Consider the following 72089-nt stretch of genomic DNA (forward strand, 5'->3'; position numbering starts at 1 on the left):
GATTGTGTTTGAAAGAAAGAACAGGCGGGCTTTCCCGAGGTCCGTTTTCATCTTCGCTCCAGAAAAGGAAAGGAACAAGAAGGCAAACCGGCCAGTGAAGCAAAGCTCAGATACAAGACGCGTCATCCCACTACCACTTTCCCGATCTGAACTCGCCATCGCCTATTTGTACCGCGAGGAACCAAATCATTCAAACCCTAGAAATCGAATTCTCCATCCCAGATCCCTGGGAGCCGCCATGCCTCGCCAGAGCCAAAAGGCCTGCAACCAGGAGAACATCGTCATCGACCTTGACGGCGACGACAGCAGCGACCAAGGTGAGCGCGCGATCGACGACCAACCTGGTCCTTTTCCCTTTCCATCCGCTTGATCTGCTCATCACGGTGGTGTTGGGCCTTGGGCGTCCCCCGTGATCTTCTCTGTTGGTCTCTGAGACTCTGACGGTGTTGCATAGAGTGGTGTATTTTTGTTCGATGGTTGGTAGGAGAGGTGCAATATGGCGCTGGTCACTCCCGTCTTCTGTTCAGATTAGATTAGATTAGCTTTGCTCCTTGTTTAATTTCTTGCAAACGGAGAAGGTTGGAAATAGCTCCTCAAATTATATTTCTGGGCGGATTCTATTGGTTATTTTAAACGACTGCATGCTCCATGTTTGGATTACACTATTGCTTCTTGGAAACGGACAGGAATTCCTAGGATCATTAGCCGGTTAGATAGAATTCATGGTATTAATTTGGGTGATGTCTTTTATACGACATGGATATTTAGAGGGTCTGGTCAGATATTAAAAACAACGATTAATATCTCGCTCTGAATCAAGGTTAAAGTTATATAAACCTACATATGCATAAGATTATTGAAAGGTCAGTAGATCCAATGAGCCATTTTAGTGGTTTATTCAGTTCAGATTAGACTTTCATATCTAGAACAATGGTGATTAGATGTTCATGACTCGGTTTCGTGGTGAGATCTGGTGCTTTCATAGATTAACCATCTAGGGCACAGAGCCTTGGCGTTTTTTTTTGCGTACTGCCTTGGTGTTGTTGTTTAATGAATTTTTCACCTATAAGTAGTATGTATCTTTGTATACATAAATTTGCCAAGTTCTACTAGCATCACCACATCTAGGGGTTAGGGCAATGGAAAGGCTGCTTAGCTAGTATTCAAGCACTAATCAGTGGTGTGATCGATCAATTACCACCGTTTATAACATCTAATCACGGTTCATAATTTTGTCCTTCTGTTTCGGTAGCTTTACAAAATTTGATAGTTATGATTTTATGTATGTGACGTAGTATGACTACCAACTCACTCGTCACTTGTGTTTAATGGTTGTTTTCGTAATTTCAAGCTAAACTATTTTTGATGTAGTTTAACTTAAAGTTGGAGGTTTACTAATCATTGGAAATTCTTAGCTCTTATCTAATTTCAATGGCCTAACTCTTCATGTCAATTACAATACACCATTTGTTTAATATGGCTGCATATGTTTTTAGCACAATCTAGGAGTTTACCCGATTATTAATTAATTATAGGATATGATATTTTTTTAGCTTTTGTATCGTTTCGCTGGATACGTTTCCTAGTGCACAGGAGGATCACATTCTAGGCTGTTTAACAATCATACACAGGCATTTATTCCACAAGGGAAATTATTTTGTCATCTAGGAAGCAAATCACTTCCTCTTGATTCATTATATCACTATTTTAGTGATCTAAACGCTCTTATATTTCTTTACGGAGGGAGAACTTTATTATATCATTGTAAACAGTAGTAACTTAGCTAGTTCACTGGTCATGAACCAGGGTTGTACCATTTTCTTTTAGAAGAAAAATATCGATCTTGTAAGTGCTTGATTTACAATTTTTTATATACTTTCCCATATTCATATTGTAAACATGATGACTTGTTGTTAATTGTGCAACTTTTATGTGTTGTATCTTACTTTAGTCTTACGTTCACCCCTATATGTGGCTTTTCAAGATGATTTTACTACATAGTACAAAATAGTTACACAAGAGTGTTTTTTTTAATTCACGCGGTCTAACATGGCGTGAGTGTGTAAGCGTGCACGTGCGTGCACATGCATGCGTGTTATCTCCATGTCATTTCTATTTTTCCTTGTGTAGAATGCCAAAATAAGTGCTCCCAGACAAGTAAAGGCAGAGAAGTTAAGACTCGACGGAGCTTGAAAAATGAACTACCCTCCTTTCAAGATCAACCCGCTCTAAAAAAAAGGTCCCGCATTAGCAGGAGGGACAAAACAAATAAAGAGATGCTAGACACTCATATTTTTGAGTTGTGCATGGAGTATGTTATGTCTTTGTCTTAGGTTGTTAATTTTCATTTTCTTTTGATTGGAATGTTAATCTTATAATGTACTACTACAACTCTCTATGTAGGGATGTTTGGTCATGCATGGATATTAAAAAGAAGAACGATTATGCGTACCTTAATCCGTTGTGGTTTAACACGTACACCGACTGGGATTATAAATCAAGAATCCTTAAATGGATAAAAGCTAAGAAGATATTCACAAGACGATATGTATTTGTACCTATTGTTATTTGGTATGTTACTCACATTATGATCATGCAGAATCACTTATTTGATCCGCATGATACCAAATATTCACTTTGTTGACTATATATAGGGGACACTGGAGCCTTCTTGTGTTGTGCAATTTTGGCAAGACCAAGGACTTGGGTACTAAGAAGGGGCCACGCATGCTGCTACTGGATTCACTTAAAAAGGTGAAAGCGGAGAGGTTACAACCAATCATCAACAGGTTTGTTCACTTTATTTTCTCTCTCACTAAGCCATCAAAATAATTCATGTTAGCATGTTTACATATTTTGTTGTAGCATGGTTTTGCATGTAGGCAACTCAAGATACTACAATGAGATATGTTTGTTATCTATATATATTATTAGCCCAACAAGGTGTTTAGTATTTCAAAAAACATTGTGCATTAATTTTAGTTGGAGGTTGCATGGAGTGGGCGTCAAAAGCTCCCTGGTATAAGCCTTAGTTTACGTTCACATAAATGTTTTATTACTCATTTGCATTGTCTATAACACATAATTGTCATCCTTATTCTGAATGCCCTATATTTATTAGCCCTTTATTGATGGTGTATACCAGATTCATTGTTGATATTTTAAAATTCGAAGAGCGGGAAGAGTTAGAGCAGTTCATAAATGAAGTCGAACTTGAGTTTCCTAAGGTATGGTGTTTAACTTCTGACAGTCGAACTATTTTTCATCTTTTGGAAAAAATATATCTATTATTATGTTCTATATTGTTGCTTCTTAATTATTTGGATTTCTGTTATGATATACTTAAACAAACTTGTAGGTGCCACAACAAAGTGGAGTAGATTGTGGTATGTATGTTCTTTACTTCGTGTACTGTTTTCTCACGATAAAAAAACTGGGAGAAGATTTGAGCCATCTGGTATATGTCATCCGCTTCAAACTTTACACAACATTCCTATTTGTGCCTCACAAAGTCTTTTACTAATTTGTTTGTTTAACTGATGACTTTGTTCTAAGGATGCCTTGTTCGATTCGGATGAACTGAAGAGCCTAGAGGACATACGCATAGATATTCTTTCATACAAAGAGTATGCTTATCCCTACCGTCTTTATTTAATGGTTGTTAAATTGTGATCTTATTTCCCTTGTACTTATCTGCAGGAAAATGGATGCAAAAGCTGCAGAGTAGATTGCATGTCAAGATTGCTCCGATTAAACTGTACCACCTACTTGTTGTTGGGTAATGGCAGATTGGTGCTGTTGATAATTAACATCATGCTATCTTCTCTTATGCTTCCTGCTCTTGTGTTAACTATCAGTGGTTTTTCTCTCTTACTCATCAGGCAACATCATCTTGACCAACAAACCAGAGTTCATCTTCACCGGTGGCAAGTTTTGAGGAAATTTGAAGACTTCCAGTAATAAGTTAGTAATACATTCTATGCAAACAGTCAAGACAAACAAGGCTGATAGTCCAAACAGATAGCTTCAGTGACAGTCAGCACCCAGTTCATCATAAAGAATTTACAGTTGTTTCCATTCGTTCAAAAAATTAAGATACCAGTGTAAGTGCATTTGATGGATTTTTTTTGAAACTACATTTGATTTTTTTTTGAAAAGGAGGATTACCCCGGCCTCTGCGGCCATATTATTAAAAGTGGCAGCAAAAAACAAAGTCTGAAATCCAGTAATCCAGTACAGCTCGTAAACGGAGCAAAGAGAAAAATAAAAACATTCTGCATTTGATGTTTTTAGTTTGCACTTCTGCATAACCAACTTATAATTGCTGCATGGTATGTGATCGATTATAACCACCATTTCCTTTCTGGATGGATTATTTATGCATTGCTGTTCTTTCACGCTCATGATAGACAAAAAAAAGAAGAAACGAAAAAACTAATAAACTGGAAAAAACATGAAACCCAAGAGAAAAAACAAAAACAACCGTCCGATGCAGGAAGCACCCACCGGCGGGAAATGGCGGCGCTGGAGTGCTCCCTCGCATGGTAGACTACCCGCTGGAATCCCCATCTAGGGGGTATCCCTTAGTTAGTTGCTCCCTTTGCGTCTAACGAGCGAACCTTGATCATTCCATCAGGTGTTTGCTCCATGGTGGGGTCTGCGGGACGGTAGTTGGCCCAACAATACTGGGGAGCATGCGGAAAAAAATTAACTGGGCTCGGCCCAGTTAGCTGTTTTCTACCCAAAAGATTGCCAACAGTAAAATTAAATATATGTTTTTTTACATATTAAAGTAAGAAAACTACTCCCTCCGATCCATATTAATTGTCGTTAATTTAGTACAAAGGGAGTACATAAATTTGGTGTTTGCTCCATTGAGGCAGCGAGTGATTGATGAATCAAATTCCCCTTTCTCCTTCTCCAAGCTCTCCCCTCTCACCTACTATCCTCACCTACTCCGATCCGATCCCGATCCCCTCCTCTCTCCTTCCTCTGGGTCATGACAATTTGGTACTCAGAGCCTAGATTTTTTTCCCACCACCCCATGCCGCCGCGGTTCTCATATTCTCTCGGTCGCCGGTAACATCCACCGGGTCAGGTGCAAGCCGCTCCGGCGAGTTTGCACAAAATCCTGCTCGGGGTTCGGTCGATTTGGAGCGAGACCACGGCGCTGTCCAAACACTTGGCGCAGACTCGCCGTGTTCCCGACGCGATGTCGGAGACCACCGACAAGCTGCAGAACTTGCTGGAGTTGGTCATCCACCGCCTCGATGGAAGCCAGAAGACGGCCGACGAGCGACACCAGGCGCAGCTCTCCTACAACGAACAGGTCTTCATCGAGCTCAAGCACCTCTCCAAGCAGATCGATCTCACCCAGGCAGATGTGGATGAGGCGCGCAAGGCCGCGCCCATGGTCGACCCCCCCGCCGCGCACCACACCACCATGTCACCCTTGGGAATTTCAACGACGGCGGGCTCCTCTGCACCACCACCGCCCCCGTCATCTCGTCCCATGCCTCCCCTGCTCTACATGGATGGAGCAGCCCAGCTGCCCTTTGCGCGGCTGGTCAACCACGGGTCGCCTCTGTCGCTCCAGCCCTCACCGACGGCTTCAAATCAAGAGCGCGGGACATATCTCTGCACCAAACCACCGAAGCATGATTTTCCATGGTTCGACGGCAACGCCCCGCGCATCTGGCTCGAGCGGTGCGTCTCTTACTTCGAGCTATACTGCGTGCCATCGCACAGCTGGGTCACCACGGCCTCGCTGTACATGGATGGCCTGACAGCGATGTGGCTACAGGCTCATCGTCAGAAACCTTCAGGGTTGTCTTGGGCAGCTTTTCGTGCAACAGTGGCAGAGGAATTCGGGCCTGGGGAATTCGAAGCACAAATGCATGAGTTGGTTCAGTTGCGGCAGACTGGGAGTGTGCAAGAGTATCGTCATCAGTTCGAGACATTGATGTACCATCTTCTGTCTCTTGATCCGCATTTGAGCGCGCAGTTTTTCATCTTTCAGTGCATGCTCAGGCTCAAGGACGAGCTTCGACTGGGCGTCCGCCTGCAGGCCCCCATCAGTATCACTCGAGCGGCCGTTTTCGCAAGAATTCAGGTAGAGGAATTGGAGAGACAACGCGCACAGCGCCAATGGATCGTACCAGTGGGTCGTCCACCTCCACAAGCAGCAACAACAGCCACCATTCCAGCCCGGGCAGTAGCACAACCACGCCCAGCAAACTATGACTTTGCTCGGGAACGACAGTTACGAGAATTCCGACGAGCTAATGGACTGTGTTTCCGCTGTGGGGATAAATACTCCCGCGAGCATCAGTGCAAAAGCACGGGACATATTCTGATGATCGAAGTGGGCTAGTTCGGAGAAATTCTGTCCGACGAAACCATGCTCGCGCTGCAACTGCTGGATGCACCAGTGCAACAGGAACCAGAATACTGCTCTCTGAGTCAGCATGCCATGTCCGGCGAGGAAGGGCTGTCCAGGATTCGCCTGTGCGCCCAAGTGGGTGATCAGATCATGCTGCTGCTGGTCGATTCGGGGAGTTCTCACAGCTTCATGAGTGAGAATTTCACCGCCCGAATTGTTGCTAAGACTGAACAACTCCCCCCTGTGTTAGTTCGTGTGGCGAATGGACAATGGCTGCTCTGCAACAAGCTCTTGCGCAAATTGGCCTGGCAAGTTCCTGTTCATACCTTCAACACCGACCTCCGGGTGTTACCACTGAGTGCCTACGATGGCGTTCTGGGGATCGACTGGCTCTCTCCCCACAGTCCGATGTTGTGCCACTGGCAACTGAAGACGATTCAGTTCGACAGCGGGGGCAAGACAGTGAAACTACAGGGAGTGAAAACCACCAACCTGTCTTCCATCTCAGAGTTGGATGCTTATGAGCTGCATCGAATGGAAGTGGCCAACGATATCTAGACAGCGGCCCTTGTCACAGTGGAGAAAACTGACGAGCCACCGCCTTCACTAGTCCCAGCCAACATTCAGAAAGTTCTGCGCGAGTATCAGGACATGTTTGCTGAACCAACAACCCTGCCCCCGCCTCGTCAGTACGATCACAGCATCAACCTGGAGCCAGTCACTACACGCTCCGGTCCGGTCCCATGAGTCGAGTCGAAAGTAGTGATGCTATGTGTAGTTTTGAAACATTGATTGGCTCATGTTGTAATTAAACTTTAATGAATTGTATGTCTCTTTGGTTTGGATAGTCATTCAACTTAGATGTAATCGATGCTATTTATTAGTAGGACCATGAGTCGTGCTATTAATGTCTTGCTTTTCTCTTCCGATCCTTTTGTTGCATACTTATATATTGCTTATGTATTGTCTGTTGTTTGGCTTGTGCATAGAGATGTCGTCGTATGTCGTGTACAAGGGTAAGGTTCCCGGAGTCTACGAAGACTGGGAGGAGTGTCGGAGACAGGTTCACTGTTTCAGCGGTAACAGTTACAAAGGGTACACCACTAGGGCGGAGGCGGAATCTAGATACGCCCGCTATCTAGCGGGAGAGAGGAGGGAGCGTTGGAGGAACCGGATGAAGACCAGTTTCATCGCGATGATGCTCATTGTGATGACCGTAGCTCTCTTCTATGTGATGGTAGTTTAGATGATCGATATCGACTTGTAATGTAAAGACAAACTCGCTACTCACGGTCTCGAGACTTGTAATGTTTTATCTTTGTTCGGTCTTTTGAATTCGGAGACTAATATGATGAATTGTATTTGGAGACTAATCTTCTATTGTATTCGATGAATCTGTTGTTGCTGTGTGGTGCTGTCTATATTCTGTCCAATAATATATTTTGTAACCTGTGCAAAAACTAGAAAAGTAAAAAAACCTAATATTCATACTAATGGCGCATCACCGCAAAGTGCGCCATTAGTATGCCAAAGGATACTAATGGCGCATCACTACACAGTGCGCCATTAGTATGCCAAAGGATACTAATGGCGCATCACCCCACAGTGCGCCATTAGTATGCCAAAGCACGTGGGTAAATATGGCCCCCTAGGAGGCATACTAATGGCGCATGGTGGTCTATACTAATGGCGCACAGCGTGGTGCGCCATTAGTAAAAAATACTAGTGGCGTGGTACTAGTGGCGCACCAGTAGTGCGCCATTAGTAGGCAAAACTGGTGCGCCACTAGTAGGCCTTTTCCTAGTAGCGACGGCAACATCGGTCTCGGGGTCTACCAGAGAGAAGAGGGGGAAGAAACAGTAAATACAGAGCAAACAATGCATCACAAGGCATAACATGACGACGGGCAGAGCTAGGGTTGCCCTAACGTAGTACTACACGTTGCAGACGGAGGGGATAAACATCCGAGGATGAATTCCTGGCGTTAGGCGGATTCCGGACAGATGAAAAAGAGGGGACGGTTCCATGTTCATCATGCTAGGGACATGTGACAGGTGAATGGACCGTGCATTTGGATTCGCTGGATTTTTCTGAGCAACTTTCATATAGAAAACATTTTCATCGGAGTTACAGATTATTTTCTATGAATTTCTAAACATTTTCTTATTTTCTGGATTTATTTTATTTACAGAAAATGATATATGACGTCAGCATGATGTCATAGTGACATCAGCAGGTCATCAGACGGCTGACCAGGTTAAACCTGACATGTGGGTCCAGCGGGACCCACATGTCAGCCTCTTCTAGCTTAATAGTGGACTAAACTAACCTAACATGATTAATTAGTGGTGTGGGCCCCGGGTGTTAGTGAATGTTTAGGTTAATCTAATTACTTGTGTTTACAAAAACGTTTTCAGACTAATTAACAGAGGGCCCCCCACATGTTAGTGGCTGGGGCTGCCCAGTCAGCATGTTGACTGGGTCAACCCAGTCAACAAGAGCCCACGGGGCCCGTTGGCAGCGACATAGGGAGGGCCGCATGGCGGACAAGCCAGCAGGCGACGCCGGAGTCACTCTGGCGACCCTCTCGCGGTAGCTCCTTGCCGGAGTTGGCCGGAAAATCGCTACGGTGACCCGTTCTTCGCGCGCGAGGCGGCATTGGGAAGCTGGCGATGTCGCGCATTGGGGAGAGGTGCCAGTGGGCCCGGGGTTGGCCAGAGTTGGGCGTAGCGACAACGGCGGCGGCGCCGGCATCTGGGACTAGGCGGAAGCGGAGAAGCGCAGCTCGAGCGTGCAAGATGAGGAGCAGGGCATCAGCTATGGGGCTCCATGAGCGCGCTCGGGCGGACGGGTGAGGCCGTCGTGGCTCGGGAGCTTGGTGCTCACAGCCATGGCGGTGGCCAGAAACACGGCCACGCGACGGAGTCAGCTACGGGGCACGGGCGAGCTCGACTAGAGGAAGAGGAGGAGCGTGAGCTCACCAACGTTGCTGAGACGACCAGGGGGAGACGCGCGGCTGCGGGAGTCGTTGGCGAGGCGGCGGTGATCCGAGGAGGAAGAAGAAGGTCGGCCCAGTGATGGAAGGGCTTCCGGTTCCTGCTCGTGGGCGTGGACGATGATGCTGGCAGGCGTGAAGCTCCAGGACGCGTTGAAGAGGGATGGGGCAGCGGTCGCCTCGGCGGACGCCGGTGGGCGGCGACAGGAGGCGCTCGGTGGAAGGGGGTCTGGTGGAGGGGAAAGGATCTCGGCGAGAGGGGCGAGGTGAGTGGAGGCAGAGATCGAGGAGGCGGGGAGGCAATTGGGGAAGGGAGAGGGGAGCTTGAGGCGTCGGGGTCTTATCCCCTCGACGCCGGCGAGCTGGTGCGGAGGGGCGCGCTCGGCCATGCCCCCGGTCGGTTGAACAGGGGAGGAAGAGAGTGACCGGGCCAGGGAGGTGGGCCGCCTAGGATGGGGGAGTTGGGCCGGCCCAGGTGGGCTTGGCCCCAGGGGGGGGGGGTAGAGGGCCTCTCTCACTTTACCTTTCTTTTCTTCTCCCTTTTCTTTTCTCTTATTTTTTTATCAGTAGCTTTTTCATTTTCTTATAGCCACAATTGACTTTGCAAAAATATGCTGCTGACCAAAACAATTTCCTAGAATTATTGTGCACTGCCACAAAAGATTGTGTGGCTTCTAAAACAGTTTGCGATTTTTATAAATTAAAAAGGCGTTTAATTTATTGCTTAGGTCACTATTTTAAGTAGTTTAGGCCACTTAAACCCTTTGTAAAAATGTTGGTTCACAACCAATATTACCAGGAGAATATTTTACACATGATGAACATTTTAGTTTTCATGTTTGGGCATTTTGAATTTCACTCATAGTTTGAAAATGAATTCAACTGGAATTTGAAAGAACATGAGACAATAATGATCAGGCACATGTTTAGCAAAAAGATTAACTTAACCCCAGGGGTACTGTAGCATCATTACACCGGGGTGTTACAAAATCGCACACAAATACATATGAAATTTATCAGAATAAAATGGGAGTCTATCTCCCATAGAGTTGCCACTGATGCTCAACAAGATCATGACGGAGCTGGTAGTGCGAAGCACTATGCATTGTTCTCAATCTTTTGGTAGGTCTCAAGAAATGTATTGATCTCACATGCGTCCCTAACATGATTCACATGGATACCAACATTATCATAGTGAAATTCTAGTTTAAATCCCTCTTATCCTCGAGGATCATCTTGTGTAGAATTACACATATAGTCATGATGTTTCCGAGGGACTTCTTATCCCAGAAGCGAGCAGGACCTCGAAAAATGAAAACCGAGCTTGCAACACATCAAATGCCCTCTCAATATCCTCTCGGCATGCTTCTTGTGTTTGGGCAAGAAAATTATGCTTCTTGGTTTTCTGGTCACTTATGGTCTTCACAAATGTTGACCATGGAGGATAAATACTAGGGGCAAGATAGTACTATGTGGTATAGTCATGTTTATTGACATTATAGCTTTTTTGCGGGGTCCATTGACAGTATAGCCGCAAGCCGGAGCTTTTCCACTAGCTAGCTGAGAAAAAAGAGGAGATCGCTGCAACATATGGATATCATTCAGCGACCCCGACAATCCATAAAAGCAATGCCAAATCCACAAGCTGTGTGAAGCCATGACTTGGAGCACAATAGTTTGTTTATGTTTGTGGTCGGTGTATTGCCCCACCCAAGCCACCAGGCAGTTCTTCCACCTCCAATGCATGCAACCCACACTTCCAAGCATGCCCAACCATCCTCTTTCTTCATTAATCGCCATCAACTTATTTATGCCCCCCACATTCGGAGCTCAAAAATAATCCGGATCAATGTCTTCGCAAACATCTGAACACATTTGTGTGTGGAATTTTTTCCAATGCAAAGATACTCATCGGTGTAGTCAGCCGGAACGCCATATGCAATCACTCTCATTGCAGCCGATATTTTTTGGTATGAACTAATCCCAAGCTTCACCTATGCGAACAAAAAGAGACCTATGTATTCGATATCGCCTACGAAAAATATGAGCCAGATATGTCGGTACCTTGACGAAGTAGTCCTTAATGAGCATGTTGTGGCCAAGAGCTCAGTTGGGCAGAATGCAAAGCCGGCCAACCATCCATCTGCGGTGCTTTACCTTCGGGACGGCTTCAAATATGTCAATGAGATGCAATAAAATTAGGTGGTCGACATCGTCGTCCAAAATCTTCTCCTCCATGTCTCAATCATCTGACGAAGAGGACGACAAAGAACTCCAAGCGCCCATCTAAGAAATAAGTCCACACCTAAGATTTTTGTAAAATATCACCGTTCCTAATATTAAAAAAACAAATGGGCTTCAAATTACCTTCCACGAAAGTAATTTTGTCGGCTGGAATACAGTCAACCGCCCCTTTCTTCTCCGTTGCCGACCGAAGCAATTCACCTGACTTCTTCTTCACCATGGATCCAAATCCGCGGCGCTGGCAAGCACGGTTGCACCTCTGTTAATTCCGCGGCTCAGCAGCGTCTGGGTCAGACGAATCCGTCTGGTACGAGGCTGCGCGGTGAGCTCCGGGGCGGATCCACGCATCGGCGCCGGCCGCTACCACGTGGGGGGAAATGGGCACCCCCTGCCTCCAAAATCGGCGGAGAAGGTTTGGCGGGGGGCGGAGGCGGGGGTGCTACTCGATGTCGTGGGGCAATGGGGGTAGCAATTTACGGCACGGAGATGCGCCGGCGGCAACGGCTGTGGGCTCGATAGCTGGTTGCTTTTGGTCCAGGCGGGAGGGCTCTTTGCACATTCGTGTGGGCTTTTGTTCTAAAAATAATAATTCGTGTGGCCTTTATACCTGGCTACTACTTTGGTCTACAAGGAACCGGGAGGAGTGACACACTCAGCTTCTCTCTCCCGAAGAGAAAAAAATAGCGCGTTGTGGCACTGTAACCCTATCATCTTCCCCAGATCCATCTCATCGGCTCTCACCCTCTTGATTTTCTCGACCAAATCCCTTTCTATTAATCTCCACACTACACTATGCCGTCTCCGACTCATGGTCTCCTCCATCAACGCATCCTATCAAGATCCAGTCCCATTCTCGCTATCCTTCGATGCATACGATGACACCGTTGCTAAGCATGTTCAGTCGTATGCCGTCTAATTGCGAGCTCCCTCAAAAGTTATGGACAGAAAAGCGCATAAACTGCTCGCCCTTGCTCTTGAACATCTCCAAGTTAAAAGGCCAAAGACCATCATGGTGAGTGACACAATCCATCTGATTTGTACATATGATCTTTGGTTCCAAACAATTTTTTTAATTATCCCTCTCACTTCCGTGGCATGACAAGTTATAGGGGATCACACAGTTTGCAAGCTATTTGTTAGCTCAAACTACTAGTGGTATACTGATTTATACCTACAATGGAGGATTGACCGAAGCACTGCAGCTAGTGCAGTCTATAAAACGCGCACACACATTCACTCGAACGGAGTACTACTTGAGGCTGCTTGCCTTGTATTGAAATTGGAATGGCCTGATTACAAACCGATGGGCATCAGCCCTTTATATAGTTGTACATACCGACTTAGATAGGTCATGGCTGATGTATTAGATGTTCCTAGCTCACTGCTTACGTACTACTCCCTTGCAAGCTGAATTAGTTTGCAAAAACTTCTTACATTATGGGGTGGAGGGAGTAGATTTCTTAGCTACTAAGCTACAATTGCTCTTGCTAGTAAAACAAATTTTACTGCTGCCGACATGCGGCCATGCATGTGTCGTAGACAGGGGTGTTGGCTAGCACACGGAGTTTTTTATATCCTCGATTGTTTGCTCAAATGCATCATGATTGATTAGTTTAACCATGGGCTTGTTCTTGGAGGTGTGCGTAAATCATTACCGATGGTGTTGTCACGGAAATAGAATCTAGCCGGTGTGAAACCCACATATAACCTCAAGACATAGTTCATATTGTACTTTTTTATCTCATGTTTTATCTCCCCCCACTTGCTTATATTCTTCTTTCTCCATGCAGCAGCTGCATAGCACACATTGCTTCACACGAACTACGACCATTCACACGCGCTAGCAAATATCAACATGTTTATTAAGTTATTGAGCCCACAAGCAAGCCTGTTATTTTTTTTGTCGGTTCTAATGAGATTCTCTTTTTCACGGATACCATTTGCATTTTCTGATGTTTAATGATGTGATGTTCTTAGCAATAGATCTCAGGGGTAATGAAGTACTCGTTGTGATTTTTAATTCTGTTTTGCATTAGCCATTAGCTAAACGCGGCAATGAAGATCAAAAAATGTGTTGCACCCTTTCTCATCTAAAAATAAACTTTTTTATAACATAATCTATATATTTTCATTTCAGTTTTTACCTTAGTGCATCTATCCTGATTGATGATGTCTACTACCACTAGTAGAAAAAGGACCTAATGTGAGACACATTAGTGCCGGTTTGATTTTAGCCCGGTACTAATGGTACTATTAGTGCCGGTTCGAACGGCTATGCATTAATGCCGGTTCGTGTTGAACCTTTAGTACCGGTTCGTGCCACGAACCGGTACTAAAAGGATGATAGCAGGCTGGCGTCAGGCCGGGGCCCCACGATCACCTTTAGTACCGGTTCGTGTCACAAACCGGTACTAAAGGGCTAACCTTTAGTACCGGTTTGTGCCACGAACCGGTACTAAAGGGGTCTGACCTATAGTACCGGTTTGTGACACAAACCGGCACTATAGGGCACTATAATACTAGTTATACGTTTTTTTCCGACATCGTATGCAAAAATTATAGCCGTTTTACATTTTCCCTACACTTTTTGCAAAACATGTCCAAATTTAAGTTTTCAAATTTTCCTAAGTAGTAGATGTAGTAATATAACTACCTCTCGAAGGATTTTATTTTTGGAAGTTTTTATCATTTTCTTTTGATTTTTTCAGAACTGAAATGGCGACACACGGGGGGGGGGGGGGGGGGTACAGTTTGAAAATTGCGCTATAGTGCCGGTTTGTGTCACAAACCTGTACTATAGGTCAGACCCCGATCGTGGGGCCCCGGCCTAACGCCATCCTGCCATCACCCCTTTAGTACCGGTTCGTGGCACGAACCGGTACTAAAGGTTCAACATGAACCGGCATTAATGCATAGCCGTTCAAACCGGCACTAATGGTACCATTAGTACCGGGCTATAATCAAACCGGCACTAATGTGTCGCACATTAGGTCCTTTTTCTACTAGTGAATGTCACCTCAAGTATCCGTGGGTATGATTATACGATATGCATCACACAATCTCATATTCATTTATTCAAACCAACACAAAGTACTTCAAAGAGTGCCCCAAAGTTTCTACGGGAGAGTCAAGATGAAAACGTGTGCCAACCCCTATGCATAGGTTCATGGGCGGAACCCGCAAGTTGATCATCAAAACATACATCAAGTGGATCAGTAGAATACCCCATTGTCACCACGGGTATCCCACGCAAGACATACATCAAGTGTTCTCAAATCCTTAAAGACTCAATCCGATAAGATAACTTTAAAGGGAAAACTCAATCCATTACAAGAGAGTAGAGGGGGAGAAACATCATAAGATCCAACTATAATAGCAAAGCTCGTGATACATCAAGATCGTATCACCTCAAGAACACGAGAGAGAGAGAGAGAGAGAGAGATCAAACACATAGCTACTGGTACATACCCTCAGCCCCGAGGGAGAACTACTCCCTCCTTGTCATGGAGAGCGCCGGGATGATGAAGATGGCCACCGGAGAGGGATTCCCCCCTCCGGCAGGGTGCCGGAACGGCTCTAGATTGGTTTTCGATGGCTACGGAGGCTTTTGGTGGCGGAACTCCCGATCTATTCTGCTCCCGAAGTTTTTAGGGTATATGGGTATATATGGGAGGAAAAAGTACGTCGGTGAACCTCCGGGCTGTCCACGAGGCAGGGGGCGCGCCCCCACCCTCGTGGGCAGCCCGGGACTCTCCTGGTCCAACTACGATACTCCGTGGGCTTCTTCTGGTCCAAAAATAAGTTCCGTGAAGTTTCAGGTCAATTGGACTCCATTTGATTTTCATTTTCCGCGATACTCTAAAACAAGGAAAAAATACAGAAACTGACACTGGGCTCTAGGTTACTAGGTTAGTCCCAAAAATCATATAAAATAACATATAAATGCATATAAAACATCCAAGGTTGATAATATAATAGCATGGAACAATCAAAAATTATAAATACGTTGGAGACGTATCAGCACTCCCAAGCTTAATTCCTGCTCGTCCTCGAGTAGGTAAAGGATAAAAACATAATGTAGTTCTCTTTATTGTGGCAAGAATATTCAGATCCATAAGATTCAAGACAAAAGTTTAATATTGACATAAAAATAATAATACTTCAAGCATACTAACCAAGTAATCATGTCTTCTCAAAATAACATGGCCAAAGAAAGTTATCCCTACAAAATCATATAGTCTGGCTATGCTCTATCTTCACCACACAACATATTTAAATCATGCACAACCCCGATGACAAGCCAAGCAATTGTTTCATACTTTTGATGTTCTCAAACTTTTTCAATCTTCATGCAATATATGAGCGTGAGCCATGAACATAGCACTATAGATGGAATATAATGGTGGTTGTGGAGAAGACAAAAAGGAGAAGATAGTCTCACATCAACTAGGCGTATCAATGGGCTATGGAGATGCCCATCAATAGATATCAATGTGAGTGAGTAGGGATTGCCATGCAATGGATGCGCTCGATCTATAAATGTATGAAAGCTCAACAAAAGAAACTAGTGGGTGTGCATCCAACTCGCTTGCTCACGAAGACCTAGGGCATTTTGAGGAAGTCCATCATTAGAATATACAAGCCAAGTTCTATAATGAAAGATTCCCATTAGTATATGAAAGTGACAACATAGGATACTCTCTATCATGAAGATCATGGTGCTACTTTGAAGCACGAGTGTGGTAAAAGGATAGTAGCATTGCCCCTTCTCTCTTTTTCTCTCAATTTTATTTTTTTTTATTTGGGCCTTTTCTCTTTCTTATGGCCTCTTTTTTTTTCGTCCGGAGTCCCATCCCGACTTATGGGGGAATCATAGTCTCCATCATCCTTTCCTCACTGGGACAATGCTCTAATAATGATGATCATCACACTTTTATTTACTTACAACTCAAGAATTACAACTCAATACTTAGAACAAAATATGACTCTATATGAATGCCTCCTGCGGTGTACCGGGATGTGCAATGACTCAAGAGTGACATGTATGGAAGAATTATGAACGGTGACTTTGCCACAAATACGATGTTAACTACATGATCATGCAAAGCAATATGACAATGATGAAGCGTGTCATAATAACGGAACAGTGGAAAGTTGCATGGCAATATATCTCGGGATGGCTATGGAAATGCCATAATAGGTAGGTATGATGGTTGTTTTGAGGAAGATATATGGTGGGTTTATGGTACCGGCGAAAGTTGCGCGGTACTAGAGAGGCTAGCAATGGTGGAAGGGTGAGAGTGCGTATAATCCATGGACTCAACATTAGTCATAAAGAACTCACATACTTATTGCAAAAATCTATTAGTTATCGAAACAAAGTACTACGCACATGCTCCTAGGGGGATAGATTGGTAGGAAAAGACCATCGCTCGTCCCCGACCGCCACTCATAAGGAAGACAATCAATAAATAAATCATGCTCCGACTTCATCACATAACGGTCCACCATACATGCATGCTACGGGATTCACAAACTTTAACACAAGTATCTCTCAAATTCACAACTACTCACTAGCATGACTCTAATATTACCATCCTCATATCTCAAAACAATCATCAAGTATCAAACTTATCATAGTATTCAATGCACTTTATATGAAAGTTTTTATTATATCCCTCTTGGATGCCCATCATATTAGGACTAGCTTCATAACCAAAGAAAACTACCATGCTGTTCTAAAGACTCTCAAAATAATATAAGTGAAGCACGAGAGTTCATCTAATTCTTCAAAATAAAACCACTGCCATTCCCTAAAAAGATATAAGTGAAGCACTAGAGCAACAACAAACTACTCCGAAATATATAAGTGAAGATCAATGAGTAGTCGAATAATTATGAAACTATATGAAGACTCTCTAACATTAAAGAATTTAAGATCTTGGTATTTTATTCAAAAAGCAAGCAAATCCTAACAAAATAAATTGACACTCCAAGCAAAACACATATCATGTGGTAAATAAAAATATAGCTCCAAGTAAAGTTACTGATGAATGAAGACGACAGAGGGGATGCCATCCGGGGCATCCCCAAGCTTAGGCTCTTGGTTGTCCTTTAATATTACCTTGGGGTGCCATGGGAATCCCCAAGCTTAGGCTCTTGCCACTCCTTGTTCCATAATCCATCAGAACTTAACCCAAAACTTGAGAACTTCACAACACAAAACTCAAAATAGAAAATCTCGTGAGCTCCGTTAGCGAAAGAAAACAAAACACCACTTCAAGATACTGTAATGAACTCATTATTGATTTATATTGGTGTTAAACCTACTGTATTCCAACTTCTCTATAGTTTATAAACTATTTTACTAGCCATGGATTCATCAAAATAAGCAAACAACACATAGAAAACATAATCTGTCCAAAACATAACAGTCTGTAGTAATCTGTAACTAACGCCAACTTCTGGAACCCCAAAAATTCTAAAATAAATTGCTGGACGTGAGGAATTTATCTATTAATCATCTGCAAAAAGAATTTAACTAAATATCACTCTCCAATAAAAAATGGCAGCAATTCTCGTGAGCGCTAAAGTTTCTGTTTTTTACAGCATGATCGCAAAGACTTTCCCCAAGTCTTCCCAACGGTCTACTTGGCACAAACACTAATTAAAACATAAAAATTCAATCATAACATAGGCTAGATAAATTATTTATTACTAAACAGGAGCAAAAAGCAATGGACAAAAATAAAATTGGGTTGCCTCCCAACAAGCGCTATCGTTTAACGCCCCTGGCTAGGCATGATGATTTCAATGATGCTCACATAAAAGACAAGAACTGAAACATAAAGAGAGCATCATGAAGAATATGAATAGCACATTTAAGCCTAAAACACTTCCTATGCATAGGGATTTTGTGAGAAAACAACTTGTGGGAACAATAATCAACTAGCATAGGAAGGCAAAACAAGCATAACTTCAAGATTTTCAACACATAGAGAGGAAACTTGATATTATTGCAATTCCTACAAGCATATATTCCTCCCTCATAATAATTTTCAGTAGCATCATGAATGAATTCAACAATATAAGCAGCACCTAAAGCATTCTTTTCATGATCTACAAGCATACAAAATTTACTACTCTCCACATAAGCAAAATTCTTCCCATGAATAATAGTGGGAGCAAACTCAACAAAATAACTATCATGTGAGGCACAATCCAATTGAAGGTTAAAATCATGATGAAAAGTTTCATGGATATCATTATTCTTTATAGCATACAAGTCATCACAATAATCATCATAGATAGCAACTTTGTTCTCATAATCAATTGGAACCTCTTCCGGGATAGTGGATTCATCACAAAATAAAGTCATGACCTCTCCAAAGCCACTTTCATCAATATAATCATCATAAATATGAGGCATGCTTTCATCATAATAAATTTGCTCATCAAAACTTGGGGGACAAAAAATATCATCTTCATCAAACATAGCTTCCCCAAGCTTGTGGCTTTGCATATCATTAGCATCATGGATATTCAAGGAATTCATACTAACAACATTGCAATCATGCTCATCATTCAAAGATTTAGTGCCAAACATTTTAATGCATTCTTCTTCTAACACTTTGGCACAATTTTCCTTTGAGTTAATATCATTTTTTAGTACATTAAACTTGTCCTGGTGGGAACATATTCATACAGAACTAAAACCCCCCATAAAGTGGTCCTTAAACTGTCTAACAAAACATTTCATACAATTCCGTCAATTCTACTGTGCACCGTCTCCTGTTTGTTATAACAGCGCATCAGGTTGGAACCGGGCCTCTTGGTCAATGTAACAGAAGAATGAATAAACAAAACAATATAACAGATCGCTGTGGGGAATCAAACTAAAAGACCCCCGCACATGCAGCTCTGATGCGCCAAGCGAGCTAAGGGCCCGTTCCGCTTCCTAAGAATTTTGGAGAACCGTACATGTGTACGTTCCTTTGGGAAAAATTACTACAGCTGTTCAACTCAGAGAATAGCTTCACGAGTTTCTCCTAAAGGCTTTGGCATTCCTTACTTTTCATGGAACAGAAAAAATCGAGGCAAAACCTCTGTCGGGCGGATGCCCAGGCATGCTGCTGCGTTGGCAGTAGTTCTGTACAGGTGCAAGACGATTCCAGTAACATAAACAATGAAGTTTGTGTATTGTGTGGGGCCTTGAGCAAATAAAATATTCTACTGATATCTCCACTGGAAAAGTTTCCCATGCCATAACCGAACATTGCGACCTCATTTCTTTCCATTGTTTTTATTCCTTTTTTGCCACTAGCTGCTAATCACATTCCTCTACTTTTTTGCTCCTCTGTTTTACAAGACTCTATTCCGAACAGCCCTAAATTTGAGTTGCAATTCTTATATAGTTTCTTGACGCAAAGTTTATCAATTCTTATATTAATTATTTTGAGACCATAATTCTTATATTATTTGCATGATGATGCATTTGACTGACTAAGAGCAACTCCAACGGGCTGACCCAAAACGTCGCATCCATCCTTTGGATTCAGTGCGGACAAATGTAGAGCGCCAACGCGCAGACCCAAACCCAAAAAGCGTCCGCGCGGACGCATTTTGGCCGACCCAAATTGCGGCCTAAAATGCGTGCGGCGTGGACGCCTCATGCGTCTTCTCGGTGTCCGTCGCTGTCTCTACCTGCGGCTGTCAACAATCGCGGGCATCTTATTAATGATGGCCGCCCACCTCGGGCCCATGCATCAGCAACGACGGTCGGCCTTTTTTAATCCGAGTGGGGGGGTCCTCATCCGCTTCCAGAAGCCCCTCCGTCCCTATCTAGACACCCTCTCCGCTCCCTCGTCGGCGGCAACCCTAGCCACCTCTAGCCTAGCAAATGGGATTCTTCTCCGGCTTCGGCTCCGGCAAAGCCAAGGGCAAGGCCCCGACCACGCCTCTCCCCCGCCTCCCCCCGCCTTCGCCGACCGAGGTAGCGCCTCAACGTGCCAGTCCACCAGGCAGAGTGGCACTAGTAGCACCGCATGCCTCTCCCCTACCCAGACGGGGACCAGGACCAGGAGGCGAAGGCTGCCTACCAGGCGGCCATTGCGGCTGTCTTCCGAGAGAGAGAGGAGGACAAGCGACGCAGGGTGGTGGAGAAGGAGGAAGAGGGCGGCGTCGGCTCATGGTGGAGGCCATGGCCCTCTCCAGCGGTAACTGCATCGTCGCCGGTGGCCGCTCGTCCCCGGTCAAGGATGACCATTGTGACCGGTTTAATTTAACTAATGTTTGTTCTTTATTTTTGAAATGTTTGCATCTTTTTTCGCGCCGCCCATCCAATGTGGTCGGGCTACGTTGGGCGCTTGCGCGACCTAAACACGGAAGCGGACGTTGGTGTCCGCCAGGCCGACCACCCAAACGGACAAATTCATCGTCATTTGAGTGGGCCCGTTGGAGTTGCTCTAATGGCGAGAACGCTTCAAATACCACACATTGTTATAACCTACAAGAAACCTTGCTCAAACGTGAGCAATACACTCAAATGGACCACTGAACATAGTTTTGTCCAGCCAGATAATGCATCTTTTCTTTCCCCCTCTCGCAAGGCCGATTAGGGAAAGCCTTTCTCCCCCTTGATCTTCACGGGCAGCTGTGGATTCGCCTCGCCTCCACCCGTCGCTGCCGACGGTCGGTGGCGGGAGGGATTTTCTAGTACCTTCGGATCACGCTAGTAGATTTGGTAGGTTTTTAGTCCTCACGGGGGTAGCGTTTGGATTCAATGGTGGTGCTTCTTCTTCAAAGTCAGTCTTCTGAGCCCCGATCCTCCTCAAGTTCGGGCCGCTGGTACGGATTAGATGGAGCTCCGGCGTAAGATTCTGCCAGCTCTTTGGGATGGCGAGATTAGGGTTCTCGTCATATGCGTACGCAACGATGATATTTTTGGTGTGAGGTTCTTCAGCTCGATTCAAGGATTCAACGGTGACGACTATGGCTCCAGGGCATTGGTCCTTAGGGGCACGTCCACAAAGATTTCCGGCTGTCGCGACAAGGTCAGGCCGACTCCAGTATGGAGCGGTGACGCGGCTCGTTCTGGCGGCGACAATGGTCGTTCGATGGTCCATGGACCTTGATGTAAGTTTTTTTATTTTGAGGTGTTTCTGTATTCCGGTAAATCTTTATAATAAATCTGATAATTTCTAAAAAAAACAAATATGGACCATTACATATATTTAGCGAGGAATACAACTCTAGTAGAAAAAATTATAAGTGTAAACTGTGCGTCACGCAAGAGTAGAAAATAGTTCAACTCTCTCTAGGCAACAACTTAATTGGTTGGGTGGCCATCACGCTACGGTCTCACAGCTGCTCGAGTCCTCTGTTCAAATCCATCCCCACCCTTTCTGTTATGTTTTGTTTATTCTTTCTCTGTGACAACTGACAAGTGGGCCCAGTTCCACATTAGTGAACCTGACGCGTGTTTTACAACAGCAACAGACGGTGCACCGGTAGAATGACGGAATTGTATGAAAATGTTTTGTTAGGAAAGTTTGAGGACCATTTTATGGGGTTTTTTTAGTTCCTTGTATGGATCTGTTCTCATCAGGTTAAGTTTAATGTACTAAAAATGTATTAACTATTTTCCTTTCCATCATTCTCACGAAAGATATTAAAAAGATGAAGTGTATGAGGCAAACTCAATTCCATTTTTTTGTAGTTTTCTTTTATAAACTAAACTAGTGCTAAAACAAGAAACAAAAAGATTTGATTGCAAGATCTAAAGATATACCTTCAAGCGCTAACCTCCTCGGCGACGGCGCCAGAAAAGAGCTTGATGTCTACTACACAACTGTCACGCCCTCGATGCGGCTATATCTCCCACGTGTCGAAGCACGACTTAGAGGCATAACCGCATTGAAAGCAATGTCGCAAGTGAGGTAATCTTCACACAACCCATGTAATACATAAGGGACAGAGATACATAGTTGGCTTACAATCGCCACTTCACACAATACATGAATAAAACATTACATCATCCAGTTACACACAAGGTCCGATTACGGAACCAAAATAAAAGAAGACTACCCCAAATGCTACACAGATCCCCGATCGACCCCAACTGGGCTCCACTACTGACTGACTGAAACGAAACAACATAAAGGACAAGATCTTCATCGAGCTCCTCCTTGAGCTTGGTTGCGTCATCTGCACGGTTCAACGGCACCTGCAAGCTGGTTTTGGAAGTATCTGTGAGTCATGGGGACTCAACAATCTCGCACCCTCACGATCAAGACTATTTAAGCTTATGGGTAAGGAAAAATATAAGGTGGAGATGCAGCAAGCGACTAGCATATATGGTGGCTAAACATACGCAAATGAGAGCGAGAAGAGAAGGCAAAGCACGATCGAGAAAACTATGATCAAGAAGTGATCCAAGAAAAACCTACGTCAAGCATAACTCCAACATTGTGTTCACTTCCCGGACTCCGCCGGAAAGAGACCATCACGGTTACACACATGGTTGATGTATTTTAATTAAGGTTAACTTCAGGTTTTCTACAACCAGACGTTAACAAATTCCCATCTGCCCATAACCGCGGGCACGGTTTTCGAAAGTTCAAATCCCTGCAGGGTGTCCCAACTTAGCCCATCACAAGCTCTCACGGTCAACGAAGGATATTCCTTCTAGCGGGAAGACCCGATCAGACTCGGAATCCCGGTTACAAGACATTTCGACAATGGTAAAACAGGACCAGCAAAGCTGCCCGATGCGCCGACATCCTGATGGGAGCTGCACATATCTCGTTCTCAGGGCAACACCGGATGAGACATCCTACGAGTAAAACCAGCCCTCAAGTTTCCCCGAGGTGGCCCCGCAGTCTACTCAGTTCGGACCAACACTTAGACAAGCACTGGCCCGGGAGGGGGGGGGTTAAAATAAGATGACCCTTGGGCTGGCCTAACCCAAGGGAAAAAAGGCTAGGTGGCGAATGATAAAACCAAGGTTGGGCCTTGATGGAGGATTTTTATTTAAGGAGAATTGTCAAGGGGTTCCCATTATACCCAACCGCGTAAGGAACACAAAATCCGGGAACATAACACCGATATGACGGAAACTAGTGCGGCAAGAGTGGAACAAAACACCAGGCATAAGGCCGAGCCTTCCACCCTTTACCAAGTATATAGATGCATTAATTAAATAAGATATATTGTGATATCCCAACAAGTAAGCCATGTTCCAACAAGGAACAATATCTCCATGTTCCAACAAGGAACAAACTTCAATCTTCACCTGCAACTAACAACGCTATAAGAGGGGCTGAGCAAAGCGGTAACATAGCCAAACAACGGTTTGCTAGGACAAGGTGGGTTAGAGGCTTGGTTCAACAATATGGGAGGCATGATAAGCAAGTGGTAGGTATCGCGGCATAGGCATAGCAAAAGAGCGAGCAACTAAGCAAGCAAAGATAGAAGTGATTTCGAGGGTATGATCATCTTGCCTGAAATCCCGCAAGGAAGAAGAACGAGTCCATGAAGAAGACAAACGGACGTAGACGAACGGGTCCTCACAAACGCGACGTTACCGGAACCAACCCGAAGAAGAAAACACCGGAAAGAAGCGCACAACATAGTAAACAAACCACACATGAACATGATATGATATGCGGGATGCGGTATGTGATGCATATGCATGATTTGCAAGGGAATGCATGAACCTAGCCTCAACTTGGAAATCCAAGCGTGCCACTGGAAAGATGAGATGAAATCGCTTGAAAACAATATAAAGATCACCGGAATCGGAGTTACGGTTTGGAAATGGCAAGCAATTCAAATATGGCACCGGTCTGCGATTTACAGCAAGTAGCCATCTAAATGCATCAAGATAATTATGCTACAGCACTCAAACAAGACAACAAAATGCATGGTAGGGATCCACTCATGAAGCTTAACAAAAGATGAACACTGAGCTATGGCTAATTCATCCATTAACAGGTTCAAACAAGCATGGCAAAAATGCATTTGGTAAACACATCTCAGACTTAGTGAAATTAACACTTGTCTGGAATTTCAGATCAGGTAGCACCCTTTGGAGCATGAAAACTATATGCTACAGGACCTGAACATGGCAAAGTAAAGCATGGCATGGAGCTACTCAAAGAGATTAACAATAGTCCCTTAGTGACCTTGAGCCAAAAGGGATCAGAAAATACAATTGCAAGCATGTGAACATGGCAAAAACATAATCAGATCACAGACTTAGTAAAAACTGGAGCATGCTGAAACAGATATCAAGTAGCCATGTTTACGAGCTCGATGCACTCACTACAGAGCAAGTTATGACAATATAAGCATACACCCATAAAGAATACACATTATACAAGCTATACATGGCAAGAACAATAACATAGCATGCACAGATCAACTACAACAACCTCGGCAAAATCGCTAGCAAGTAGACAATCTGCCCAGATTCACGAAATAGCAAAAGTAGAACTCGATTGACTCAAGCTAGGGTGCTCCATAATTGCAAACAAGGACATGGATGGATAAAGCACTACAATATTAACAAATCATCCTTACTGATAATCCTCAAAAGAGGCACGGATCACTAGGAAACAACATGAACATATGGCATAATGAAATAAACAGATCAAAGACTTAGTGGAATTGCTAAGTCCCTGAAATCAACATTAACGAATGCAGCACTTTGCAAGCTTGTATTAGTCACCACACACATCACAAAAATACATGGGTTGCACCTCTGGAAAGATGGAAAAACATATAACAAAACACATGTAGAGCTCAGGGGCATATCATGCACATATTAATCATGGCAAAAATGACAAATATCTAATCGGAGCAGCAGATCTGACAAATATCTCAAATAGCATTCTTCCAACAGCATTTCGGGCATCAAGATGAACTCAAATGAAAATGATGCAATGAGATGAAATGATGTACTCTCTGAGACGAACATTTTGATATGCTATATGCATGAATCGGAGCTACGGATGCAGAGTTACGACATGATGAACATGGACATATGAATCTGGTAATCTCGGGGACTTTGTAGAAAAATTACCCTCCGGAAAAGTCAACGGGACGAAGCGGTGCGGGATGACAAGATACAGGCGCGGGGCCGGAGCGTTAGGTTCGGGGAGCTGGTGGATCTCATCCACCCAGCTTCCCGGACCGGATCTGGAGCGGACTCCGGTGATGGCCGGTTCCGGCGATGGCCGGCGACGGCTCCGGTGAGCAGCACGGGCTCCGGTGGAGAGGCACGGCGAGCGGCGCGCCGGTGGCGTCGGGCGGCGCTACGCCGGCGACGTGGCGGCGGGGCCGGCGACCGGCGAGGCGGCGGGGAGAGCGGGGCCGGCTCGGGCGGCGCGAACGGCGAGGGAGCTCGCCGGCGGCGGGGATGGGCGGCGAAGGCGGCGGGGCACTCGTGCGGCGCGCGGCAGGGTGAGGTGCGCCGGGCGGTGGCGGGATCTAGGCCCGTGCGGGCCTGACGCGGGCTCCGCGGGCCGGCGGCGGCGGGAGGCGACAACGCCACTTGGCGGCCCCTGGATGGGCAGCGGAGGCGACGGACGTTGCGGGCGGACATGTCCGTCGGCGGGGTTTCGTCCGACGGCGGCGGGGAAAAATGGATCTAGGGTTTTCCGCGAATTTCGGGAGGGGAGCACATATTTATAGGTAGAGGGAGCTAGGAGAGTCCAAATGAGGTGCGGTTTCGGCCACGCGATCGTGATCGAACGACCGAGAGGATGGAGGAGGTTTAGGTGGGTTTTGGGCCAAATTGGAAGGGTTTTGGGCTGCAACACACACGAGGCCTTTTCGGTCCCTCGGTTAACTGTTGGAGTATCATACGAAGTCCAAATGGCACGAAACTTGACAGGCGGTCTACCGGTAGTAAACCAAGGCCGCTTGGCAAGTCTCGGTCCAATCCGGAAACGTTTAATCCCCACACACGAAAGAAAGGTAGAAATGACCACCGAGGAGATAGGAGCGCCGGAATGCAAAACGGACAACGGGGAAAATGCTCGGATGCATGAAATGAACACGTATGCAAATGAAATGTACATGATGACATGATATGCAATGCATGACACGCAAGCAATGACAAGGAAACAACAGCGAATAACTGGAGGACACTTGGCACATCGGTCTCGGGGCGTTACAACACTCCACCACTACGAGAGGATCTCGTCCCGAGATCTAGAATGGCACCGGAGGAACAACGGAAGAGAAAAGAGGAGAGGTAAAACTAAGTTGCTTCTTGACAAAAGAGTGAAACCAAAGAACCTTGCGAGGTTGAACAAATTGAAAGAATACAACGAAGATGAACAAAGTTGAAAGCGCTCCTTACGAAAAAAGGAAAAGAAAGAACCGATTCGGGTAGCACTTCGGTTGATAAGATATGAAAGACCTGATAAAATGAAAGAGCTTGAGCAAAAGGGACACAACACTCTGGTTTAAAAGGATAAGCACGAACAGAACATGGTCCTGACACATTCGAGATGATGGGTTGAAAAGATGAGCATCACAATGCCTCCGGAACAAAAGAATAGAAGATAGATAATTGAAATAGGAGAAATGAGGAGAAAATGCCAACTTCTGCCAAAAAGAGCTTGAGAAGGTATCCTTAGGAGAAGGGTCGAACGGAGTTGTTGGATCCCCAACAATGAAAAGAATAAGCTTGATATGGTCTTATGGAATACATGTCAAATTATGAGGTGACAACCTACCACTCACGGGAAGAATTGGATTTATATGAACAAGGAGACAAGAAACTTATCTCACCGGGAGGATAATGAAGAACTTGGGTCATTTATAAGCACCATAATTAGCAACAATCCTTAGGGAAAACTTTAGGTGAAATATAACCCAAGATAATTCCAATGAAGAAAGTGATGGGTTTAAATACCTCATTCTTGACAACATGTGAATCATGAAACATGAACTCAAATTATCAAGAATGATATAATAGCACCTCTATTGATACGGAAGAAAGAATTGCACTCCTGATTGCAGATGAAGAAAACTTGATCTCCTCCGAAACGAAACTTGATGAACACATCGAGAAGGGAATAACTCCTTGATGAACCATCATGTATAGCCTCCATGAAGAAACTCCGGTAAGAAAAGAATAACAAGAAAGAGAAATTGAAAACACAAGGTGAATCCTTGCAATGATTTAGATGGATCTCCGTGATAATTAGAGCTTGGAACTCCGGGAAAGAAAGATAAACAAATGAGATCAAGAATTTTGATGAGCCTCCGGGATAAGGAATTAATCACTTGGATGAACAAGAATAAGAATTACGTTATGCGTATCCTTCATCAATTCAAATTGATGACAACCAATGGAATTGGCATACTACTTATTCTCATAGAAAGGATTACGATAGATAATGCGCAAACTTGAAGAGGCCTTCGATGATCCACCGGTAGGATTTGAAAGAACAGAAGTAAGATAACGAATGACGAGAACTATTGAACGAACCATCGGTAGGATAGAAATAACGACTGAATCAATACAATAACAAAGGAATAGAAATCTTGAGCGAGCCACCGGTAAGAATTAAAAATGAACAAAGAAAAGATAAGGAAGACACCGGGAAGAATTTAGTAATTGAACGAAGATGCTTGAGAGAATTTAGATACAAGAGAACGAAGAGATCACGAGCTGATAAGAGAATACTTGAATGATGCACCAGTGAGATTTGGAGAACGAGAGCTGAAAGCTGGAATGAATAATTATGAGATGATGGGCTCCGAAGAATCAAACTGAAAAGACTCCTGAATTGCTCCGGATGGGTGAAAAGAATTATCACGAACGAAAACAATTATGAGAGAACGGCATACGACTAGCACCATGAATCTTGAAGATAATGGAGCAAGATTAAAGAGAAACTCTTCTTCGGTCTTCAAAATCCGAGAATGACGATGAGAAGCACCACCATGAATTATTTAGACACTCTGGAATGAAGAAAAGAGGAGAGGTTGAGCCAAAGATGAAAATAATTTGAAAGATCTTGGAGAAAAACATATGACAGATGATGAATCATTCTTATGTCAAATTTGAAATGAATTTAGGATAGCTCCGGTAAAATTAGAAGAGTTAGGTAAGATCCTGGGAAAAGACCTGTGGGTTAGGGCCCACTCAAAAGATACACCGTAGAACGATTTGAAGGAGAGATTGCACCGGTTGAATTAAATGGCTTGAATGAGATAACATCCTCGAAAGAGCTTGAACAAATGCAGGGTGGAAACATGAATCTTTGAGATATCTTCAGCACTCCGGAACAAATGAATAGCGAAGAGTGGATGATTATGAGGTGCACCGGTATGATAAAACTAATGACACGAGGAAAAGGATATGATCAACAAAACTTGACTTGAAACCATCAGAGAAGACAAGAATGAAGAAAGATGAACTTGAGGTTCCGTTAGGATCTTCATGAGAATCACCGGATAAGAATATTGACGGAAAAGAATGGAGAGGCTTCACAAGAATAAAAGGATACTTGATTAATACATCGGATTCCTTGAAGAAAAAGGGTGGGTGGGCGGGAAAACAAAGGCAACTTGGGGACGGATGAAACAAACACCATTCAGAAGAAACTGATACTTGATCTTGCGGATGTTGAAATGATCGGATCCACTTGAAGAGAGACACGCCGGTTGAAAAAAAAGAATTAACAAGACAAACTCGATGATCCAAAAGGATTAGTATTCCCATAGGAATATGAGAACACCACTTAGACAAGGGGTGGAATCAAGATTTGACTTCGAAGCAACTCGAATACCACACTCAAAACAAAACAAGGATTGGTTGCAGAATAAGCCGGAACAAACATATGATAGAGATTTCGTCCGAAGTTTTCATTGTGGGGCCTACACGGGCTCGATCGTACAACACCATCATGTACAAGGCAGTGCACATGACATACGAAGCGTCCCCGAGTCGGCATAGCCAAGGACTCTTTAAGACACAACGAGACCACTGTAAAACCAACCGTGAATAGGCGGACCACTAGACGTCGAACCCCAATTTCATATCATACATCTGTCGGAAAGATATCCTAAGAGCTACTTGAATTCCCACTTATAAACTCCCGAAATTTTCCCAGTTATGCAATCAGGTGTTGGGGATACAGGGGAAGCATAATATCTCACCCAAAACTAGCAAATCCTACATCCAGCTGTATCCATCCTTCAACACATAACCAAGAAACCTTCGGAAATCGTCTACCTCAACCTTCAAAAAGCATCCATTATACAAGTTATGGCAATACTCCCGAACTCCCGCCCCAGTACTGGGTGGCGTCGAGGTTATCTCACCAACGAACTGCATAAAAGAGATTTTCGATGTCGGCGTACTAAACTCAGGTATTCCAGAACTGCAACGATAAAATTGTGACGACAACACCTCGGAGCTCAACTCCCCGGGACACTGCCACAACCCCTAAAGACAGGAGGCACCAAGAACAATGTTCTCGTCACAAAACCATCGGAACGATTCCAAGATACCCGCGTGATCCTAAATTTTTTTTAGTGAAATTTGAGAAGAGAAGAGTCAAAACTCTACGTCAGGATGCCTTACCAGAGCGATGAAGAGACTGAGGAGTAAAAAGAATTCCTAACTCTCCGAGATATATAATCCTAAATGACTCAAAACATTTTTCTAGACTCAACAACGGCAGCTAATTCGATCAAGCAGTGGGGCTCCTAAGGTCGGGGAAGGCTCTGATTACCAACTTGTCATGCCCTCGATGCGGCTATATCTCCCACGTGTCGAAGCACGACTTAGAGGCATAACCGCATTGAAAGCAATGTCGCAAGTGAGGTAATCTTCACACAACCCATGTAATACATAAGGGACAGAGATACATAGTTGGCTTACAATCGCCACTTCACACAATACATGAATAAAGCATTACATCATCCAGTTACACACAAGGTCCGACTACGGAACCAAAATAAAAGAAGACTACCCCAAATGCTACACAGATCCCCGATCGACCCCAACTGGGCTCCACTACTGACCGACTGAAACGAAACAATACAAAGGACAAGATCTTCATCGAGCTCCTCCTTGAGCTTGGTTGCGTCATCTGCACGGTTCAACGGCACCTGCAAGCTGGTTTTGGAAGTATCTGTGAGTCACGGGGACTCAGCAATCTCGCACCCTCGCGATCAAGACTATTTAAGCTTATGGGTAAGGAAAAATATGAGGTGGAGCTGCAGCAAGCGGCTAGCATATATGGTGGCTAAACATACGCAAATGAGAGCGAGAAGAGAAGGCAAAGCACGATCGAGAAAACTATGATCAAGAAGTGATCCTAGAACAACCTACGTCAAGCATAACTCCAACACCGTGTTCACTTCCCGGACTCCGCCGGAAAGAGACCATCACGGTTACACACACGGTTGATGTATTTTAATTAAGGTCAACTTCAGGTTTTCTACAACCGGACTTTAACAATTTCCCATCTGCCCATAACCGCGGGCACGGTTTTCGAAAGTTCAAATCCCTGCACGGGTGTCCCAACTTAGCCCATCACAAGCTCTCACAATCAACGAAGGATATTCCTTCTAGCGGGAAGACCCAATCATACTCGGAATCCTGGTTACAAGACATTTCGACAATGGTAAAACAAGACCAGCAAAGCCGCCTGATGCGCCGACATCCTGATGGGAGCTGCACATATCTCGTTCTCAGGGCAACACCGGATGAGACATCCTACGAGTAAAACCAGCCCTCAAGTTTCCCCGAGGTGGCCCCGCAGTCTACTCAGTTCAGACCAACACTTAGACAAGCACTGGCCCGGGGGGGGGGGGGTTAAAATAAGATGACCCTTGGGCTGGCCTAACCAAAGGGAAAAAGGCTAGGTGGCGAATGATAAAACCAAGGTTGGGCCTTGCTGGAGGAGTTTTATTCAAGGCAAACTGTCAAGGGGTTCCCATTATACCGAACCGCGTAAGGAACACAAAATCCGGGAACATAACACCGATATGACGGAAACTAGGGCGGCAAGACTGGAACAAAACACCAGGCATAAGGCCGAGCCTTCCACCCTTTACCAAGTATATAGATGCATTAATTAAATAAGATATATTGTGATATCCCAACAAGTAAGCATGTTCCAACAAGGAACAATATCTCCATGTTCCAACAAGGAACAAACTTCAATCTTCACCTGCAACTAACAACGCTATAAGAGGGGCTGAGCAAAGCGGTAACATAGCCAAACAACGGTTTGCTAGGACAAGGTGGGTTAGAGGCTTGGTTCAACAATATGGGAGCATGATAAGCAAGTGGTAGGTATCGCGGCATAGGCATTAGCAAAAGAGTCCATGAAGAAGACAAACGGATGTAGACGAACGGGTCCTCACAAATGCGACGTTACCGGAACCAACGCGAAGAAGAAAACACCGGAAAGAAGCGCACAACATAGTAAACAAACCACACATGAACATGATATGATATGCGGGATGCGGTATCTGATGCATATGCATGATTTGCATGGGAATGAATGAACCTGGCCTCAACATGTAAATCCAAGTGTGCCACTCGAAATATGAGATGAAATCGCTTGAAAACGATATAAAGATCACTGGAATCGGAGTTACGGTTTGGAAATGGCAAGCAATTCAAATATGGCACCGGTCTGCGATTTACAGCAAGTAGCCATCTAAATGCATCAAGATAATTATGCTACAGCACTCAAACAAGACAACAAAATGCATGGCAGGGATCCACTCATGAAGCTTAACAAAACATGAACACTGAGCTACGGCTAATTCATCCATTAACAGGTTCAAACAAGCATGGCAAAAATGCATTTGGTAAACAGATCTCAGACTTAGTGAAATTAACACTTGTCTGGAATTTCAGATCAGGTAGCACCCTTTGGAGCATGAAAACTATATGCTATAGGACCTGAACATGGCAAAGTAAAGCATGGCATGGAGCTACTCCAAGAGCTTAACAAAAGTCCCTTAGTGACCTTGAGCCAAAAGGGATCAGAAAATACAATTGCAAGCATGTGAACATGGCAAAAACATAATCAGATCACAGACTTAGTGAAAACTGGAGCATGCTGAAACAGATATCAAGTAGCCATGTTTACGAGCTCGATGCACTCACTACAGAGCAAGTCATGACAATATAAGCATACACCCATCAAGAATACACATTATACAAGCTAGACATGGCAAGAACAATAACATAGCATGCACGGATCAACTACAACAACCTCGGCAAAATCACTAACAAGTAGAGCTTGACTGACTCAAGTTAGGGTGCTCCATAATTGCAAACAAGGACATGGATGGATAGAGCACTACAAGATTAACAAACCATCCTTACTGATCATCCTCAAAAGAGGCACGGATCACTAGGAAACAACCTGAACATATGGCATAATGAAATAAACAGATCAAGGACTTGGTGGAATTGCAAAGTCCCTGAAATCAGCATTAACGAATGCACCACTTTGCAAGCTTGTACTAGTCACCACACACATCATAAAAATACATGGGTTGCACCTCTGGAAAGATGGAAAAACATATAACAAAACACATGTAGAGCTCAGGGGCATATCATGCACATATTAATCATGGCAAAAATGACAAATATCTAATCGGAGCAGCAGATCTGACAAATATCTCAAATAGCACTCTTCCAACAGCATTTCGGGCATCAAGATTAACTCAAATGAAAATGATGCAATGAGATGAAATGATGTACTCTCTGAGACGAACATTTTGATATGCTATATGCATGAATCGGAGCTACGGATGCAGAGTTACGACATGATGAACATGGACATATGAATCTGGTAATCTCGGGGACTTTGTAGAAAAATTACCCTCCAGAAAAGTCAACGGGACGAAGCGGTGCGGGATGACAAGATACAGGCGCGGGGCCGGAGCATTTTGTTCGGGGAGCTGGTTGATCTCATCCACCCAGCTTCCCGGACCGGATCTGGAGCGGACTCCAGCGATGGCCGGCGACGGCTCCGGTGAGCAGCACGGGCTCCGGTGGAGAGGCACGGCGAGCGGCGCGCCGGTGGCGTCGGGCGGCGCTACGCCGGCGTCGAGGCGGCGGGGCCGGCGACCGGCGAGGCGGCGGGGAGAGCGGGGCCGGCTCGGGCGGCGCGAACGGCGAGGGAGCTCGCCGGCGGCGGGGATGGGCGGCGAAGGCGGCGGGGCACTCGGGCGGCGCGTGGCAGGGTGAGGTGCGCCGGGCGGCGGCGGGATCTGGGCCTGACGGGGGCCCCGCGGGCCGCCGGCGGCGGGAGGCGGCGATGCCACTTGGCGGCCCCTGGATGGACAGTGGAGGCGGCGGACGTTGCGGGCGGACATGTCCGTCGGCGGGGTTTCGTCCGGCGGCGGCGGGGAAAAATGGATCTAGGGTTTTCCGTGAATTTCGGGAGGGGAGCACATATTTATAGGTAGAGGGAGCTAGGAGAGTCCAAATGAGGTGCGGTTTTCGGCCACGCGATCGTGATCGAATGACCAAGAGGATGGAGGAGGTTTAGGTGGGTTTTGGGCCAAATTGGAAGGGTGTTGGGCTGCAACACACACGAGGCCTTTTCGGTCCCTCGGTTAACCGTTGGAGTATCAAACGAAGTCCAAATGGCACGAAACTTGACAGGCGGTCTACCGGTAGTAAACCAAGGCCGCTTGGCAAGTCTCGGTCCAATCCGGAAACGTTTAATCCCCACACATGAAAGAAAGGTAGAAATGACCACCGGAGGAGATAGGAGCGCCGGAATGCAAAACGGACAACGGGGAAAATGCTCGGATGCATGAAACGGACACGTATGCAAATGAAATGCACATGATGACATGATATGCAATGCATGAGACGCAAGCAATGACAAGGCAACAACAGCGAATAACTGGAGGTCACCTGGCACATCGGTCTCGGGGCGTTACAACAACCTTCTTCTTGTAGATGTTGTTGGGCCTCCAAGTGCAGAGGTTTGTAGGACAGTAGCAAATTTCCCTCAAGTGGATGACCTAAGGTTTATCAATCCATGGGAGGCATAGGATGAAGATGGTCTCTCTCAAACAACCCTGCAACCAAATAACAAAGAGTCTCTTGTGTCCCCAACACACCCAATACAATGGTAAATTGTATAGGTGCACTAGTTCAGCGAAGAGATGGTGATACAAGTGGTATATGGATGGTAGATAAAGGTTTTTGTAATCTGAAAATATAAAAAGAGCAAGGTAACTAATGTTAAAAGTGAGCACAAACGGTATTGCAATGCTAGGAAACAAGGCCTAGGGTTCATACTTTCACTAGTACAAGTTCTCTCAACAATAATAACATAATTGGATCACATAACTATCCCTCAACATGCAACAAAGAGTCACTCCAAAGTCACTAATAGCGGAGAACAAACGAAGAGATTATGGTAGGGTACGAAACCACCTCAAAGTTATTCCTTCCAATCAATCCGTTGGGCTATTCCTATAAGTGTCACAAACAGCCCTAGAATTCGTACTAGAATAACACCTTAAGACACAAATCAACCAAAACCCTAATGTCACCTAGATACTCCAATGTCACCTCAAGTATCCGTGGGTATGATTATACGATATGCATCACAAAATACCAGATTCATCTATTCAAACCAACACAAAGTACTTCAAAGAGTGCCCCAAAGTTTCTACCGAAGAGTCAAGATGAAAACATGTGCCAACCCCTATGCATAGGTTCATGGGCGGAACCCGCAAGTTGATCACCAAAACATACATCAAGTGGATCAATAGAATACCCCATTGTCACCACGGGTATCCCATGCAAGACATACATCAAGTGTTCTCAAATCCTTAAAGACTCAATCCGATAAGATAACTTCAAAGGGAAAACTCAATCCATTACAAGAGAGTAGAGGGGGAGAAACATCATAAGATCCAACTATAATAGCAAAGCTCGCGACACATCAAGATCGTATCACCTCAAGAACACGAGAGAGAGAGAGAGAGAGAGATCAAACACATAGCTACTGGTACATACCCTCAGCCCCGAGGGAGAACTACTCCCCCCTTGTCATGGAGAGCGCCGGGATGATGAAGATGGCCACCGGAGAGGTATTCCCCCCTCCGGCAGGGTGCCGGAACGGGTGTAGATTGGTTTTCGGTGGCTACGGAGGCTTCTGGCGGCGGAACTCCTGATCTTTTCTGCTCCCCAAAGTTTTTAGGGTATATGGGTATATATGGGAGGAAGAAGTACATCGGTGGACCTCTGGGCTGTCCAGGAGGCAGGGGGCGCGCCCAGGGGGGGTGCCCCCCACCCTTGTGGGCGGCCCGGGACTCTCATGGTCCAACTCCGATACTCCGTGGGCTTGTTGTGGTCCAAAAATAAGTTCCGTGAAGGTTCAGGTCAATTGGACACCGTTTGATTTTCCTTTCCTGCAGTACTCTAAAACATGGAAAAAAACAGAAACTGGCACTGGGCTCTAGGTTAATAGGTTAGTCCCAAAATCATATAAAATAGCATATAAATGCATATAAAACATCCAAGGTTGATAATATAATAGCATGGAACAATAAAAAATTATAGATACGTTGGAGACGTATCAATTGACAACACACGTCTTCTGCAGGATTCATCCTAATTCTTCAAACAATGATCAGCGGTCTCCTTTTGCCATTTCAATTAGAGAAGCTCGGAAGGAATACAAAGATGTAATTGCAACGATCAAGAACACAAAAGAACCAGTGTTCTTTTAATTTAAAATGCGAGTCCACAACAAAATACACCGCTAACAAATTGTTCAACGACCATCCATTCTTTGGGTACATTGTTGGCCATCAAGACACCAGCAAGCAACATCAAATAGATACTGTTAAGAATATCATGCATGCTACAAATTGCTATAATTTTACCCTACAATATATATTGACACCACAAATAAATTCGAATCACTTATATATGAAATCTACCACATTGTTAATTATTATCACCTCTATATGAATCCTACCATATTATTGATTTAAATTGGCATCTTATTAGTTATGTGGACATTACTCAAAAGTCACAATAAATTCCCATTGCAACACGCGGGGTACCACCTAGTTTTGATAGAAGTGAAGTCATAGTATTATGGTACTTCAAGGAAAAAAACGGAAGTTTGCAAATCATCTTGATTGCAAACTTGGTTCCTTTCCTACCTCTTAGTTGGGTATTCTAGTTAGTGACTCTTGGCTTGTGATGAAGGATCTTCGTCCGATGGTGACCAAGATTCATGATCGATTCGAACCTTGGCAGGGGAGGGTACTCTCCAAGGCGTTAAGGACCGTCCTGATAAATTCGTCCTTGGCGAGTCTCCCCATGTTTATCATGGGATTTACCTTCTTCATGAAGGATTGCACGAGGAGATTGCCAAGCACCAGTCCAGATTCTTTTCGTCTGGAGAGGGAGGCAATCAGAAGTATCATATGGTCAAATGCTCCGAGCTTTGCAAGCCTAAGTATCAGAGGGTCTTTGCATTATTAGCTGCAAATGTATGAACATCGCTCTCCTTGGTTCTAGCGCATTTCCAATAATGATGGCAGTCTTTGGCTAGATATCATCAAGGTCAAATACTTAAGGGGCCAGCCACTTGCTTTCTGTCAACGCTACTGGCTCTCAGTTTTGGCAAGCCGTAGTTCAATTGATGCCGGTGCTCCGATTAGGCTCGTCCATCTCGGTGGGTACAGGGACAATGACCTTGTTTTGGTTTGATCGAAGGGTCGACAACCAACCGTTGGGCGCCTGTTTCCCTGTCCTATTCTTCATATGTGCCCTACCCAGCATCTAGGCAGAGACCGCCCTCCAGGGCCTAGGGCAACTCACATTCAGACGCTCGTTCAGGCCTTTTGAGCTTTATGCATGGGAAGAGTTGCTAGACTGTGTTGCCCTTCACTCCCCCTCCGTCCATCCCGACAACATACCTTGGCACCTAGAGGCTTCAGGGCGTTTCTATACCAAGTCACTGTACCGACGCATTACTCACTTAGAGGGGGCAGAGGAGTTGTCTCAAATTCAGAACGTCCAAATTCCTTTAAAATATGGATCTTCCTTTGGTAGCTCATTTGCGGTAGGGTATCTTTAGGGGTGGAAGTACACAAGCACAATGGCCCAGGCGATGGCATGTGCCCATTATGCTTGGTGCAAGAGGACTTGAAAATTTCTCGGATTTCTTCAGATATCTTCAGGCTTGCTGTCCCTTCGATTGGCAATGATTGTGGCTGGTTTTTTGTGGGATGTCTTGGACAGTTTGGACAATCCACAATAAGCAATTTATTGAGAAACTAATTTTGCCTCGCTCATCCAATTCTATTTACAGATTATGTGATTTCCTGCAACAATGGAAGGTCCTAAGCAAGCAACCGGAGGACGAAGCCCTCGACGATATATCTACTAGACTTCGCTCCCTTGGGCAACGCCTGATGTCACCGCCTCTGCCTTATCCGGACTAGGGTCCCTGCCTTTTGATGTTTGGGTGTGTGTATGGGCTTGTTGTTTAGCTGGTGCCTCATGGGAAAATTTCGGGTGCTCCCCATGCTCCAACTTCAAAACATCGATTTTAAATGTTTCAAAATTTTTAGAAAAATGTGAATGCTCACAAGGAATATGACTACAATCCCTAAAAATTTCAGGTCCAAACTCGAAATGTACATTGAGAAACAAAAAAGACAAATTCAGATGTGAATAGTGTCAAATGTTGCTTTTGTCTTTTTATGACACTATTCATTCTACATTTCACATTTTCGTTTCTTAATTTTCAGTATAAGTTTAGATCTGTAATTTTTAGGGCGTGTAGTTACATTTCTTCTGAACATTCATAATTGTTTTCAGAATTTCTTGAAACATTCAAAATTGATTTTTTTTAAATATTGGAGTATGGAGAGGATCCCAAGGATGGGAGCACCTGATATTTTCCCGTGCCTCCAAAGAGACTAAGTTCTTGTGTTGGTACTTGGATCTTATACTTTGAGAACCTTGTTGCTTGGCGGTTGCTTTATCTATAAAGCGCAGTGAAAGCCTATTTTTTTAATTGTCTGACAAACTATAGCCGCATAGAATGCACCATGGCAGTGTGGCTTAACCATAGTCCCATGTATTGAGGAATTTGTGCTTCTCGATTGTAACTCTATCAACATCGAATAAAATCATTTTAACCCGAAAAAAAGGAGAACTAGTAGGCTAATCCCGGCGTCCGTTGTGTCATTTCAAATAAGTGCACTTTCAGGGATCTCGGTCCTGATATATGCTCAACCATGAAAATAAATCCAGACAGTCTTTCGAAAAAAAGAAAAAAAGACAGACAGGTAGATTTCTCAAAGAAATCTATCATGAACTAGTAAAACGCCCATGTGTTGCTATGGGTTCTTTGTATATAACAATAGTTCAACATCAGTTATGTATAATATATACTTTACCCTTGTATTAATTATGCTTACGCATCATTGTCGACCTTCTTTGATGTAAAGACACTCTTTCTCACTTTGTCTCTCATCTCCAACACTCTTCTTTCTCTCCCTCTCTCCATCCATTTCCCTATTGTGCCCTCATCTTCTCCGTCATCTCAAATTCCCTCAATCAGTTATTTAAGTGTTCGACTATACACAAAATAATATTTTCCAGTGTAATATTTTCAAGACTAAGAGCATCTCCAATAGACGGTCCATATGTAAAAATAACCAACTTTTGAATCTTCCGAGGCAAAAAATATCTCTCCAACAAATGGTCCATATGCAAAAAAAATTTACATTTACACCTCCACAAGATTTAAAATAAAACACCTCGCGGTGCAAATTTACATCTCCGGAGGCAGGAGATGTAAAAACCGTCGCCGCGCACCAACGCCCAACCGTCCTTCAGTTCATTTCCCCACTTCTTCCTCCCGCCCGTCCGCCGCCGCCCCGCCGGAGCTCCCCGACGCCGCCCGCCGCGGATCCAGCCCCGTCCCTACCCCCGCTGCTGATTCCACCCTGCCTGGACCGCCGCCCGCCGTCATACGGGTGGATCGGGCCGTCGCCGCACCGCGCCGCCCCGGCTCCGTCCGCCTTCGCTCAGGCCGCCTCCGCCCCGCCCCGGACCCGTCCGCCTTAGACCCGCCCCGGCCCCGCCGGCCTCCGCCCGCTACGGCCTCCGCCCGCTACGGCCTCCGCCCGCTCCGGCCTCTGCCCGCCCCACCCGCACCGCTCGCTACCGCTGCGCGCCCTTTCTGGCACTGCACGCCGCCGCCCCGCTCGGTCCGCCTCCGCCCCACACCGCACGCAGCCGCCCGCTCCCCGCTCGGCCGCCGCCCCGACCTCTCTCCATCTGTCACTGCCCTGACTTGCGTCGGCCGCCGCCGCCGCCCAATGGCGCCGAAGAAGACGCCGAAGGGCAAGTCGGCTTTCTTCGGCGTGAGGGTGAAGCCCTCGGGAACTTCGGAGTGGAGTTCTCCGGCGCCGGGGGGCGTTGGTGACTCGACACGTATCCCACCGCCGATGAGGTTGCGCGTGCCTACGACGTGGCGGTGTGGCGTGTCGGACGGCCGAAGACGGACCTCAACTTCCCGGCAATTGAGACCTGGGCGGTGGCGGAGTGGCTCGTGCTGCAGGGCATCCGAATGGAGGAGATGCCGATGACGAAGAAGAAGAGACCGACGATTGTCGTCACTCTCGGTGAGAGCGACGAGGTGGCGATGGCTCAGTTTGCAGGGGTGCATCCTGTTGGGGAACATAGTGATTTCAAATTTCTCCTACGCACACACAAGATCATGGTGATGCATAGCAACGAGAGGGAAGAGTATCGTCTACGTACCCTCGTAGACCGTAAGCGGAAGCTTTATGACAACGCGGTTGATGTAGTCGTACATCTTCATGATCGACCGATCTAGCACCGAAGGTATGACACCTCCGTGATCTGCACACGTTCAGCTCGGTGACGTCCCGCGAACTCACGATCCGGTAGAGCTCCGAGGGAGAGTTTCGTCAGCACGACGGTGTGATGACGGTGATGATGATGCTACCAGAACAGGGCTTCGCCTAAGCACCGCTACGATATAACCGACGTGGATTATGGTGGAGGGGGCACCGCACACGGCTAAAAGATCAATGATCAACTTGTGTGTCCATGGGGTGCCCCCTCCCCCGTATATAAAGGAGTGGAGGAGGGGGAGGGGGCCGACCTCTCTAGGCGCGCCCAAGGGAGTCCTACTCCCACCGGGAGTAGGATTCCCCCTTCCCTTGTTTGGTTTTAGGAGAGAAGGAAGGAGGAGGAAGAAGGAAGGAAAGAGGGGCCCGGCCCCCCTCCCAATTCAGATTGGGCTTGGGGAGGGGGGGGGGCGCCGTCTCCTTTGCTTCTTCTCCCTCTCTTCCACTAAGGCCCAATAAGGCCCAGATACCTCCTGGTACTCCGGTATACTCCCGATTTCACCCGGAGCCATTCCGATGTCCAAACATAGGCTTCCAATATATCGATCTTTACGTCTCGACCATTTCAAGACTCCTAGTAATGTCCATGATCAAATCCGGGACTCTGAACTACCTTCGGTACATCAAAACACATAAACTCGTAATACTGATCGTCACCGAACGTTAAGCGTGCGGACCCTATGGGTTCGAGAACTATGTAGACATGACCGAGACATGTCTCCGGTCAATAACCAATAGCGGAACCTGGATGCTCATATTGGCTCCTACATATTCTACGAAGATCTTTATCGGTCAAACCGCATAACGATATATGTTGTTCCCTTTGTCATCGGTATGTTACTTGCCCGAGATTCGATCGTCGCTATCTCAATAACTAGTTCAATCTCGTTACCGGCAAGTCTCTTTACTCGTTCCGTAATGATACATCCCGTAACTAACTCATTAGCTACATTGCTTGCAAGGCTTATTTTGATGTACATTACTAAGAGGGCCCAGAGATACCTCTTCGACAATCGAAGTGACAAATCCTAATCTTGATCCATGCCAACTCAACAAACACCTTTAGAGACACCTGTAGACCACCTTTATAATAACCCAATTACGTTGTGACGTTTGGTAGTGCACAAAGTGTTCCTCCGGTATTCGGGAGTTGCATGATCTCATAGTCATAGGAAAGTTATGGAGAAAGCAATAGCAACAAAGTAAACGATCATCGTGCTTAGCTAACAGATGGGTCAAGTCAATCACATCATTCTCTAATGATGTGATCCCGTTAATCAAATGACAACTCATGTTTATGGCTAGGAAACTTAACCATCTTTGATTGAACGAGCTAGTCAAGTAGAGGCATACTAGTGACACTCTGTTTTTCTATGTATTCACACATGTACTAAGTTTCCGGTTAATACAATTCTAGCATGAATAATAAACATTTATCAGGATACAAGGAAATATAAATAACAACTTTATTATTGCCTCTAGGGCATATTTCCTTCACATCCCGAGTATGCCCAGACCGAGCAGGGGTTCTACTGGAAGCGTGATGCCGAGAAGAAGAAGAAGGAGGAGGAGGAGGAGGAGGAGGTGAAGAAAGAGGACGAGGCCGGCCCCTCGACGATAATCCCCATCCTCCATCATCGCCGGAGGAGGACGAGGAGTTCTGGGGGCTCTTGGATGACTCCAATGAGTCGTACGGGATGCCCTCGCGAGTAGTTCTGCTAGTTTAAATTTATGTCATCTATGTTTGAATTTGATGTTTGAACTATGTTGATATGAAGTAGTAGTTGGTCGTTTTCCGAATTTTACATCTTTGTTTTGGACCATCTGTTGGAGTTGCTCTTTTACATCTCCGTTTTGGACCATCTGTTGGAGTTAAGCCTTTTTTGGAGATGTAAAAAACTCTTTTTGGTGATGTAAATTTTTACATCACCGGTTTGGATCACCAAAATATACATCATCTATTGGAGATGCTCTAAGCATTATATTTGCCACCACAACAAAATGAATTTCATGGAAATTGTTTTGGGTGATTGCTCTATCCTTAAAAGTTTTCAGGGGTCATGAGAAATATTTTGTGGAGCACTACAACACACTCCACACATATGATGGCGTAATTTTTCATTTTCTGATAAGAAACGTATTTTTTTATCTATTTGTGTGAAACTTAGTAAGCATGATAGGTAGGTTTGTGTGGATATCATGATACGAACCGGAATATCAGCAAGTTTAAACTATTTCATGGCAATAATCCATGTACTCTCTTTATAATTTATTTTGCACTATCATAAATCAAGTCATTACAAACACTACTTGCCTTGGTCCATCAAGTATTCTCTTAGCCCATTGAATAACCTTAGCAAGAAATTTTTTACACAGAGCAAAGTGCTAATATTTATACATCAAATACATCAAAGCTTAACCAGCCTGTAGATTTTCCCTACATTAAAACCAATTAACTCTTCTATGAGGTAGTTATTTCACCACATGCAAATTTCTTCTGATTACCGCCATCCCCTTATTGCAGCATCCCTCATAAGCACTCCTACTTCCTATGAAGTTGAATCTTCATCAAATGTTAATGCCTCATTTTCTTCCTTGACGTCTTATACTATTTATTGTCATGGATATATGGTGCTTTGCTTCCACTGTGGTGATATTCTGCTATGTCATTTATAAAAACATGTCTACTTTGTAGTATCCAATGTATCATGCACTTGTGTCTTCTCGCCATATAGTCTCAACTGCAGATAAGGCTTCAAAAACAAGGGTCACGTGTAAGATCTAGGCTATTTACTTAAGTGACATTGATGGTAGCTATCTGCAGGTTTTCTTCAATCAACAGCTCCGACTGGCATACCCGCTGATAATTCTACCTTAGTTGTAGGCAAGTAGGCCGGTATGTTCATCTATTATCAGGAACTCCTCTTCACATATGAATTTTAGTGGAACAACAATTCTACTGAGACCCTGGCATTAAAAGTAGCGTGACAAAGACCGGCAAAAAAATTTTGTTAGATAATAGAAATTTAGAATCATCGAGGGACATAATACCACTCTGCTATCAAATGGAGCATAATTGCAACACACAATACTTGAGCTAGCATGTCTTCTTTTCCCAATCAAATATATGCATTTCTTTTCTCAAAGCTAGTCTTTGCTGTAAAAATAACTTTATACTTTTTGTTTGCAGTTTGAATATGGTTAGCTCTTTTGCCGCTTTACAGATTATGATGGTTCTATTCTATCTATGTAGCTATGGGATACTGTTGGACTGAAAAGGTCAAGAGTCTTGGTGTTGCATAACAGCAGAGTATGATTAATTGTCAGTCTCACCTACAAATCTAGCTTGTGTAGGATACAGTAATTATGATACCCAGAGACCAAAAAGTGGTGCCTGAATAATTCTACGAAAAGGATGGCCTAAATAAAATTTTGCTCATAAGATTGCATGCGTAGAAGATTGCTGACAGGAAATAAATTGCACTAAAAGGATGAACAAATCCGACTTTATGGGAAGAGAGTACAACAGCCATGAAGAGTGGAGTATATTATACCTAATATGTGCTGCCATAGGTAACGCCTTCAAGATGAAGTACCAATACATGGGAGCAATGAACATGGCGATAGTGGTCGACGAATGCACAAAGGCGACCGCCGTTCAAATGAATAACAGACCTGTTACAGAGACCCCACATCGCCATCTAGAGGAGAATCATTTGGAGGAAACATAGAGTGGAGGGCCGGAGGGGAGGGAGAGGGCCGGCCGTCGCCCGTCGCCAACCGCCCTTGTTGCCACACACGGAGGCCTGCCTTCTCACCGGATCGGGTCGGAGCGGCGTCCCGAGAGAAAAGATGCACACGGTGTTCGCCCCCTCGGTCTATCTCTCCCGGCGTGGCCCATCTCGACGAGATGTGGCCGTGATGGATCTGGCCGCCGCCCCGCTGACTTCCTTGACTCGATCTGGGGCCTCCTCGCTTTAAGAAAAGAAGGTGAGTGGAGGGTGGCGCTGGTGGGGAAGAGGGCGGCTTTGGGTGGGGGAGAGGGAACATGGCGGCTGTGCACGGGCGTTCGAGGGGGTCTCGTTCGCCTAATGAGATTTCTTTGTTATGATTTACACATTGATTTTCTTAAAATCGGTTATTTGTTTCCTAATTAATGTGATTGAGCGATTTTTCTTGAAATCAATTATTTGTTTTCTAATTAATGTGATTGAGCGATTTAAGGCAATGTTAATTAATTTAGATTTGATATTTAGAGATTGATTGTGATTGATTCTACATTACTAAATAATTTTCGCCAGCATGAAAAATTCTGATATGTTCAGTTTTCTTTCATTGTGTGAGAGGGTGACGCGGAAATAATCCGGTGAAGCCCAGCGAAAGTGGGAGATGGGACGAAAAAACCCCCGAAACGGAGACTGCCAACTGATCCATTAGGAATAGAGATGAGCGATTTTTCTTAAAATCAATTATTTGTTTTCTAATTAATGTGATTGAGCGATTTAAGATAATATTAATTAATTTAGATAATGTTAAAATCAATTATTTGTTTTCTTAAAAGGTGTTTACAAGAGCTGAAGATGATGGCGCCGGTGTGGTCACGGAGCAGCATAGCAGTTCCTCCAACTCCATTCAAAATAGATCCATCTGTATTTAGCTTTACATGCCCAGTGGCCGGGGGTATCCAAGAAACAAGATTAGTGGAAGCATTATTGCATGCATGAGCTGTAAGAGGGAAACAGTATTGAAGTGGGGCTTTCCCTTTCACATGAACATCACCAGAACGTGTTGCAATGGATTGTAGCGATGATAGGTAGCTTGATAAAAATCTGACAGAGACATCCAAAGGAGGGGCGGGTTTAAAATGCACGAGCTCGTTTCTAACATACCAAATTCGCCAGAAGAGCATCACTAGTCGAACTCGTGTAGACTCATCAACCTCGCAGATATACTGAATAAACCAATCAGGCCCAGTCGACTTGATCGAAGATACATCCGGCAAGAACCATTCAGCAGCCATGGCCCTCCATAGAGCTCTTGCGTTCGTGCATGAACATAATGTATGGAACGTGTCTTCTTCATTAGCACCACAAATAGGGCATAGCGAGCATGTCTCTAGACTCCGTTTCATCTTGTTACGGAGGCTACCAACTGCTCTATTAGAAGTAAATATAATGAGATAAATCCTCACAAAAAGACCCTGAGAGAAATGAGTTATTTTTTAATAATAAAAATGAGACCTTTGCCACACTTACCAGCTCTAGTCGGCCATCTATGATCTATCTGATTGTGTTTGAAAGAAAGAACAGGCGGGCTTTCCCGAGGTCCGTTTTCATCTTCGCTCCAGAAAAGGAAAGGAACAAGAAGGCAAACCGGCCAGTGAAGCAAAGCTCAGATACAAGACACGTCATCCCACTACCACTTTCCCGATCTGAACTCGCCATCGCCTATTTGTACCGCGAGGAACCAAATCATTCAAACCCTAGAAATCGAATTCTCCATCCCAGACCCCTAGGAGCCGCCATGCCTCGCCAGAGCCAAAAGGCCTGCAACCAGGAGAACATCGTCATCGACCTTGACAGCGACGACAGCAGCGACCAAGGTGAGGGCGCGATCGACGACCAACCTGGTCCTTTTCCCTTTCCATCCGCTTGATCTGCTCATCACGGTGGTACCTTGGGCGTCCCCCGTGATCTTCTCTGTTGGTCTCTGAGACTCTGACGGTGTTGCATAGAGTGGTGTATTTCTGTTCGATGGTTGGTAGGATAGGTGCAATATGGCGCTGGTCACTCCCGTCTTCTGTTCAGATTAGATTAGATTAGCTTTGCTCCTTGTTTAATTTCTTGCAAACGGAGAAGGTTGGAAATAGCTCCTCAAATTATATTTCTGGGCGGATTCTATTGGTTATTTTAAACGACTGCATGCTCCATGTTTGGATTACACTATTGCTTCTTGGAAACGGACAGGAATTCCTAGGATCATTAGCCGGTTAGATAGAATTCATGGTATTAATTTGGGTGATGTCTTTTATACGACATGGATATTTAGAGGGTCTGGTCAGATATTAAAAACAACGATTAATTAATATCTCGCTCTGAATCAAGGTTAAAGTTATATAAACCTACATATGCATAAGATTATTGAAAGGTTAGTAGATCCAATGAGCCATTTTAGTGGTTTATTCAGTTCAGATTAGTCTTTCATATCTAGAACAATGGTGATTAGATGTTCATGACTCGGTTTCGTGGTGAGATCTGGTGCTTGCATAGATTAACCATCTAGGGCACAGAGCCTTGGCGTTGTTTTTTTTTGCGTACTTTTTTTTGCGTACTGCCTTGGCGTTGTTGTTTAATGAATTTTTCACCTATAAGCAGTATGTATCTTTGTATACATAAATTTGCCAAGTTCTACTAGCATCACCACATCTAGGGGTTAGGTCAATGGAAAGGCTGCTTAGCTAGTATTCAAGCACTAATCAGTGGTGTGATCGATCAATTACCACCGTTTATAACATCTAATCACTGTTCATAATTTTGTCCTTCTGTTTTGGTAGCTTTACAAGATTTGATAGTTATGATTTTATGTATGTGACGTAGTATGACTACCAACTCACTCGTCACTTGTGTTTAGTGGTTGTTTTCGTAATTTCAAGCTAAACTATTTTTGATGTAGTTCAACTTAAAGTTGGAGGTTTACTAATCATTGGAAATTCTTAGCTCTTATCTAATTTCAATGGCCTAACTCTTCATGTCAATTACAATACACCATTTGTTTAATATGGCTGCATATGTTTTTAGCACAATCTAGGAGTTTACCCGATTATTAATTAATTATAGGATATGATATTTTTTAGCTTTTGTATCGTTTCGCTGGATACGTCTCCTAGTGCACAGGAGGATCACATTCTAGGCTGTTTAACAATCATACGTAGGCATTTCTTCCACAAGGGAAATCATTTTTTCATCTAGGAAGCAAATCACTTCCTCTTGATTCATTATATCACTATTTTAGTGATCTAAACGCTCTTATATTTCTTTACGGAGGGAGAACTTTATTATATCATTGTAAACAGTAGTAACTTAGCTAGTTCACTGGTCATGAACCAGGGTTGTACCATTTTCTTTTAACAGAAAAATATCAATCTTGTAAGTGCTTGATTTACAATTTTTTATATACTTTCCCATATTCATATTGTAAACATGATGACTTGTTGTTAATTGTGCAACTGTTATGTGTTGTATCTTACTTTAGTCTTACATTCACCCCTATATGTGGCTTTTCAAGATGATTTTACTACATAGTACAAAATAGTTACACAAGAGTGTTTTTTTTTAATTCACGCGGTCTAACATGGCGTGAGCGTGTAAGCGTGCACGTGCGTGCACATGCATGAGTGTTATCTCCATGTCATTTCTATTTTTCCTTGTGTAGAATGCCAAAATAAGTGCTCCCAGACAAGCAAAGGCAGAGAAGTTAAGACGCGACGGAGCTTGAAAAATGAACTACCCTCCTTCAAGATCAACCCGCTCTAAAAAAAAGGTCCCGCATTAGCAGGAGGGACAAAACAAATAAAGAGATGCTAGACACTCATATTTTTGAGTTGTGCATGGAGTATGTTCTGTCTTTGTCGTAGGTTGTTAGTTTTCATTTTCTTTTGATTGGAATGTTAATCTTATAATGTACTACTACAACTCTCTATGTAGGGATGTTTGGTCATGCATGGATATTAAAAAGAAGAACGATTATGCGTACCTTAATCCGTTGTGGTTTAACATGTACACCGACTGGGATGATAAATCAAGAATCCTTAAATGGATAAAAGCTAAGAAGATATTCACAAGACGATACGTATTTGTACCTATTGTTATTTGGTATGTTACTCACATTATGATCATGCAGAATCACTTATTTGATCCGCATGATACCAAATATTCACTTTGTTGACTATATATAGGGGACACTGGAGCCTTCTTGTGTTGTGCAATTTTGGCAAGACCAAGTACTTGGGTACTAAGAAGGGGCCACGCATGCTGCTACTGGATTCACTTAAAAAGGTGAAAGCGGAGAGGTTACAACCAATCATCAACAGGTTTGTTCACTTTATTTTCTCTCTCACTAAGCCATCAAAATAATTCATGTTAGCATGTTTACATATTTTGTTGTAGCATGGTTTTGCATGTAGGCAACTCAAGATACTACAACGAGATATGTTTTTTATCTATATATATTATTAGCCCAACAAGGTGTTTATTATTTCAAAAAACATTGCGCATTAATTTTAGTTGGAGGTTGCATGGAGTGGGCGTCAAAAGCTCCTTGATATATGCCTTAGTTTACGTTCACATAAATGTTTTATTTACTCATTTGCATTGTCTATAACACATAATTGTCATCCTTATTCTGAATGCCCTATATTTATTAGCCCTTTATTGATGGTGTATACCAGATTCATTGTTGATATTTTAAAATTCGAAGAGCGGGAAGAGTTAGAGCAGTTCATAAATGAAGTCGAACTTGAGTTTCCTAAGGTATGATGTTTAACTTCTGACAGTCGAACTATTTTTCATCTTTTGGAAAAAATATATCTATTATTATGTTCTATATTGTTGCTTCTTAATTATTTGGATTTCTGTTATGATATACTTAAACAAACTTGTAGGTGCCACAACAAAGTGGAGTAGATTGTGGTATGTATGTTCTTTACTTCGTGTACTGTTTTCTCACGATAAAAAAACTGGGAGAAGATTTGAGCCATCTGGTATATGTCATCCGCTTCAAACTTTACACAACATTCCTATTTGTGCCTCACAAAGTCTTTTACTAATTTGTTTGTTTAACTGATGACTTTGTTCTAAGGATGCCTTGTTCGATCCGGAGGAACTGAAGAGCCTAGAGGACATACGCATAGATATTCTTTCATACAAAGAGTATGCTTATCCCTACCGTCTTTATTTATTGGTTGTTAAATTGTGATCTTATTTCCCTTGTACTTATCTGCAGGAAAATGGATGCAAAAGCTGCAGAGTTGATTGCATGTCAAGATTGCTCCGATTAAACTGTACCACCTACTTGTTGTCGGGTAATGGCAGATTGGTGCTGTTGATAATTAACATCATGCTATCTTCTCTTATGCTTCCTGCTCTTGTGTTAACTATCAGTGGTTTTTCTCTCTTACTCATCAGGCAACATCATCTTGACCAACAAACCAGAGTTCATCTTCACCGGTGGCAAGTTTTGAGGAAATTTGAAGACTTCCAGTAATAAGTTAGTAATACATTCTATGCAAACAGTCAAGACAAACATGGCTGATAGTCCAAACAGATAGCTTCAGTGACAGTCAGCACCCAGTTCATCATAAAGAATTTACAATTGTTTCCATTCGTTCAAAAAATTAAGATACCAGTGTAAGTGCATTTGATGGATTTTTTTGAAACTACATTTGATTTTTTTTTTGAAAAGGAGGATTACCTCGGCCTCTGCGGCCATATTATTAAAAGTGGCAGCAAAAAACAAAGTCTGAAATCCAGTAATCCAGTACAGCTCGTAAACGGAGCAAAGAGAAAAATGAAAACATTCTGCATTTGATGGATTTAGTTTGCACTTCTGCATTACCAACTTATAATTGCTGCATGGAATGTGATCGATTATAACCACCATTTCCTTTCTGGATGGATTATTTATGCATTGCTGTTCTTTCATGCGTATGCCGAGTTGGTTATGTAATCAGAAATTAGCAGTATATGCTATACAATATGTTCCGGCCGGTAACACTTCTTATTTCGGTAAGAAGTGTAAAGTAGCCACAGCGCTCCGTCTCTAGCATTCATTCAGTAGGGTAGGACAGTAGGGGCAATGGTGGACTGATCCACTGCTGGGCTGCATGCCTGCATCATGGATGGTGTGTGCTGGATTGAGTTGAGATCCTCCCTCCGTGCTGCGATGTCTTCCGATGCTCCGATTCCTCCACGTTCTTTTGTAGCTCAGCAGGATATTTACTCAAGATTGGTCACGCTACCGCCCACTCATATGCGCGCTCGATAGTCACACAGCTTGTAGAAGCTGAAGCTCAGTTCCATACCTGGACGTCAGTACTCAGTGCAATTGTGTTTCCCTTCGCGTCCAAGCTAGGACAACCGAAGATTATGGGTGTGAATATGTGTCACGAGAAATTTAAGACAGCTCTTAACCTTTTATAGGGCCGCTGATAAAGCGAATGTCAACTAGAGTAGCTCCAAGGGAAAGTGAAATCATTAGTTAAGAGATACCTCTTGGCCACTATCACCTTTTCTGGTGATCTTGTCACAGTTAGCGAGTTTTGGTGAGATTTCTCCCACGCACGCGATAAAGATGGGTTTATTAGTACTATTTTATATAGTTGATTATTCAAAATGATTTATCTCTTGAATCATGCGTCCAAATCATGAACCGTTTTCACCGTTTCATTCCTCGCACCGAGATCTCTATATTGATGGGTTCCGAGAAACTTTTTGGGCAAAATTTGTGCTCCAAAATTTTACTAAACTGTCATTTAAATATACTAACTCGCGTTTCACTTTTGGGAAGCATAATTTGTACTTTTCAAGCGAGAAGCATAATTGTGCTTCACATGGAAGCACACCTGTGCTTCACTTTTCCGAAAATTACAATTGTTCCTTCGCCCGAGAAGCACAACACGCGAGAAGCACAATTGTGCTTTCCTTTTCACACAAAACACTATTGTGCTTTTGTTTCTCGTAGAAGCAGACATGAGATTCATGTGAAAGAACTATTGTGCTTCATGCGGAAACATTACCGTACTTTTCACACGAAATGCTACATGTGCTTCACGCTCATGATAGACAAAAAAAAAAAAGAAGAAACGAAAAAACTAATAAACTGGAAAAAACATGAAACCCAAGAGAAAAAACAAAAACAACCGTCCGATGCAGGAAGCACCCACCGGCGGCACATGGCGGCGCTGGAGTGCTCCCTCGCGTGGTAGACTACCCGCTGGAATCCCCATCTAGGGGGTATCCCTTAGTTAGTTGCTCCCTTTGCGTCTAACGAGCGAACCTTGATCATTCCATCAGGTGTTTGCTCCATGGTGGGGTCTGCGGGACGGTAGTTGGCCCAACAATACTGGGAGCATGCGGGAAAAAATTAACTGGGCTAGGCCCGGTTAGCTGTTTTCTACCCAAAAGATTGTCAACAGTAAAATTAAATATATGTTTTTTACATATTAAAGTAAGAAAACTACTCCCTCGGATCCATATTAATTGTCGTTAATTTAGTACAAAGGGAGTACATAAATTTGGTGTTTGCTCCATTGAGGCAACGAGTGATTGATGAATCAAATTCCCCTTTCCCCTTCTCCAAGCTCTCCCCTCTCACCTGCTATCCTCACCTACTCCGATCCGATCCCGATCCCCTCCTCTCTCCTTCCTCTGGATCATGACAATTTGGTACTCAGAGCCTATATTTTTCCCACCACCCCACGCCGCCGCGGTTCTCATATTCTCTCGGTCGCCTGTAACATCCACCGGGTCAGGTGCAAGCCGCTCCGGCGAGTTTGCACAAAATCCTGCTCGGGGTTCGGTCGATTTGGAGCGAGACCACGGCGCTGTCCAAACACTTGGCGCAGACTCGCCGTGTTCCCGACGCGATGTCGGAGACCACCGACAAGCTGCAGAACTTGCTGGAGTTGGTCATCCACCGCCTCGATGGAAGCCAGAAGACGGCCGACGAGCGACACCAGGCGCAGCTCTCCTACAACGAACAGGTCTTCATCGAGCTCAAGCACCTCTCCAAGCAGATCGATCTCACCCAGGCAGATGTGGATGAGGCGCGCAAGGCCGCGCCCATGGTCGACCCCCCCGCCGCGCACCACACCACCATGTCACCCTTGGGAATTTCAACGACGGCGGGCTCCTCTGCACCACCACCGCCCCCGTCATCTCGTCCCATGCCTCCCCTGCTCTACATGGATGGAGCAGCCCAGCTGCCCTTTGCGCGGCTGGTCAACCACGGGTCGCCTCTGTCGCTCCAGCCCTCACCGACGGCTTCAAATCAAGAGCGCGGGACATATCTCTGCACCAAACCACCGAAGCATGATTTTCCATGGTTCGATGGAAACGCCCTGCGCATCTGGCTCGAGCGGTGCGTCTCTTACTTCGAGCTGTACCGCGTGCCACCGCACAGCTGGGTCACCACGGCCTCGCTGTACATGGATGGCCTGACAGCGATGTGGCTACAGGCTCATCGTCAGAAACCTTCAGGGTTGTCTTGGGCAGCTTTTCGTGCAACAATGGAAGAGGAATTCGGGCTCGAGGAGTTCGAAGCACAAATGCATGAGTTGGTTCAGTTGCGGCAGACTGGGAGCGTGCAAGAGTATCGTCAGCAGTTCGAGACATTGATGTACCATCTTCTGTCTCTTGATCCGCATTTGAGCGCGTAGTTTTTCATCTTTCAGTTCCTGCTCGGGCTCAAGGACGAGCTTCGACTGGGCGTCCGCCTGCAGGCCCCCACCAGTATCACTCGAGCGGCCGTTTTCGCAAGAATTCAGGAAGAGGAATTGGAGAGACAACGCGCACAGCGCCAACAGATCGTACTAGTGGGTCGTCCACCTCCACAAGCAGCAACAACAGCCACCATTCCAGCCCGGGCAGCAGCACAACCACGCCCAGCAAACTACGACTTTGCTCAGGAACGACAGTTACGAGAATTCCGACGAGCTAATGGACTGTGTTTCCGCTGTGGGGATAAATACTCCCGCGAGCATCAATGCAAAAGCACGGGACATATTCTGATGATCGAAGTGGGCGAGTTCGGAGAAATTCTGTCCGATGAAACCGTGCTCGCGCTGCAACTGCTGGATGCACCAGTGCAATAGGAACCAGAATACTGCTCTCTGAGTCAGCATGCCATGTCCGGCGAGGAAGGGCCGTCCAGGATTCGCCTGTGCGCCCAAGTGGGTGATCAGATCATGCTGCTACTGGTCGATTCGGGGAGTTCTCACAGCTTCATCAGTGAGAATTTCACCGCCCGAATTGCTGCTAAGACTGAAGAACTTCCCCCTGTGTCAGTTTGTGTGGCGAATGGACAACGGCTGCTCTGCAACAAGCTCTTGTGCAAATTGGCCTGGCAAGTTCCTGGTCACACCTTCAACACCGACCTCCGGGTGTTACCACTGAGTGCCTATGATGGCGTTCTGGGGATCGACTGGCTCTCTGCCCACAGTCTGATGTTGTGCCACTGGCAACTGAAGACGATTCAGTTCGACACCGGGGGCAAGACAGTGAAACTACAGGGAGTGAAAACCACCAATCTGTCTTCCATCTCAGAGTTGGATGCTTATGAGCTGCATCGAATGGAAGTGGCCAACGATATCTAGACAGCGGCCCTTGTCACAGTGGAGAAAACTGACGAGCCACCGCCTGCACTAGTCCCAGCCAACATTCAGAAAGTTCTGTGCGAGTATCAGGATGTGTTTGCTGAACCAACAACCCTGCCCCCGCGTCGTCAGCACGATCACAGCATCAACCTGGAGCCAGTCACTACACCTATCAACACAAAGACATACAGCTACTCGCCGGCGCAGAAGGACGAGATCGAACGGCAAGTTCAAGAGATGCTCAACTTGGGTCTCATTGCACACAAGATGAGCCCCTACACCGCACCCGTGTTGCTCGTGAAAAAGAAGGACGACAACTGGCGTTTTGGTTTTGATTTTTGATGCCTGAATACAGTAACAGTGAAGAACAAGTTTCCACTTCCTGTGGTCGACGAGCTGCACAACGAACTGGCCGGGGCCAAATACTTCTCCAAGGTCGATTTGCGCGTGGGATATCATCAAATTCGTATGCGGGAAGAGGATGAGGAGAAAACAGCTTTCAAGACGCATCACGGCCACTACCACTTCCGCGTCATGCCATGCGGGTTGTGCAACGCGCCGGCTACGTTTCAATGTTTGATGAACACTGTCTTCGGCCGTTACATCCGTAAGTTCATCATAATTTTTTTGGATGACATTTTAGTGTTCAGCATCGACCTACAAGAGCACGAAGAACACCTACGCCTCACTCTGGACCTCCTCTGCGAGCACCAGCTGTTCGCCAAGGCCAGTAAGTGTTCGTTCGCGCAAACAAGCATCGAGAACCTCGGGCATGTGATCTCGCAAGACGGCATTGCCACCGATACAAGCAAGACCAGTGCCATGCAGGCCTGGCCCGTGCCCTTGCTACCTCTTGAGCACTGCGTTGGTTTTCCCTTAAAAAGGAAAGGGTGATGCAGCAAAGTAGCGTAAGTATTTCCCTCAGTTTTTGAGAACCAAGGTATCAATCCAGTAGGAGGCCATGCACGAGTCCCTCGCACCTAGACAAACAAATAAAATCCTCGCAACCAACACAATAAAGGGGTTGTCAATCCCTTCACGGTCACTTACGAAAGTGAGATCTAATAGATATGATAAGATAATATTTTTGGTATTTTTATGATAAAGATGCAAAGTAAATAAAGCAAAATAAAAACGGTAAAAGAAATAGCTTGTTGATGGAGATTAATATGATAGAAAATAGACTCAGGGGCCATAGGTTTCACTAGTGGCTTCTCTCGAGAGCATAAGTATTACGGTGGGTAAACAAATTACTGTTGAGCAATTGACAAAATTGAGCATAGTTATGAGAATATCTAGGTATGATCATGTATATAGGCATCACGTCTGAGACAAGTAGACCGACTCCTGCCTGCATCTACTACTATTACTCCACACATCAACTGCTATCCAGCATGCATCTAGAGTATTAAGTTCAAAAGAACAGAGTAACGCTTTAAGCAAGATGACATGATGTAGAGGGATAAACTCATGCAATATGATATAAACCCCATCTTGTTATCCTCGATGGCAACAATACAATACATGCCTTGCTGCCCCTACTGTCACTGGGAAAGGACACCGCAAGATTGAACCCAAAGCTAAGCACTTCTCCCATTGCAAGAAAGATCAATCTAGTATGCCAAACCAAACTGATAATTCGAAGAGAATTGCAAAGATAACCAATCATACATAAAATATTTCAGAGAAGATTCAAATATTGTTCATAGATAAACTTGATCACAAACCCACAATTCATCGGTCTCAACAAACACACCGCAAAAGAAGATTACATCGAATAGATCTCCACAAGAGAGGGGGAGAACATTGTATTGAGATCCAAAAAGAGAGAAGAAGCCATCTAGCTAATAACTATGGACCCGAAGGTCTGAGGTAAACTGCTCACACATCATCGGAGAGGCTATGGTGTTGATGTAGAAGCCCTCCGTGATCGATGCCCCCTCCGGCGGAGCTCCGGAAAAGGCCCCAAGATGGGATCTGACGAGTACAAAAGGTTACGGCGGTGAAATTAGGGTTTTGGCTCCTCTGAAATAGGCAGAAAACAACAATTTTGGGTTGGGCCTCCGGTTAATAGGTTAGTCCCAAAAATAATATAAAAGTGTATAATAAAGCCCAACAATGTCCAAAACAGAATATAATATAGCATGGAACAATAAAAAATTATAGATATGTTGGAGACGTATCAGCCCTCGACACCAACCGAGCTGCGGGGCTTCCTGGGGTTGACAGGCTATTACCGCAAGTTTGTTCCTCACTATGGCATCATCGCCAAACCCCTGACACAGTTCACTCGAAGAAAGGGTTTGTCTGGAGCAACAAGGCACAACAAGCATTCGAATTCGACATGCTCAAGAAGGCGATGGTGAGCACGCCGGTCTTGGCCCTTCCCAACTTCACGCGTCCGTTCGCCATCGAGACCGATGCGTGCGACACTGGCATGGGCGCGGTGCTCACACAAGACGGCCACCCTGTCACCTACCTCAGCAAAGCTCTCGGAGTGCGAAATCAGAAGCTCTCCACATATGAAAAGGAATTCCTCGTAGTGATATGGCCATCGACAAGTGGAGACCATATTTGCAACGCGCCCCGTTCAAAATTGTCACCGACCACAAGAGCCTGTGTGCACTGGGCGATCAACAGTTGTTCACCGACCTGCAACGCAAGGCCATGTCGAAGATGGCGGGCCTCCCTTTCTCCTTCCGCTACAAGAAAGGCATCGACAACGGCGCCGCCGATGCTCTATCTCGAGTCGGCCACCTCCTGGCACTCGACGCACTGCCCATGTGCCAACCACAGTGGCTGCAAGAGGTGGCGAACTCCTACGAAACTGACCCCGAGTCGCAAGAATTGCTCGCCAAGCTGGCAGTCGTGGGCGAGGACGATCATGGCCGCACACTGCAGAATGGGATGATTCGCCAACGCGGCCGCCTGTGCATCGGCACCAACTCCGCACTACAGACCAAGCTCATCACCGCACTCCACCACCGCGCTGTGGGGGGCCACTCCGGCGCCACAACCACCTACCATCGGGTGCGCAAGCTCTTCGCCTGGCCCAGTCTCAAGCGCGCCGTGGAGGATTTCGTTCGCAAGTGCGGCATATACCAGCACGCCAAGCATGAGAACAAGCACCCGACCAGCAAGCTGCAGCCCCCTGCCGATTCCTGACGCGCCATGGCAGGACGTGACCATGGACTTCGTCGAGGGTCTACCCAAATCCGAAGGCTGCGACTCCATCATGGTCGTCGTCGATCGGCTGACCAAGTTTTTGCACAGTTTGTGCCACTCCATCACCCCTTCATGGCGGCGCAGGTGGCCCGCCCGTTCTGGGAGCACATCATCAAGTTGCACGGCGTCCCTCGCTCCATCGTCTCCGATCGAGACAAAATCTTCACCAGCGTGATGTGGCGGGAACTGCTCGCCGCGGCCGGCACCAAGCTCCTCTACTCCACCGCCTACCACCCCCAGATGGACGGCCAGACGGAACGAGTCAACCAGTGCCTCGAGATGTACCTTCGATGTGCCGTTCACGACACCCCGCGGCAATGGCGCAAGTGGCTGGCGGCAGCGGAGTTATGGTAGAACTCCACGCATCAAGTGTCCCTCAAGTGCTCACTCTTCAGGTCGCTCTACGATGTCGACCCCAATCTGGGTGGCTTGCCGCACTACAACGCCGACACGAAACCGAGCGCGCCAGCAGGGGAACTGGACTGGGCCGCACAGACGCAGCGACTCCGTGCTCAGCTTGCCCGCGCCCAAGGACACTTCAAGAAGCAGGCCGATCGTCACCGTGCCGAGCGCGTGTTTGACGTCGGAGAACAAGTGCTCCACAAGCTGCAGCCGTACGCACAGTCGTAGGTTGTCAATCGCCCCTGCCGGAAGCTCTCCTACAAGTTCTACGGTCCGTTCGCGGTGACCGAACGGATCAAATTCCCCTTTCACCTTCTCCAAGCTCTCCCCTCTCACCTGCTATCCTCACCTACTCCGATCCGATCCCAATCCCCTCCTCTCTCCTTCCTCTGGGTCGTGACAGCGTTGTGGCACTGTAACCCTATCATCTTCCCCAGATCCATCTCATCGGCTCTCACCCTCTTGATCTTCTCCACCAAATCCCTTTCTATTAATCTCCACACCGCACTATGCCTTCTCCGACTCATGGTCTCCTCCATCAACGCATTTTATCAAGATCCAGTCCCATTCTCGCTATCCTTCGATGCATACGATGCCACCGTTGCTAAGCATGTTCAGTCGTATGCCGTCTAATTGCGAGCTCCCTCAAAAGTTATGGACAGAAAAGCACATAAACTGTTCACCCCTTGCTCTTGAACATCTCCAAGTTGAAAGGCCAAAGACCATCATGGTGAGTGACACAATCCATCTGATTTGTACATATGATCTTGGTTCCAAACATATTTTTTTAATTACCCCTCTCACTTTCGTGGCATGACAAGTTATAGGGGATCACACAGTTTGCAAGCTATTTGTTAGCTCAAACTACTAGTGGTGTACTGATTTATACCTACAATGGAGGATTGACCGAAGCACTCCAGTGAGTGCAGTCTATAAAACGCGCACACACATTCACTCGAACGGAGTACTACTTGAGGCTGCTTGCCTTGTATTGAAATTGGAATGGCCTGATTACAAACCGATGGGCATCAGCCCTTTATATAGTTGTACATACCGACTTAGGTAGGTCATGGCTGATGTATTAGATGTTCCCAGCACACTGCTTACATACTACTCCCTTGCAAGCTGAATTAGTTTGCAAAAACGTCTTACATTATGGGGCGGAGGAAGTAGATTTCTTAGCTACTAAGCTACAATTGCTCTTGCCAGTAAAACGAATTTTACTGTTGCCGACATGCAGCCATGCATGTGTCGTAGACAGGGGTGAAGTCCACACTATTCTCCTTGCAATTGCTTCTATGTGGCATTTCTTCTTGGCTAGCACACAGAGTTTTTTATGTCCTCGATTGTTTTCTCAAATGCATCATGATTGATTAGTTTAACTGTGGGCTTGTTCTTGGAGGTGTGCGTAAATCATTACCAATGGTGTTGTCACGGAAATAGAATTCAGCCGGTGTGAAACCCACATATAACCTCAAGACAAAGTTCATGTTGTACTTTTTTATCTCATGTTTTATCCCCCCCCCCCCACTTGCTTATATTCTTCCTTCTCCATGCAGCAGCTGCATAGCACACATTGCTTCACACGAACTACGACCATTCACATGCTCTAGCAAATATCAACATGTTTATTCAGTTATTGAGCCCACAAGCAAGCCTGTTAATTTTTTTGTCGGTTCTAATGAGACTCTATTTTTCACGGCTACCATTTGCATTTTCTGATGTTTAATGATGTGATGTTCTTAGCAATAGATCTCAGGGGTAATGAAGTACTCGTTGTGATTTTTAATTCTGTTTTGCATTAGCTATTAGCTAAGCGCGGCAATGAAAATCAAGAAATGAGTTGCACCCTTTCTCATCTAAGAATAAACTTTTTATAACATAATCTATATATTTTCATTTCAGTTTTTACCTTAGTGCATCTACCCTGATTGACAACACATGTCTTCTGCAGGATTCATCCTAATTCTTCAAACAATGATCAGCCGTCTCCTTTTGCCATTTCAATTAGAGAAGCTCAGGAGGAATACAAAGATGTAATTGCAACGATCAAGAACACAAAAGAACCACTGTTCTTTTAATTTAAAATGCGAGTCCACAAGAAAATACACCGCTAACAAATTGTCTGGCGACCATCCATTCTTTGGGTACATTATTGGCCACCAAGACACCAGCAAGCAACATCAAATAGATAATGTTAAGAATATCATTCATGCTAGAAACTGCTATAATTTTACCCTGCAATATATATTGACACCACAAATAAATTCGAATCACTTATATATGAAATCTATCACAATGTTAATTATTATCACCTCTATATGAATCCTACCATATTATTGATTTAAATTGGCATCTTCTTAGTTATGTGGACGTTACTCAAAATTCACAATAAATTCCCACTGCAACGCGCGGGGTACCACCTAGTTTTGATAGAAGTGAAGTCATAGTATTATGGTACTTCAAGGAAGAAAAACTGAAGTTTGCAAATCATCTTGATTGCAAACTTGGTTCCTTTCCTACCTCTTATTTGGGTATTCTAGTTAGTGACTCTTGGCTTGTGATGAAGGATCTTCATCCGGTGGTGACCAAGATTCATCATCGAACGAACCTTGGAAGGGGAGGGTACTCTCCAAGGCGTCAAGGACCGTCCTTATAAATTCGTCCTTGGCGAGTCTTCCCATGTTTATCATGGGATTTACCTTCTTCATGAATGATTGCACGAGGAGATTGCCAAGCACCAGTCCAGATTGTTTTGGTCTGGAGAGGGAGGCAAGCAGAAGTATCATATGGTCAAATGCTCCGAGCTTTGCAAGCCTAAGTATCAGAGGGTCTTTGCATTATTAGCTCCAAATGTATGAACATCGCTCTCCTCGGTTCTAGCGCATTTCCAATAATGATGACAGTCTTTGGCTAGATACCATCAAGGTCAAATACTTAAGGGGCCAGCCACTTGCTTTCTGTCAACGCTACTAGCTCTCAGTTTTGGCAAGCCGTAGTTCAATTGATGCTGGTGCTCCGATTAGGCTCGTCCATCTCGGTGGGTACAGGGACAATGACCCTGTTTTGGTTTGATCGAAGGGTCGACAACCAACCGTTGGGCACCTGTTTCCCTATCCTATTCTTCATATGTGCCCTACCCAGCATCTAGGCAGAGACCGCCCTCCAGGACCTAGGGCAACTCACATTCAGACGCTCGTTCAGGCCTGTTGAGCTTTATGCATGGGAAGAGTTGCTAGACTGCGTTGCCCTTCACTCCCCCTCCGCCCATCCGGACAACATACCTTGGCACCTAGAGGCTTCAGGGCGTTTCTATACCAAGTCACTATACCGACGCATTGCTCACTTAGAGGGGGCAGAGGAGTTGTCTCAAATTCGGAACGTCCAAATTCCTTTAAAATATGGATCTTCCTTTGGTAGCTCATTTGCGGTAGGGTATCTTTAGGGGTGGAAGTACACAAGCACAATGGCCCAGGCAATGGCATGTGCCCACTATGCTTGGTGCAAGAGGACTTGAAAATTTCTCGGATTTCTTTAGAGATCTTCAGGCTTGCTCTCCCTTCGATTGGCAATGATTGTGGCTGGTTTTTGGTGGGATGTCTTGGACAGTTTGGACGATCCACAATAAGCAATTTACTGAGAAACTAATTTTGCCTCGCTCATCCAATTCTATTTACAGACTATGTGATTTCCTGCAACAATGGAAGGTCCTAAGCAAGCAACCGGAGGACGAAGCCCTCGACGATATATCTACTAGACTTCGCTCCCTTGTGCAACGCCTGATGCCACCGCCTCTGCCTTATCCGGACTAGGGTCCCTGCCTTTTTATGTTTGTGTGCGTGTGTGGGCTTGTTGTTTAGCTGGTGCCTCATGGGAAAATTTCGGGTGCTCCCCATGCTCCAACTTCAAAACATCGATTTTAAATGTTTCAAAATTTTCAGAAAAATTGTGAATGCTCACAAGGAATATGACTACAATCCCTAAAAATTTCAGGTCCAAACTCGAAATGTACATTGAGAAACAAAAAAGACAAATTCAGATGTGAATAGTGTCAAATGTTGCTTTTGTCTTTTTATGACACTATTCATTCTACATTTCACATTTTCGTTTCTTAATTTTCAGTATAAGTTTAGATCTGTAATTTTTAGGGCGTGTAGTTACATTTCTTCTGAACATTCATAATTGTTTTCAGAATTTCTTGAAACATTCAAAATTGATTTTTTTTAAATATTGGAGTATGGAGAGGATCCCAAGGATGGGAGCACCTGATATTTTCCCGTGCCTCCAAAGAGACTAAGTTCTTGTGTTGGTACTTGGATCTTATACTTTGAGAACCTTGTTGCTTGGCGGTTGCTTTATCTATAAAGCGCAGTGAAAGCCTATTTTTTTAATTGTCTGACAAACTATAGCCGCATAGAATGCACCATGGCAGTGTGGCTTAACCATAGTCCCATGTATTGAGGAATTTGTGCTTCTCGATTGTAACTCTATCAACATCGAATAAAATCATTTTAACCCGAAAAAAAGGAGAACCAGTAGGCTAATCCCGGCGTCCGTTGTGTCATTTCAAATAAGTGCACTTTCAGGTGTCGACCTTTTTTAATATAAAAACCGTTGTGTCATTTCAAATAAGTGCACTTTCAGGGATCTCGGTCCTGATATATGCTCAACCATGAAAATAAATCCAGACAGTCTTTCGAAAAAAAGAAAAAAAGACAGACAGGTAGATTTCTCAAAGAAATCTATCATGAACTAGTAAAACGCCCATGTGTTGCTATGGGTTCTTTGTATATAACAATAGTTCAACATCAGTTATGTATAATATATACTTTACCCTTGTATTAATTATGCTTACGCATCATTGTCGACCTTCTTTGATGTAAAGACACTCTTTCTCACTTTGTCTCTCATCTCCAACACTCTTCTTTCTCTCCCTCTCTCCATCCATTTCCCTATTGTGCCCTCATCTTCTCCGTCATCTCAAATTCCCTCAATCAGTTATTTAAGTGTTCGACTATACACAAAATAATATTTTCCAGTGTAATATTTTCAAGACTAAGAGCATCTCCAATAGACGGTCCATATGTAAAAATAACCAACTTTTGAATCTTCCGAGGCAAAAAATATCTCTCCAACAAATGGTCCATATGCAATTTTTTTTACATTTCCGCTTCCACAAGATGTAAAATACAACACCTCGCGGTGCAAATTTACATCTCCGGAGGCAGGAGATGTAAAAACCGTGGCCGCGCACCAACGCCCAACCATCCTTCAGTTCATTTCCCCCCTTCTTCGTCCCGCCTGCCCGCCGCCGCCCCGCCGCAGCTCCCCGACGCCGCCCCGCCACGGATCCAGCCCTATCCCTACCCCCGCTGCTGATTCCACCCCGCCTGGACCGCCGCCCGCCGTCGTACGGATGGATCGGGCCGTCGTTGCACCGCGCCGCCCCGGCTCCGTCCGCCTTCGCTCCGGCCGCCTCCGCCCCACCCCGGACCCGTCCGCCTTAGACTCGCCCCGGCCCCGCCGGCCTCCGCCCGCTCTGGCCTCCGCCCGCACCGCTCGCTACCGCTGTCTGCCCTTTCTGGCACTGCACGCCGCCGCCCCGCTCGGTCCGCCTCCGCCCCACACCGGACGCCGTCGCCCGCTCCTCGCTCGGCCGCAGCACCGACCTCTCTCCATCTGCCTCCGCCCTGACTCGCTTCGGCCGCCGCGGCCGCCCAATGGCGCCGAAGAAGACGCCGAAGGGCAAGTCGGCTTTCTTCGGCGTGAGGGTGAAGCCCTCCGGGAACTTCATAGTGGAGTTCTCCGACGCCGGGGGGCGTTGGTGACTCGGCACGTATCCCACCATCGACGAGGTTGCGCGTGCCTACGGCGTGGCGGTGTGGCGTGTCGGACGGCCGAAGACGGACCTCAACTTCCCGGCAATCGAGACCTGGGCGGTGGCGGAGTGGCTCGTGCTGCAGGGCATCCGAATGGAGGAGATGCCGACGAAGAAGAAGAAGAGACCGGCGATTGTCGTCACTCCCGGTGAGAGCGACGAGGCGGCGATGGCTCGGTTTGCAGGGGAGCATCCTGTTGGGGAACATAGTGATTTCAAATTTCTCCTACGCACACACAAGATCATGGTGATGCATAGCAGCGAGACGGAAGAGTATCGTCTACGTACTCTCGTAGACCGTAAACGGAAGCTTTATGACAATGCGGTTGATGTAGTCGTACGTCTTCACGATCGACCGATCTAGCACCGAAGGTACAACACCTCCGTGATTTGCACACGTTCAGCTCGGTGACGTCCCACGAAGTCATGATCCGGTAGAGCTTCTAGGGAGAGTTCCGTCAGCACGACGGCATGATGACGGTGATGATGATGCTACCGAAACAGGGCTTTGCCTAAGCACCGCTACAATATAACCGAGGTGGATTATGGTGGAGGGGGGCACCGCACACGGCTAAAAGATCAATGATCAACTTGTGTGTCCATGGGGTGCCCCCTCCCCCGTATATAAAGGAGTGGAGGAGGGGGAGGGGGCCGGCCTCTCTAGGCGCGCCCAAGGGAGTCCTACTCCCACCAGGAGTAGGATTCCCCTTCCCTTGTTTGGTTTTAGGAGAGAAGGAAGGAAAGGGGGCCCGGCCCCCCTCCCAATTTAGATTGGGCTTGGGGGGGGGGGCGCCCCCTCCTTTGCTTCTTCTCCCTCTCTTCCACTAAGGCCCAATAAGGCCCAGATACCTCCCAGGGGGTTTCGGTAACCTCCCGGTACTCTGGTATACTCCCGATTTCACTCAGAACCATTCTGATGTCCAAACATAGGCTTCCAATATATCGATCTTTACGTCTCGACCATTTCGAGACTCCTTGTCATCTCCGTGATCAAATCCGGGACTCTGAACTACCTTCGGTACATCAAAACACATAAACTCGTAATACTGATCGTCATCGAACGTTAAGCATGCGGACCCTACGGGTTCGAGAACTATGTAGACGTGACCGAGACATGTCTCCGGTCAATAACCAATAGCGGAACCTGGATGCTCATATTGGTTCCTACATATTCTACAAAGATCTTTATCGGTCAAACCGCATAACGATATATGTTGTTCCCTTTGTCATCGGTATGTTACTTGCCCGAGATTCGATCGTTGCTATCTCAATAACTAGTTCAATCTTGTTACCGACAAGTCTCTTTACTCGTTCCATAATGATACATCCCGTAACCAACTCATTAGCTACATTGCTTGCAAGGCTTATTTTGATGTACATTACCGAGAGGGCCCAGAGATACCTCGCCGACAATCGAAGTGACAAATCCTAATCTTGATCCATGCCAACTCAACAAACACCATCGGAGAAACCTGTAGAGCACCTTTATAATCACCCAGTTACGTTGTGACGTTTGGTAGCACACAAAGTGTTCCTCCGGTATTCGGGATTTGCATGATCTCATAGTCATAGGAACATGTATAGTTATGGAGAAAGCAATAGCAACAAACTAAACGATCATCGTGCTAAGCTAATAGATGGGTCAAGTCAATCACATCATTCTCTAATGATGTGATCCCGTTAATCAAATGACAACTCATGTTTATGGCTATGAAACTTAACCATCTTTGATTCAACGAGCTAGTCAAGTAGAGGCATACTAGTGACACTCTGTTTGTCTATGTATTCACACATGTACTAAGTTTCCGGTTAATACAATTCTAGCATGAATAATAAACATTTATCATGATACAAGGAAATATAAATAACAACTTTATTATTGCGTCTAGGGCATATTTCCTTCACATCCCGAGTATGCCCAGACCGAGCAGGAGTTCTACTAGAAGCATGATCCCGAGAAGAAGAAGGAGGAGGAGGAGGAGGTGAAGGAGGACGAGGCCAGCCCCTCGATGGTAATCCCCATCCTCCATCATCGTCGGAGGAGGACGAGGAGTTCTGGGTGCTCTTGGATGACTCCAATGAGTCGTACGGGATGCCCTCACGAGTAGTTCTGCTAGTTTAAATTTATGTCATCTATGTTTGAACTATGTTTGGATTTGATGTTTGAACTATGTTGATATTAAGTAGTAGTTGGTCGTTTTCTGAATTTTACATCTTTGTTTTGGACCATCTGTTGGAGTTGCTCTTTTACATCTCCGTTTTGGACCATCTGTTGGAGTTAAGCCTTTTTTGGAGATGTAAAAAACTCTTTTTGGTGATGTAAATTTTTACATCACCGGTTTGGATCACCAAAATATACATCATCTATTGGAGATGCTCTAAGCATTATATTTGCCACCACAACAAAATGAATTTCATGGAAATTGTTTTGGGTGATTCTCTCTATCCTTAAAAGTTTTCAGGGGTCATGAGAAATATTTTGTGGAGCAGTACAACACACTCCACACATATGATGGCGTAATTTTTCATTTTCTGATAAGAAACGTATTTTTTTATCTATTTGTGTGAAACATTTTTAGCATGATAGGTAGGTTTGTGTGGATATCATGATACGAACCGGAATATCAGGAAGTTTAAACTATTTCATGGCAATAATCCATGTACTCTCTTTATAATTTATTTTGCACTATCATAAACCAAGTCATTACAAACACTACTTGCCTTGGTCCATCAAGTATTCTCTTAGCCCATTGAATAACCTTAGCAAGAAATTTTTTACACAGAGCGAAGTGCTAATATTTATACATCAAATACATCAAAGCTTAACCAGCCTGTAGATTTTCCCTACATTAAAACCAATTAACTCTTCTATGAGGTAGTTATTTCACCACATGCAAATTTCTTCTGATTGCCTCCATCCCCTTATAGCAGCACCCCTCATAAGCACTCCTACATCCTATGAAGTTGAATCTTCATCAAATGTTAATGTCTCATTTTCTTCCTTGACGTCTTATACTATTTATTTTCATGGATATATGGTGCTTTGCTTCCACTGTGGTGATATTCTGCTATGTCATTTATAAAAACATGTCTACTTTGTAGTATCCAATGTATCATGCACTTGTGTCTTCTCGCCATATAGTCTCAACTGCAGATAAGGCTTCAAAAACAAGGGTCACGTGTAAGATCTAGGCTATTTACTTAAGTGACATTGATGGTAGCTATCTGCAGGTTTTCTTCAATCAACAGCTCCGACTGGCATACCCGCTGATAATTCTACCTTAGTTGTAGGCAAGTAGGCCGGTATGTTCATCTATTATCAGGAACTCCTCTTCACATATGAATTTTAGTGGGACAACAATTCTACTGAGACCCTGACATTAAAAGTAGCGCGACAAAGACCGGCAAACAAATTTTGTTAGATAATAGAAATTTAGAATCATCGAGGGACATAATACCACTCTGCTATCAAATGGAGCATAATTGCAACACACAATATTTGAGCTAGCATGTCTTATTTTCCCAATCAAATATATGCATTTCTTTTCTCAAAGCTAGTCTTTGCTGTAAAAATAACTTTATAATTTTTGTTTGCAGTTTGAATATGGTTAGCTCTTCTGCTACTTTACAGATTATGATGGTTCTATTCTATCTATGTAGCTATGGGATACTGTTGGATTGAAAAGGTCAAGAGTCTTGGTGTTGCATAACATCAGAGTATGATTAATTGTCAGTCTCACCTACAAATCTAGCTTGTGTAGGATACAATAATTCTGATACCTAGAGACCAAAAAGTGGTGCCTGAATAATACTATGAAAAGGATGGCCTAAATAAAATTTTGCTCATAAGATTGCATGCGTAGAAGATTGCTAACAGGAAATAAATTGCACTAAAAGGATGAACAAATCTGACTTTATGGGAAGAGAGTACAACAGCCTTGAAGAGTGGAGTATATTATACCTAATATGTGCTGCCATAGGTAACGCCTTCAAGATGAATTATCAAACTTATACTGAAGGTTGTATTATTGACATGAAGTACCAATACATGGGAGCAATGAACATGGCGATAGTGGTCGACGAATGCACAAAGGCGACCGCCGTTCAAACAAATAACACACCTGTTACAGAGACCCCACATCGCCATCTAGAGGAGAATCATTTGGAGGAAACATAGAGTGGAGGGCTGGAGGGGAGGGAGAGGGACGGCCGTCGCCCGTCGCCAACCGCCCTTGTTGCCGCACACGGAGGCCTGCCTTCTCATCGGATCGGGTCGGAGCGGCGTCCCGAGAGAAAAGATGCACACGGTGTTCGCCCACTACTAGGAAAAGGCCTACTAATGGCGCACCGGTTTTGCCTACTAATGGCGCACTACCGGTGCGCCATTAGTATCACGCCACTAGAATTTTTTACTAATGGCGCACCACTGGTGCGCCATTAGTATGTAACACCATGCACCATTAGTACGCCTCCCGGGGGGCCATACGTAACCATCTGCTTTGTCATACTAATGGCGCACTCTGTCTTGATGCGCCATTAGTATCCTTTGGCATACTAATGGCGCACCTTGTGGTGATGCGCCATTAGTATGAATATTTGGTTTTTTTACTTTTCTGATTTTTGCACAGGTTACAAAATATATTATTTGACAGAATATAGACAGTAGCACACAGCAACAGCAGATTCATCGAATACAATAGAAGATTAGTCTCCGAATACAATTCATCATATTAGTCTCCGAATTCAAAAGACCGAACAAAGATAAAACATTACAAGTCTCGAGACCGCGAGTATCGAGTTTGTCTTCACATTACAAGTCGATATCAATCATCTAAACTACCATCACATAGAAGAGAGCTGCGGTCATCACGATGAGCATCATCGCGATCAAACTGGTCTTCATCCGGTTCCTCCAACGCTCCCTCCTCTCTCCCGCTAGATAGCGGGCGTATCTAGATTCGGCCTCCGCCCTAGTGGTGTACCCTTTGTAACTGTTATCGCTGAAACGGTGAACCTGTCTCCGACACTCCTCCCAGTCGTCGTAGACTCCGGGAACCTTACCCTTGTACACGACATACGACGGCATCTCTATGCACAAGACAAACAACAGACAATACATACATAAGCAATATATAAGTATGCAACAAAAGGATCGGAAGAGAAAAGCAAGACATTAATAGCACGATTCATGGTCCTACTAATAAATAGCATCGATTACATCTAAGTTGAACGACTGTCCAAACCAAAGATACATACAATTCATTAAAGTTTAGTTACAACATGAGCCAATCAATGTTTCTGAACTACACATCACTACTTTCAACTCGACTCATGGACAGGAGCGTGGATGAAGCCGCCGTCTGTCGTGATGGTCGTGAAATCGCGGGCGTTGTCAGCCTGCATTTGTAGCATTCCGTCTATCTCAATGTTGGACGGTTGATATCTGAGGAAGAACTGCCCCGAGGTATGAAGGACATCTTGATGGATGATGTCCGCAAACTCTGACTGGATGCGAAAGAATTCTTGTCTGATGTCCGCGTCCTGGATTGCCGACAAGCTCGCGGCCCAATCTTTGAGATTATTTGGTAGCAGAAGGTGATGATAGTCCCTTACGATCGCCCGCATGTGATGGAGGGCGCAGTAGGCATCCTTGTGACCGCCAGGCGGCTGCTTGACGCAGCAAAACGTCGTATTGTGAGCGAACACGTGCTTGCCGTACTTACGAACTGCCCTGATGAAGGTGCCTCCAGATTTGGCGTAGCCAGGGAGAACATCATCAAGAACTTTCTTGATATTTGTGTAGTCTATCTTGGAGTTACGGTTCGGGTCGAAATACATGGCCATGGAATATTTCGGGCTGAAGAGGATGAGTGTGCAATGTGTGTCACTGCACAGAACACGGAATGTTAGAAAAAAAAAGAACGATCGAAATCTAAGAAATCATATGTTACGGGGCGGTTAAGGGATGACTTACTCGGGAAAGTAAGGCACAAGGAAGTTATCCTTATCTGGGTTTGCCAGAATGACGTCTTCGAGGTGTGAACTCGCGACTTGGTGGTCCCCAACGCTGCTCGAGAGCTTGGCACGCATGTAGAAGGGGTCGACGATCACGATGTCCGGGGGCTTGTCTCTAATGATCCGCATCTCCATACTCAGCGAAAACAGCCGGACGAAGGTGTAGTGCCGCGGATGAAGGTTGAACATAGCAAAGATGTCATCAAATCGCAGGACGATCATACCCTCTGGCACCTTGGCCACGAAAACTGGGTATGCCACATCATTCTCTCTGAGACGCCGCTTCTCCAAAGAAAGAACACTGTCGTGCAGACTCCGGATAGCACCGGTTGCAGCATTGAGCATATTTGTCGGTAGCATCGCCCTACCCGCCACATGCACCCTCCTCGAGATATCCTTAGGTGAAGGTGGCCTGTCCTGAGCACAGATCATACTCGGTGCCGGCTGGCTCGCACCGGCGGCCTTTTTAGTCGGCCGTTTCCGGCCCTTCTTCTTGATCTGCTGTAATGGGACCGAGTTCTGCTCATAGACCGCCTTCTTGAGCGTGTTGGGGCTGATAATATTTGGCACCTCCGCTATCTGAGGCTCGGTGAAGGCGGCAGCTGGAGGCGTCTCCTGAGAACTGAACGCCAGACAACGCTTGTTGCAATTGGGTTTCTCCTCCGTACCAGCTAGATCGCGGTCGTCTTGTTTGGGTTCTTGAGAAGGAGGCCTGCAGAACTCGTCACCGTACCCATGTTCGGCAAAGTACTTATCGATGTTGGTAAATGTACCATCGTTGTTGTCGTCGTCGTCCGGATCCTGTGCCATATGCATGTCCGGATCCTGTGCCATAGGGATGTCCGTCATGTCCGGTAGCGTTGCGGCGTTCTTGCCATGGCTTGGCGCCGGCACGACTGGCGGTCTTGTCTGTGGGGTGGTGTCTCCCGCCCCCAAATGAATCTGGCTCTTCGGCCAAAGCAGGGGCCAGCTTACGTAGGCACTGAGGGTCATCTCATCTTCTTCGTCGGCCCCAGCGGGTCGAATCGGAGGTAACAGCTCGTCGCAGCCTGGCAGCACCCGAACCACTTCAACCCTATACATTGTGGGTGGCATCGGATTACCATGGAACACGGGGTTGCCCGGTTGAACGATTCTTCCCTTGGCGACATCGACCAACTCGCCGCCCATGAAGTGCAGGAGAGTGCAAGGAACATTGGCGGCGCCCTGCGAAAACATGTAGGGCGTCAGGGATGCCCAGTCAAAGGCAAGGAGATGAAGTCCTCGGCCGAGAGGCTTAGTTACCGTGATGCTGTCGAGCTTGGCTAATGTCGAGGCACCGCCAACGGCGGGCGTGCAACTGACGGAGGGGCCGCTTGCTGGCGAGGTGCCGTCCGGCGTACACCCGGGTGCATTAAGCTCCAATGTCGGCGTCGGAGACACCAATACCGCCGCCGCCGGAGACACCAATGGCGCCGCCACCGTAGACACCAATACCGCCGTCGCCGAAGACACCAATGGCCTCATCATTTAGGGTTTGTCGACACCGAGGCATCCTAAAAGCTAAGCTTTTATCATTTAGGGTTTGTCGACGCCGAGGCACCCTAAAAGCCTAAGCGTACATCATTTAGGTTCTCATCGACACCGAGGCATCCTAAAAGCCAAGGTTTCATCATTTAGGGTTTGTCGATGCTGAGGCACCCTAAATGCTAAGTTTTCATCATTTAGGGTTTATTGATGCCGAGGCACCCTAGGTTGGGCCTAATCACTTGGCACTAATCAGTTGGCTCTATTGCCACCTATGTTGGGTTTATCATCTAGGGTTTATCGATGCTGAGGAGAATTTCTAAGTTGGGCCTAATCACTTGGCTCTATTGCCACCTATGGTTTAATGCAGCAAGAATAAAGGGGCAGTTGATCCTACTTAATTAAGTACTAAGATACCCCGGCCCATGCATTAGTAGCAAGTACCTCATATGTCCGATTTTTAGCAAAGTCATGCTAAAATTCACGGAAAATTTCAGCATGACCTTTGCTGAAAATAGGACATATGGAGTACCCGAATTTGCCGGAATGGAAGTTAATCGACATTCCGGCAAACTCAAGGGACTCTCGGGGTACCTGCAAAATCATCATGACACGAAGGGCCTCTCAAGGGCGTCAAGCAGCAACGGCGTCTCCCAGGACCCCATTTTTTTGCTAAATTTCTTTGAGCAACAATCAGAGCAGAAAATTCAACATATTTCTATACAATTTTTTTGGTATATATCAGGTTTTGGCTACATTTGCAAATGCATTCCATGTACTGCAACCCTCGAGAATTCCTAGCATGAGGTTTGTCCATCACTTTTGGCTCACTTATTAATCTACTCATCCTATGTCAATATCCACATGCTATGTCATCTGATGTTCCTGAATCATTGTAGTTTAGGCACCATACAAGATTGTTAGTTCAATGTGCTTTATATCCTAGTTATACTACTACAGGAAAGGAGGATCATCATACACATATATATGTATAGCAATTGACAGGAGCTTCATCATTTTTAGTAACAACAATACATATATAGCAATTGGAAGCAAACAGATGTACACATAAGATAGAAATGTAGTGCTGAAAGTTTAATGCTTACAAAAGACTTGCTGAAATAGTGAAAAATATGGA

Source organism: Triticum urartu, chromosome 3 (genome assembly GCF_003073215.2).
Source record: "Triticum urartu cultivar G1812 chromosome 3, Tu2.1, whole genome shotgun sequence".
Lineage (NCBI taxonomy): Eukaryota > Viridiplantae > Streptophyta > Magnoliopsida > Poales > Poaceae > Triticum > Triticum urartu.